Raw genomic sequence first — 62,897 nt, 5'->3', positions numbered from 1 at the left:
TAAGTGACTTAAACACCAGACATCTGGGAGTTGATTTTTTTGCTTGGAGAGAAGTTGGATGACCACACTGAAGCCATGTTCCACCAAATATGATGTTGGAAATGCAACAAGGAGCTTCTTAACCACTGTCCATAGTGCAGGATAGCGATCAGAAATTTCTTTCTGTAACCAAAACTCCTGGTATGATTTCTTAAACTTTGGCTTCAGCTCAATGTCATTTTGCAGCTCTATGAGTTGTTCCTCCACTACCCAATCTTCCTCAGTATCTGAAAAGGGATTTATCACCCAATCTGGAATTTCCATCGAAAGAAGATTCTGATATTGCTCAGACATATCTTTATGCAGAATGTCCAAATGGCCACAAAAACCTTGAAAACCATCATCTTGTATCCCACCTTTCTCTTCTAGCTCAGACAAGCTCGGAAATTGGTATAGCTTGCAATGGCCTATATTGTGCTTGAATAGAGTTAACTTTGAAATAAACGTAGAGATGACAGATTTGGCCTTAATAAGATTGACCTCATTTCCTTGTAACTGCAAATTCACTTCATTGAACTTTGCAAATAGTTCTGATAAATAAACAATGTCATGCCTGATCTCTTTGAGTTCACCACTGAACAAAGCATTCTTGTCTTCAAAAAACTCCACAAGTGTCAAAAGGATTGTAAAAGCGTCTCACACAGTTGCCTTTTGATAGCCAACAAACTCGGATTTATTTTTCTTAATTATGAAGTATACTTCAAGGAAAAGCCACGGTTCATCCCTCATTAAATACAATTAGCCCAGGAGGGGAACGGGGCAGCAAAGGATCAAAATCTTCATCATACTCAACACAGAGCTCTCTGAATAGTCTATCATTGAGAGCATGTACTTTAATTTTGTTACCTGCATTAATGACAGTGTGTAATGACTTGTGCAAGCGATCACTGAGTTTTTTTGCAACCAGATGTTGGCGATGAATGACACAGTGAATGATAAAGACATTTGGCACTGCTTTTTTCAAGTAAGCAACACACCCACAGTAGCTACCAGTCATTGATGGTGCTCCATCAGTTGCACAAGCTAGTATGTTGGTAAGTGGAATTTCCTTGTCTGTGAAAAACTGCTCAACAACATGAAATATTGACTCCCCTCTCCTCTCTTCCTCTTCCTCCCTCCTTCCCCCTTTCTCTCACTATCTCCTTCCCACTCTCCTTTCTTGCTCTCTTTACTCTCCATCTTTTTCCCTCACTTTCTTTCTCCCTCCTCCCCACTCTCACTTCTTTCCTCTTTCCCTCTCACTTCCTTCCTCCTTTTCTTTCTCTCTCTCTCTGACTTCCTCTCTCCTTCTCTTTCTCTTCCTTTCTCTCTGCCTCTCTCCCTCTCTCCTCCTCTCTTTGTGAAAAAAGAAATAGCTTGGCAAAAAAGAAAAACTTTTTTTCCCTCCTCCTGGCTGCTCTGTTGCCCCCCTCCCCCGCCCTGGATTTTAAACTGAATGCTAGGCTCAGCTCTATATATATGGCTCTGTGTGTGCGTGTGTGCATAACTCTGGAATGCCTCAAGAAATTTCAACCAAACTTGGTACACAGATGACTTACTCTCTGGAAACAAATACCATGGGGGTAAGACACCCCTAACACCCATTGGTGTGTGTGTTTTGTTAATATACAGCCTGTTGTGCCTTAAAATGGCTTCTATTGTACTACTGTAAAATGGCTTCTACTGCACAGCGCAGTAGAGGTGCCATGGTAAAAGCTTCACAGTACTCCACAAAGGGGATCCCTTTGGTAAGGGGGAAAAAATCCACCATTAGAAATTACGCTTGATCCATACAATTTACGCCTATAAATAAATACCCAAGCAATGCTGGATTGTCGGCTAGGTAAAATAAATCAGGATTTTTTAAAAAGCCCATATAGTTTAATATGTAACAGTCATAGGTATCTTATAGATTTCTGGTTTATTTCACTTTTTACAACTGGCAGAATGTGTAGGGTATATGAATGCATACATGGCAGTACTGACAAGCCTCGCATATTTGCATCCACACTATTTTAATTCAGTAACTATATAAGAGAACCTCTAGACTTTCAAACATATCCTTTCTTCCTTGATCTTGTTTTCATGAAAGAGTAATTTATTTTATTTGCAATGTAAATATTTGTATTTAACCAATCAATGTGATATGTTTTCACTCCAAGTCTGAGTAAAGTAAGAACACTGTAATTTGAATAGGACTACCAAATTCATTATTTGAGCTACCTAGTCACCAGCTTTAAAAAAACACACACACACACTTCTGAAATACACACAACGTCCACTTGCGGACATGCCTGTTATTGCAGCTGTTAAAATAGAAAATCTCACGTATTTACAGTGGGGAGTTGGAAAACTCAGTATAATGTTCTGTCAATTAGAATCTCAAATGATTCTGATCCCAAACATTTTATTTCAATCTTATGCAGTGGGGCGGCTACTGGCTAGGAGTTCTCGGAATTGAAGTCTTCACATCTGGAGAAGACTGCTTGAAGTTGAAATGTTCAACACATAACCACAACGCTTGCAAATGAGGTCTGGAGAGATAAGAATGAATGAGATGAAAGGGATGTTTTACCCTTTATCCACTATTCAGATTTGGCAGACACATGTAAGACAGATAATTCTGCCTTTGCAGAGTTGCAGACCGTCTGGAAATAGAGCATGGGGAGAGAGGGAGATTTATGTAGCAAAGTTAGGCAGTTTTACTGCTTAATGGGGAAATGGGAGAGAGGGAGTTTTGTGAAATATAATTCGCCAATTTTTTGTTTCTGTTTTTCTTTCTATGCTAGTTGCTTCCTAGTTGCTAGTTGATAATACTCGTAGTTCATCGGATATAGACAAAGTGTCACCATAGTTTGCCCTTCAAGAAATGGCTCATACAACACAACAGAGTTGTGTAGCTTCCATCCTAGCACTACTCAAACGAACCTTTAATACTTGGTCCTTGACCTTAAACCTTTTTGACCTTGAGTAATGTTTTAGGTTTTTGTGAATGGCATTGTTTTTCCCGACTTTCATGTTTTGGATGATATAATTCTTTCTTTTTACTGCTATTTTGTAAGCTACCCAGAAGCATAACAGATTGGGGCAACATATAAATCCAATTAAAAAAATAAGTGAACACTTGTACAAGTTTACTCAGAAGCAAAACAAGTCAATGGAACTAATTTCTAGTGCGAAGAAGTACAGATGTTTAAGCGCAGTCTAATAGTTACCATTCTGTCAGAGGGAAGTGCATTGAAGTTGAATAAAATGGTATTCAACAATTTTGAAAATGCTACTGGTGCTACATTACTAGCTTGTTATATTTTGCAACACCTTTACCTAACCATAATACTAAAAAAAAGTTAACTCCAAGAGTGGTTTCACTTGAATATTTATTATTTGGAATGCTGAGTGATCTTTGATAGTTCAGGGTGATTACAAGCCTGCAGATTTTATAGCCCCTATAAAGTACTGTACACAATTTTTGTTCAATTTTATGCTGTTAAACTGAACATTTGGTATCATATGGCACTTTGAGTGCTTTGATTTATGTGAAGACAGAAATTGCTCCAGTAATAAACATTCTAAAGTCTGGCCCAAACTCTAGCCTACTGTATTTATTTGTGTTATAAACACTTACTGGTAAAGCATTTGAGAATCATCTTAGATTTAACTCATATAGTACATTAAAGGCATTAGCTTCAGACACAAGGTCATCTCCAAGGTAAGGCAGCTGTGATGGAAACTAAGGCAAAGGCATAGTCATAACTATGTTGAATTCAATTGACAACAGCAAAATTATTTTAGTTTTTCTGGAAGTTTTCTTAAATTACTATAGCATTGAATTAAAAGTGATACTAAGCTTTCAATATAAAGAGAATGTGTGTTTGCACTTATATCAACCAAGAATGCATACTTTTAAATTGGTCATAATGGCAACAATGTATTTTATTTCAATATTCTGCAACATTTCAGTTTTAAAAGTGCATCTATACCAGTGGTGGACTTGGCAGGGGAAGGATATTCCCATTCCCATCCCTCTCTGGGGCTAACCAGAGGCTGTATTTGCCGATTCTCCAAAGTACTCAAAATTTCCGCTACAGGTTCTCCAGAACCTGTCAGAACCTGCTGAATTTCACCCCTGTGTTAGGTACTGGTGCGATTAAGCACTAGCAATGAACCCCAGGTCGAGGTTATAACAGAGCAACCCTGTAAAGTATACGCAGCGTGCGATAGATAAAGCAACCACACTGAATAATGGATAGTAAAGTAACAAAATAAACTTTACTTTTTGAAGAATATAGCAAAATCCATAAACACAGCCAAAAAGTCATACACAGAAAAAACAGTCCAATACTACCAAGATAACTTGGATACAAGTAGCAAATAACTTACACACAGTAAGTAGTAGCAACAGTAGTAACAGTTAGACAGCAGTTATCATACATCAATCAAGAGAGAGAGAGAGAGAGCAACAACATCAGCTGCAATTTAAATGCTGTAATCTACTAATTAGCAGAGCTCCTCTTTTAAAGATACATAACGTGCCTTGTGCAATATATTGTCTACCCAACTTGTTGGTTACACCCTAACACCCTGGCTATAGAGATATTTGGAAAAACAATATTTATTAATTGGTTTAAGTAATAAAAGATTTATTAACTATTTTGCTATTAATGTAATATAGATAAGAGGCTAACAATTTGTAAACAGATTTAATGTTTAGTAGTTTAAAACTATTTTGGCCTGTTTTGCAAGAGGTGGGAAGCTAACATTGTCCTATTAATCAGCACTCAGGTAGAGAGGATACTATGTGTATATGTGCTAATCTTTTATGGATTAGTCTTTTTCTGGATTAGCCATTTTCCCTAAGGCGTGTTTCCTTTTTAATATCTTGTTTGTTGTTTCTTCTTCTTCTTTTAAAAAACATTTTGGTGTTTTGTAATTTAACCTTCTTTGAATAAAATAAATATTATAAAGAAAAAACAAAATGGTCATATGTATGCAACTTCACAAACCATTGTGTAAACTAGAGGAAAAAAATCTTTATGTTTGAAATTGATGTGATATACTTTTTTCATTCTTTCCAACTCAATGGAATGGGTGGGTGGGTGGGTGGGTGGAATTCTGTGAAAGGCATCACAGAATCTATCAGCTCTAGAGATGGAACAGAAAGGGACCAAATCTGGTGTGGGAGAGAAATCAGCAAAACAAAGATTTAGTTTGAACGTGGATCAGATCAGGCCAAGGAGCTGCAAAGAAAATATTTAAGAATAAAAATTCCCAGTGCATCTGTCAGGATTCCAAATAATACCGCCAACCAAAGAAGACTCCGAGGCTAGAAGTTCCTCAAAGTTCCATTTTATTAGAGATGTCATATTGGCACATCTGGGAAAACCCGAATCTGAAAGCTTCTGGGTTTTCCCCACCCAAGAGAAAGTCAAAGCCATGTTCATCACATGGTCCAAGCACTCCACCATCCCAACTGGAGATTCCTTCTAGTCACGCCACTCTAGGTGTAGGCTGAATCGTCCTTAACTACCAGAGAAAAGAATGTTGTTATGGCTATATATGTCTACCAGTCCATAAAAACTCCCCTCCTGGTTTCCCACAGCATTAAGTGTGGCATTCCTGAAGATCCAAAGAAAAAGATGGCCTCCAGGACTGAGCGCATCCTTATAAGAAAAGAAGTAGGACAGGGGCTCAGATGATTACCAACTCCTTCATTCTTAATCAGGGGTTTCAAACTGGTGGCCCATGGGTGGGATGTGTCATGTGCAGGCCACACCCACCCCAGCTCTGCAAAGGGGAAAATGTTGTGAAACGTCATTTGATGGCAATGTGACGCCACAAGTTTGACACCTGTGTTGTAAACCCTCTCTCAGTTACATTGGCTAAAATGATGGGGGGGGGGAAATCCAGAAACCATTATCTGCGTTTTCTCTGCTGTATCATAAAAATAACTCCTTGTATAATACATTCTTGATAAAGGATGACGGTATGAGCACACTCTAAACCCTTGAGGATATAGTATCAGTACTTAAAAGAAATGGGGGCCACTGTCAGTTACAAAGGCTATTTGGTGAAGTTATTGGCCAATGTTAAGCTTCCTTGAAATTGATCTACTGCTCTGTCTTGTTTTTTTGGGCATGTGGGCAAATAAGGTGACCTCATTTAGCCACAAGGATGAAATGGATGATGATGTTGCATTGTCAGGACACAAAGTCTGCCCTTTCATACTTGCAAGGGACCAAGTGCATTGCAGCAATGTTGTGATGCACACACCCTCTCTCTTGCTTCCCTTTCTAAAATCCATGTGTTTGGATGCAGCTGCCCACATTTACAGTAGATAAGAATGGCTTTATAATTTTTATGGGGTCCTGAAGCTTTCTCATTTAAAAAAATGTATGTTTGATGCTGTTACTTTACAGCATTTTTCTCCCCCTCCTAATTTTTGTTTAGTTAAAGATTTCTAAAAATCAGTTTGAGTAGGGATCCTGGCAAGCACCAAAGTAGAATTTAATAGGTATACTGGCACCCATAGATACAATACCAGTTGCACCAAGCCATCCATGGAATATAATATAATATACAAATCAATTAACAACTCCAAGGTTGCATTAACTATAGCTATAATTCCCAAACTAATAGACAGGAAAGACTATTTATCCAGCAAGAGGTTGCTAGTTGAGTATTCTAAATTCAAGTGACTAGATTGGATTATTCAGAAGAGATTTAATACTTTTAATATTGTAATATTTCATTTACGTATAAACATGGAAGAGATCCTCTAGCTTTCCTCTAAGCAGTTCACCAGGGGATAGCTCAAGAGTGCCACCATGTGCTAAAATCCTTTAACCAAACGAGCTGTAGCTAATAAAACTGTCTTACATCTTGGAAAAAAATGTGGTAATTGGAAAAAATGCTACCAGTTTTCCTGGTTTTTTTTTTAACCTCCATCTATTAAAATGTTTGTTATTGTTTCTCACAAATACATGATACATAGCATAATCTACTAACACAAAGTCTGAAAATTCCCCTGACCAAAAAAAAAAAGGCAAAAACAAAAACCATTCTTTCCATCCAAATGGCAGATTATATATTGTCTCTCGTGCCTATATAAAGATCACACTGAAATTGTTGTTAGCCAATCTGTTGTTTCTCTAACCTTTTCTAATATGCATGTTGAACAAAGCAATTTTAATTAATGTTATTGTCTGATTCCTAGATAGCAATAGCACTTAGACTTATATACTGCTTCACAGTGCTTTACAGCCGTCTCTGAGTGGTTTACAGAGTCAGTATATTGTCCCCAATAATCTGGGTCCTCATTTTACCAATCGTGAAAGAGTGAAAGGCTGAGTCAACTTTGAGCAGTCAGAATTGAACTCCTGGCAGCAAGCTGAATTAGCCTGCAATTCTGCATTCTAACCACTTCACCACAAGGGCTCTATATGGCTTATATTATAATAAGGCAATAGCACAAAGAAAGGAAACATGTACATTTGGGCCAGGGGTCGGTTCCTGCCAGTTCTAACCTCTTCTATAGAAGAGGTTCCACAAATCTACCATGCTGTTTAGATTCGGTTCCAGCTTACTCCCCCCGCCCGTCCGCACCATGCTTGCCCCGCCCGCCGCTCATTGATTGGCTGGCTCACCAATCACCCCGCCTGCCTCTAAGAGTCCTATCTAAACCTTAAAGCTGTCAAGTTTGAACATCCCTGGGATTTTTTTTCTAAAGGGTTATGGGTGCAAGGGTCTTGTAACTTGACAGCTTTAAGACTTGCGTGCTTCAAATGCCAGAGTTTCTGAGCCAACATTTTGGTTGCTAAGCAAGAGTATTAAGTGAGTTTCACCACATTTTACAAGTTGGCCATGCCCACCCAGTCACATGACTGCCAAGCCACTCCCACCTGGTCACATGGTTGGCAAGCCACTCCCACAAAGCAGGCCACATCTGCAGAAGAGGTTCTAAATTTTTTTGAAACCCACCACTGATTTGGGCAAAATAAACCCAACGCACCAGAAAAACAGCAACCACAGAGCCTTGACACCCACCCTAATCCAAATAAGAATCAGTTTGGTCTAGTACAAGGATCTCCAAACTTGGCAAGTTTAAAACTTGTGCCTGAAGTCCACAAGTCTTAAAGTTGCCAAGTTTGGAGCTCCCTGGTCTAGTAGTTAAGGCACCAGGCAAGAAACTAGAAGACTGCCTTAGCCATGAAAGCCACCTGGGCTCCTTACTCTCTCAGTCCACATCAGGCTCAAGCAACTCTCCCAGGGGTGTCCAAACTTGGTTGTCCAAAGCTGTCTGGGGAATTCTGAGAGTTGAAGTCCACAAGTCTTAAAGTTCCCAAGTTTGGACACCCCTGAACTATCCAATTGGTCAATTTCTGCAACCAATTGATCACCTTTTGGTTGATCCAGAAAAAAAGCAACCCTGCACTTTCAGGAAAAGTGTTACGAAAATATGTATGTATGTATGTATGTATGTATGTATGTATGTATGTATGTATGTATGCATGCATGCATGTTTGTATGAAATAAAATAAATAAATAAGTCTAACTTTATAGTAGGTTTATAGAATGCCCTTGACTTAGAAAAGACATTAAGATAAGGGTCAGATAGGAACCTTATTTCCACCAATAAGAGTAAATCCCATAAATATTTGCAAAGACAGCATTCCCCCCCCCCCCCTTTCTGCAAATATTTTAATTTTGGTCTTGCATTTTAAATAAGCAACGTATCACAAGTCGAGGGAGCCCAATGTTGACCGCCAAAAGAGGAATTCTGGCAGTTGAAGTCCACAAGTCTTAAAGTGGCCAAGGTTTGGGACTTCGATTCCCAGAATCCATGCTGGCTGAGGAATTCTGGGAATTGAAGTCCGCAAAGTCTTACAGGCGCCAAGTTCGGAGGTCCCTCATCGACAAGAAATGCCCCCACCCCCTTGGCGATCATAGGCTCGGGCCACAACGCTTGAAATTTTAAGCCACCCCCACCGCCGGGCCTTGCCTTTCTGCGTACCGTGCTGAGACGCACGTGACTAGCCCGGCGTGGCCACGTCATGCGACGGGGGCTCACGTGATCCCCCTTGTTTTGCTGGCGGCGGCTGGCGAGCCGGGAGGTAGCCGAAGATGGCGTTGATGGAGGAAGAGGAGCAGGCGTTGCTGGATGAGGATTCGCTGCCCAAGGACCATGGCGATCCTGCGCGCAAACCCTTGCCGGCGTTGTGCGACCCGCAGCGGCTGGCCCACAGGCTGCTGGTGCTGGCGCTGATGTGCTTCCTAGGCTTCGGTCGGTGGTCCCTGTCTTCCTGGTTGAATAGGGGCTGTGCCCGGGGAGCGGAATAAAGTTTCGCCTTAAGAATAGTCCTTGTGTGGGGGTGTAAAGAGAGTGTGTCACGGATGCACACTTAGACGGTATCGATTCTGCGGCTCCCCTTTCCTTCTAAATTCTTGCAAGGCAGCGCTAGACATGGGGCGACTCGAACGAGTTTGAGCTGTGCTTTGCTTTGCTTTGCTTTTCCTTCCTTCTGAAGTGGATCAATGAAAACAGAAAACGAAAGGAGAATCATGGGAGAAAGCAAACTTTAGTCATAGATCGCAATCCCTTCAATGAGTTTTGGCTAGGAAGAGGGCATTCATGGTTATTTTTTTCTATCAATTGGCATGATTGGAAAGTTGCTATTTGCTGCTCATCTTGGGATAACCTATCACCCATCTCCTTCCACTTATGACTGCATGACTGTAACTTGTTGCTTGTATCCTTATGATTTTCTCATTGCTTATTTGTATGACTATCATTAAGTGTTGTACCTTATGATTCTTAACAGATGTATCTTATCTTTTTATATACACTGAGAGCATATGCACCAAAGACAAATTTCCTCTGTGTCCAATCACACTTGGCCAATAAAGAATTCTAATTCTAATTGGAGGTATTGGTATCACTTGGAAATTAACCAGGTCTCCTTTAGCTTTGATTCCCTTTTTCCACCCTGGACAGGCGAAGAGGGGGGAGGGATAAACATTTAATAAATAAATAATTTTTCTCCTCTTTTCATAGTGAATTTTTTAGTGAATTCCAAATAATCCGCATAGGTTATTGACGCAAGCAGCATTTTCAGAATGGTTTTTAAAAAAAATAAGTTGTTTGCTCTGTTTTTTCCCTAGGCAGCTATTTTTGCTATGACACACCAGCAGCTCTGCAGACTCAAGTTCAGAGGGTGAGTGAAGAACAAAATATGCTGAATTTCACTACTTTTTCTCCTTAAATCTTTGATGTGTTGTTTTTTTCCATTACAGCAAGGACTTTTCATTAAATGTTCTAACAACCAGTAATTATTCCAAATGAGTTTCAGATAATGAAAACTTAGCTAAAATATAATGAAATATAATTGTTTTTCTGAAGAATCAGGATATTGATTGTGCTAAATGACAGATAGTTTGGAGGTTGTCTCTTAAAGCAGTTGAGTATCAATTATCAATAATCAGAATGGTTTAAGAATACCTATTTTTCCTCCAGGAGGACACCCCTCCCCCCAATTCAGGCATTTTAATTTTGTTTTATCTTAAAGTATGAGAGAAAGAATACCCTCTCTGTTATATAACCACTAGCTTTTCTAACGTGAAGAAAAGAAATGGGAAAATTAGAACTCAGCTGCAAGGTTGTTTATTGTAATTGTTTTGATGATAAATGCATCATCCTCTGAAGCAAAATGGGAGATAAATACAAAATCCAAAGTATGCAAGGTTGTCAAAAAATATGGATTGTTTTGTACAAGAACATTGAGTAGAATCATTTCTATCAGATCCTGAAAGATCCATAGGTATAACATCTTAGTTTCTATCTGATTACTAGTTCTTTAAAGCTTTAGATTTTTATTTATGCAAACAATATTTGCATGTTTTATTTCTGATGCCAGTGTTAATCTTTCTTTGTAGCAAGGCAGCACTTTTTAGACAAATGACTTGATATTGCAATGCCATATTGCGTTGGATGGATTATTCTGTAAGAAAGTTTTAAAATTAAAGCAGTGCTTAAAGATTGTGTTCTCTTCCATTTAGAATATGAAAGTTAACACAGCTGACTTCATGGCGTTGTATGCTTGGTATTCCTGGCCTAATGTGTTTCTATGTTTTTTTGGAGGCTTTTTGATAGACAGAGTATTTGGAATAAGGTAATTATGACCATTTTTTCTTGAAGATATCCCTTTTATTTATTTTTTTCAAATGGCTGTATGAATATGAGCTGTACTTCATGTTTCTTTTCAATATGCTCAGTAGACAAATGTTAGCATTAATGTGGTATCCACTCATTAAAATTAATATGACACTTTTGGGGCATATTTTTTTCTGTCTGAAGCCTGAAAAACAGATGAGAGTCCTTTAATTAATAGAGAGTAAATGCAAAACTCATGGTTTTAGAAAGGAAACAGTTGAGAAATGTTGGATCTTTCTTTTTTCCCTTAGCTCATGCCAAATCTTTTCAGGGTCCGGGTGATCTGTTCTGGAACACATAATCCAACCTGTAAATGGATTGAGTTATGTTAGGAAACGTCTGAAAGAGGCTTGCCTTCTTGAAAACACCATAACCAGAAGCTCTTAACCCATTTCTGGTTTGGTGGTTACTTCCAGAGACTTGGAAATTGTGCTCAGAACTGGTTGCTCCAAAGGGGAATTTGAATCTTCCAGGCATTTCTGAAACATTCTGTTCTTGAATTTATGCATTTTGTACATTTTGAATTCTGCGATTGCGTGGAAGTCCAAGCTCTTTTTCGTAATAATTTTGCAAGAACTTACAACTAAATGTTTACTGTTTGACAGTCGATGTTTACTATTATCGTTCTATCATTCTATTTTATTTCTTTCCCCCAAATTAGTTGGCTGGCCATGCAGTCTCAGAATTGTAACTTGATGATATACAAATACATTCATAGGATCCTATCATTATAATAGGATCTTGGTTTTCTCGTTTGAATATTTTGGATTATGAATTCACTTTTTTTCTTTGAGGATATCTAGAAATAGTTTACCTTGTTGCTTATTACAGTTAGATCCTACAATTGTGCTCAATTTGAACCAAGAGAGGGAACATCCAAGCAATTAAATAATACCCTAAAATCCTCCCAGAAAAAAAAAATTCTTTTTTTTCCTCCCCAAAAGTCAACCCTATTGGATTTTCATATGGCTCTCCTTTCTGGGAGGATTATTTCCCCCCTGAAATCAATGTGACATAGTGACTGAATGGTAGACAAGTGGAATCTATATTTGATCTACTTTTTTGATTATTGATGGTACTCTTTTGGGTAAATTAAGGATAGTTTTCAGATAATTACATCCAGAAGATAGAAAAGATTCTTCAATCTAGTTCATTTGTGGTAAATAGTATCATTTTGTACGGTGGCAGTTCCCAATTACAATGCTGACTTTAAATTATTCAAACTCCTTTACAGGTGGGGTACGATCATATTCAGCTGTTTCGTCTGTGTGGGACAAGTAAGTGAAACAGATGGCAGTTTTATGCAGAAAAATAAATTCATAATTTCTCCAGAGCTGTGAAATCTTATTAACCTGGTTGATTGAAATACAGAGTTGAAATACATGCCTGTGATATAATTTCTGTAATTAACTGAAAAGAGATGCATCTTCCTCTTACAGGTAATTTTTGCTGTGGGAGCAATATGTAATGCATTTTGGCTGATGGAATTTGGCAGATTTGTATTTGGGTAAGTTTGGATGTTGTGTCTAAATATTTGCCGTATTTGATTTTTAAAATAGAGACTCCAGTGAAGGCTCATGTATTTAAAATCAGACACGGTTTGCAGAAAGCGTTACATTATTTCAGTTTTATTTTAATTTTTTTTGGAAATCAACATGAATTGTAAATGGTATAGTATAGTGTGGGTTTTTTCATGTCTTTGGCTTCAAATATGCATATTCATGAATGTCTTTCATTTAGGATTGGTGGTGAGTCCTTAGCAGTGGCACAGAATACCTATGCTGTGAGTTGGTTTAAAGGAAAAGAATTAAATCTCGTTTTTGGTCTGCAACTCAGCATGGCTAGAATTGTAAGTCTAAGCACCCAGGTTTTTAAAAATATAATATATTTAATATAGTAATTGCAACACATGTATTGGCTATTCTATGTTCCCTTGTCTGTGCATGAGGTGAAGCTGTCAAGTAATGATTCAGGCATTTTTAAAAAGGCAATTGATTAGTTAAGAATATTGTTTCATTAAGACTTCTAAAAAGTTAAACCTGATAAATCAGTTAAGCTGAGGAACAGCAGTAAAATATGTCTTTGTATGGTCACCTTTTCCACTTTCCCCTTACTTGGAGAGAAAGTTTGTGGACGTTTGGAGAAATCAAATGGTAACTGAAAAGTTAGCCTGATTTTTGCAAGGATTTTGTTATAATAAAAAAGGTACATGTACACAATCATTGTGTGCAGTTAAAGTAATTCCAAATCGTATGAAGAACATAAACAGTGGTGAATTTAAATGGATCCCAGTTGCTAGCGGATTATCTTAGATAACTGATTGTTGACTAGGGTTTATGGATGACATAATCCAAATTATTTGGGAAGGGGGAGCAGGTTGCCTGTTAATGGCCTACAGCAAGAGTGTCAAACTTGTGGCCTGCGGACCGGATGCGTCACGTGCTGACCACGCCCAATCTTGCTTTAGTGAAGGGGGAAAAAGTTGCGATACGTCATGTGATGACGCCTGGCCTAGTGGAATATATATTATTGCTGAGCATCTGATCTCTAAATGGGTGCAATTTTAGCTGTTCCAGTTGAGGGCTGTCAGTTCTAAGAAGTGTTTTTTTCAAAGGTTCCCTAAAAATGTATACAGTGCATACTGTACTAAGTTACATTTGGAATTTAGATAAGAAAAGAATGAATAAAGATAGGAACCACTGAAGAATGATATTAAAATATTGGACTAATAATCGAATGCCAGGTTCAAGTCTATTCACAGCTTTGATAATCTTGAGCCAGCCATACTTTCTCAGTACTTTCTCAAATTATTCCACATCTTATTGTAAGAAAAAAAAATATGTATGCAGCCTTAAGTTCCTGGAACAAGTGTAGGACACTAATTAGATATGTGCTTTGTAGAGCTTGAAGTGAAATATGTAGAATATAGAACATTTCCTGTTGATCGGAAGAAAAAAAAGGATACTCTTTTCTGAGATCTATATAGAAGATTCAAATTAAATGCTATTAACGAAGATTCTTGTGGGCCTGCTGCCTTTTGACACAAATGAATAAATTAATATGGCTTAATTAGTTATGATTATCTCTTCATAGGGGAGCACTGTGAATATGAATATTATGGGATGGGTGTACTGGAAAGTTCAAGATCTGTTTGGTTCTACAGGCCACACAACTCTGGGCATAGCACTCTTGATAGGTTAGTAAATATTTTTACTGTTTACAAAAATAATGCATTTTTTATTTCATGAATTGAAAATGTGTTGTTAAACTATCAATTTTCAGTTTTATCAAGTTTGTCTTTTATGCAGATTGCAATGTTTCTTAACCTTGGCTGTTTTAAAGATATATAGACTTCAACTCCCAGAATTCCCCAAGCAGCATTCATTTCAGGAATTGCCACTTTCATCACTTAAGGATTTCTATTTTGAAGCCTTAGCAGTTGCATGAAGGCTTCATAAGCCTTTACTCTAGCTGTGACATCCCCTCCGGATACTGCCCCACTATATTGTAATGCTTCATGTGATAAAACCAGAACATTATTTTAAAAACGGAGATTAAATGCTTTGCACATTTAATTTAAATGGAATCACATTCTGATTTGATACTGACTCTACCCAATTCCTTTGCCCCATTGTTCTTTGTACTGTTGCTCCCAATAAGCCATTTAAGACTTAGTGGGATTTCTGGCGTGAAAAATTATCTGCCATGCAATTTATACCTGGCTTTTTATTTTCGGTGGCTCATTTGAAATATCGTTACCAATTGCTAAAAACATTAGCGTTGTATCTTTGCTATATAATGCTAATGTTTTTAGCAATTGGTTGGATAAAGCCATTTGCAAATATTTTCCCACATTCCTTTATACTGTGTATATGCTTTGTACATTTTATATTATAATGTGTAGAATTGTAAAGCAATTTTATGATCAGTGATGGCATAAATCTTAATTTGATTTCTGTTCTTGCAGGTGGTATCACATGTATCTTTTCCTTAGTTTGTGCTCTTATTCTTGCTTACCTGGACAAAAGAGCAGAGAAAATTCTTTGCAAAGAACAAGGGAAAACTGGTATGTTAGTCTCCATCATGGCCCTCCCTCCTCTAAGTATGTGTAAACTGAGAATAGGAGTCAAGTTTATGAATGAATGATTGACTTTGCTCATTTTGGCCATAAAGTGTTTGAGTAACAGACTTTTCTCTGGTTGGGAAATTGCCCTATTTTTGGAGTATAAGATGCATCTTTTTCCCTCAAAAAAAGAGGGTGAAAATCTGGGTGCGTCTTATACACTGAATACAGCATTTTTGGCTTCCCAAAACCCCACCCCCTTTGCAAAAATGGCTGTGCATAGCCTTTAGGAGGTTTCTAGAGTGCACCTGGGGGCTGGGGAGGGCAAAAATGAGCAAAACTGTTTTTGCTCATTTTTGCCCCCAGCCCCCAGGAGCGCACTATAAGCCTCCTAAAGGCTATGCATGCCCGTTTTTTTGACAAAAAATGGGCTCATTTTCATGAAAAATGGGCCTGTTTTTGCTCATTCTTTGATCCCCAGCAGCCCCCCAACCCCCAGGAGCACTCTACAAGCCTCCTAACAAACTATGCATGCCCTTTCTTTGACAAAAAATGAGCATGTTTTCTTGAAAAACAGGCTGTTTTGGGCAGGTCTGCAGAGTACAAAAACTTTTTTTTTTAAATTTGCCTCTTCAAAATCTTGGTGTCTCTTATACTCCGGTGCGTTTTATAATCTGAAAAATACGGTAAGCAATTTTTCTTCCCTGCTGTGGAGCTTTTTTCTGATAGCATGAAGAATCTGTGACCTATTTTCTCCAATGAAATATATGTACATGAATCTTTCTTATTCTGCAACTGTCATAATTACCTAGTGTGCTCATAATTCTTTGAATTTTGACTTTTTACATACATGTCAAGGATGTATCATATTCTTAATGGTGCAGACTAGCTCAGTTCTGTTAGTTGAAACAAATGGAGAGTTAAAACATTTATTTGGAGTCATCTCTTATTAGACAGTTTTGCACAGCTAACACTGGCATTTCTTTTTTCCCCTCAAGGCGAAGTGATAAAAATAACTGATGTGAAAGACTTCTCATTATCGTTATGGCTCATATTTTTAATCTGTGTTTGTTATTACGTGGCTGTCTTCCCTTTCATTGGACTTGGAAAGTAAGTGCACAATTATCAAGAAATCAGATTTATTTGGCTTATACTTTGTTATATTTCTGTCGGACTTTTAAATGTGTGTGTGTGTATTTCAATGCAGGTTTTGCTTTTTAAAATATGTTTGCATTTTATTAAACGACAGAAAAATAAAAATAAAAACAATGTAAGAGACAAACATGGAAATGCTTTTGACTTTGAACCTAAATCATGGCTTTGCTTGTGCTTGTAGAGGATTATGGGAATTGAAGTCAAACACCTGGAGATTATGATCCCATATAGATATGCCTGCTTTTTATCCTTTTTACATTGAATGTAACAAATGGGCCTCATGATAGTAGAGAGGTAGGAAGATGATTCCTTTAGCTATGTGGATAGCAGTTCAAGTAGTCCTTTATTTATGACTGGTTGAAGTTATGATCTTCCAGAGAAAGGGTACTTATCACTAGATCTGAAATTCCAGCACCTTTTTAAGATCAAAAGCACAGTTGCGGTTTCACCTAGCAACTGCTTCACTTAATGACTGAGTTTCCAGGCACAATTGTGCTCACTAGACAAGGACTATCGGTAATGTGACTGCTTTTCCAACAGTGTTGCTTAGTTATTTTTATACATTCTATCTAGACTAGAGTGACTACGATTCCCTGATTTCTCACTCAGTACTCAACAGTCATACATGCTACACATATTGCTCCCTTCTACAAGACATCAGTTGGTGTTTATATACAATGCAGAATAATTTATTAAAGTCAAGAACGTTTTTATGATTTGTTCACTAGTCCACGGTAATGTTAATCTGTTGCTATATAATGCAGTTTACTAAGGTGATACAGAAACTACAGAAGTATCATTGATTGTTGTTTTGCAGAGTTTTCTTCATTGAAAAATTCAAATTTTCTTCTCAAGCAGCAAGTGCGATTAACAGGTCAGTGTTATTAATTTTAAGTTGTTTTGTTGTTGCATTAACCACTACTTCCCTGAGAGCAGTCTACTTCAAGCTTGTGCTTCCAAAAAATCTTTAACGTCTTCCTTGAAATAAGATCATGACAGGTAGGCTCTAAGTTAGTTTTAGCCATAAAAAAAATCTTCAGGGTTTTGTGAATTTATTGATTGTATATCTCAATATATCAAGTCATGAATAGTCCAAACGCTTCTTGGGAATGGCGGCAGGGGGAGGGAGGGCGGGAAAGATGGTGAAGGAAGGAAGAATTATTGTGTGATGGGAAAATTGATCTCATTGCATTGACATGACTTTTCTGTTTTCCATTTCAGCATTGTGTATGTTATATCAGCCCCAATGTCCCCTATCTTCGGAATTCTAGTAGATAAAGTTGGAAGGAACATCACATGGGTTATATGTGCAGTGGTGGGAACTTTAACCTCTCACATCATGTTGGCCTTTACTTTCTGGAATCCCTGGATAGCAATGGTAGGTATTTCATTCGACTTTATTTTTCTGAAATAAAGCCCAAATATGTAAAGTACTTTGTCCTTAAATGGATCCCTATGCATTTGGACTCCCATAATCTCCGAACAGAAGAACCGTGGTGGTGCAGTGGTTAGAATGCCGGATTGCAGGACCCCTGCCAGGAGTCCAATTCTGACCTGCTCAAGGTTGACTCAGCCTTCCATCCTTCCAAGGTTGATAAAATGAGGAGCCAGATTATTGGGGGACCATATGCTGACTCTGTAAACTGCTTAGGGAGGGCTGTAAAGCACTATAAAGCGGTATGTAAGTCTAAGTGCTAAAAGGCTAAGGAATCTGGATGAGTTGGCTTCCAGCAAACTTGTGGGAGCACAGTTTAATAAAACTGTTCAAATCCAGATGCCAAGCTTTCTATAGCATTGGCAAAACGTGGTCTTCCAAATATTGCTGAACTGTCCGTCAAACCTAGGCAACACAGCCAGGGTGTGATAATGAGAGTTCCTGTCCATAAGATCTGGAGGGTTTCAATTCCCCTATACAGGTGATACTGCCAATCTAGATAACTCTTCTTAGTGATAATGGTGTATCTAATGATTTTGGATACTTTTGGCTGTTGCATTATTTAGCTCCCCAGCGGCACATTGTTTCTATTTAACTGCAGAATAAAAGTGAAACTCGAAGCATTAGAATATTGTGCAAAAGTTCATTTATTTCAGTAATGCAACTTAAAAGGTGAAACTAATATATGAGATAAGACTCATTACATGCAAAGCAAGATAGTTCAAGCCGTGATTTGTCATAATTGTGGTGATTATGGCTTACAGCTCATGAAAACCCCAAATCCACCATCTCAGAAAATTAGAATATTGTGAAAAGGTGCAATATTCTAGGCTCAAAGTGTCCCACTCTAGCTAATTAAGCCATAACACCTGCAAAGGGTTCCTGTGCCTTTAAATGGTCTCTCAGTCTGGTTCAGTAGGAATCACAATCATGGAAAAAACTGCTGACCTGACAGTTGTGCAGAAAACCATCATTGACACCCTCCATAAGGAGGGAAAGCCTCAAAAGGTAATTGCAAAAGAAGCTGGATGTTCCCAAAGTGCTGTATCAAAGCACATTAATAGAAAGTTATGTGGAAGGGGAAAGCGTGGAAGAAAAAGGTGCACAAGCAGCAGGGATAACCACAGCCTGGAGAGGATTGTCAGGAAAAGGCATTCAAAAGTGTTGGGGACTTTCACAAGGAGTGGACTGAGGCTGGAGTCAGTGCATCAAGAGCCACCACACACAGACGGATCCTGGACATGGGCTTCAAATGTCGTATTCCTCTTGTCAAGCCGCTCCTGAACAACAAACAACATCAGAAGTGTCTTACCTGGGCTAAAGAAAAACAGACCTGGTCTATTGCTCAGTGATCCGAAGTCCTCTTTTTTGATGAGAGCAACTTTTGTATCTCATTTGGAAACCAAGGACCCAAAGTATGGAGGAAGAATGGAGAGGCACACAAGATGCTTGAAGTCCAGTGTGAAGTTTCCACAGTCTGTGTTGATTTGGGGAGCCATGTCACCTGCTGGTGTTGGTCCACTGTGCTTCATTAAGTCCAGGGTCAACACAGCCATCTACCAGGAGATTTTGGAACACTTCATGCTTCCTTCTGCAGACGAGCTTTATGGGGATGCTGACTTCATTTTCCAGCAGGATTTCTCACCTGCCCACACTGCCAAAAGCACCAAAACTTGGTTCAATGACCGTGGGATTACTGTGCTTGATTGGCCAGCAAACTCGCTTGACCTGAACCCCATAGAGAATCTATGGGGCATTGCCAAGAGAAAGATGAGAGACATGAGACCGAACAATGCAGAAGAGCTGAAGGCTGCTATTGAAGCATCCTGGTCTTCCATAATACCTCGACAGTGACACAGGCTGATAGCTTCCATGCCACACCGCATTGAGGCAGTAATTGCTGCAAAAGTAATTGCCCAAACCAAGTACTGAGTACATATGCATGCTTATACTTTTCAGAGGTCCGATATTATTCTATGTACAATCCTTGTTTTATTGATTGCATTCTAATTTTTTGAGATTGTGGATTTGGGGTTTTCATGAGCTGTAAACCATAATCATCACAATTATGATAAATCACGGCTTGAACTATCTTGCTTTGCATGTAATGAGTCTTATCTCATATTAAGTTCCATTACTGAAATAAATGAACTTTTGCATGATATTCTAATTTTTCAAGTTTCACCTGTAAACTCAGGAACTTTGGCTAGCTCACTCTTAATGTCTGGTATAAATGCTTTATTTTTCCTTACAGTGTTTGCTTGGAGTTGCTTATTCTTTGCTTGCCTGTGCCTTATGGCCTATGGTTGCTTTTGTTGTACCAGAACACCAGCTGGGAACTGCTTATGGATTGTAAGTAACAGATCTTGGGACCTTTTTGCACGTCATCTTTAAACTTCTGATCATAACTGTTACAATCCCCTGCCATTTTATTTGTAACTCAGTATTTGACTATTCTACATGTTTAGCAGATTACCGTTTGGTTAACCTATGGGTTTTTTTAAAATAATGCAAGTTTTCCAAAGTAAGGTTGCTTCTGTACATGGATACAGCTCTGAGTACTGGAAATTCTCTTTGATTAAGATATTTTAGGTCTGATTTAGGGATTCAGTGGCTAAGACGCTGAGCTTGTCAATCAGAAAGGTTGGCAGTTTGGCGGTTTGAATCCCTAGTGCCACGTAATGGAATGAGCTCTCATATTTTGTCCCAGTTTCTGCCAACCTAGTAGTTCAAAAGATGTAAAAAAAAATGCAAGTAGTAAAATAGAAACCACCTTTGGTGGGAAGGTAACAGCATTCCATGCGCCTTCGGCATTTAGTCATGCTGGCCACATGATCATGAAGACGTTTTCAGACAGCGCTGGCTCTTCAGCTTTGAAATGGAGATGAGCACCGCCCCCTAGAGTCAGGAACGACTAACACATATGCGCGAGGTGAACATTTACCTTTAGGTCTGATTTAAAATCTGTGTTTAGGCTTTTTTTGCTGACTTCCATAATGGATTGAAAGTGTGTTGCTCCAACATGACCAGTGTCACTGCATTTATTTGGTTTGCCAGTTGTACCTGCATTCTGAGTTATACGGTAGAATGAACTGTTTCTTATCAGCAGTGATTTACTGCGCATGTCATTACACCATAGTACAGTGATGGCAAACCTATGGCACACGTGCCACAGGTGGCACGCGGAGCCGTTTGTCAGAGCACGCAAGGCACTGCCCTGTCAGCTGGCCAGCGCACATGTGAAGGGCATCCGGGGGGGCGTGGGAGGCTGTTTTCGCCCTCCCCAGGCTCCTATAAAGCCTCTGGAGCCTGGAGAGGGCGAAAAAAGCATGTAAAAATGGGGGGTTGCGCCTGTAGTGTGCGCATGCGCACTTGGGGGGTCACGCATTGCATTATGGGTGCGGCACACCAGCACACGACCCCCCCTGCGCTCCCCCCCCTTATGGCACACGAGCCAAAAAAGGTTTGCCATCGCTGCCATAGTACTTCTTCCTTCCTTTGTCTGTATGCAGGCAGACAAAGGAGCTCTGCCAAGATGTGATTAATTTAGTTAGTAAGTTTGCATTTTTACTTTATTTACATTAAAGATTTTTTAAATTAGATTATGCCTTGGGTTTATTTTTCGCTTACTTCAAAGGTATGCTTTCAAGGAATGCCAAGATTCACACCTCGTTAATTCAGGACGGAATTCACATCCTGACAACCAAATTGAAGTATAACAAGCTAAAAAATAAATGGATTGAATGCAGGCACATCTGACCAATGTGTGCACATGTCAGATATTACTCCAAATCCACTCTTTCTCTCCAGGTGTCTTCTCAGAATTGTGCTCATTTCTCCAACATTAAATGTCTGACAGACACATGAGTGTTGACTGCCATGGGCAGATGTCTGAATCTTTTATGTACTATAAATCCCCAATTGTGGTTCTCATTGACCTTGCACAGCTATCAATACATTGTTGCCTGGGATTGCAAAAGTTTTGTTCATGCAAGTTGCAAAAATGCATCAGAAGAAGATCTCATAAGAGATCTAGGTCTCATAGGAACACAGCATTTCTCTTTCTTTGATTAAACAGACTATTTTTGTTGACATTCTTGTGAATCTGAAAAATGGGCCTGCTGTATTAGGAAATTGACTAATGTGTGAGTTTGAAGCCTTTCCTCCAGGATCTGGAAGAAAACTGAAAAAAGGTGTGTCAGACAGGACCCTCCCTAGTTTTCATGAAGATAAGGGGAGGGAAGAGGTAGCACAGGCAGATTTGTTACTATAACCTTATAGCAAAAATAGAATTCATAATTTTGGTTCACCATTTTGGCCTCTCCATTTTCAAATACATATTTTAAAGAAAAAGCGTCTTATACATGAAAAAATACGGTAGTTCTTGCGGGATGTTAGGCAATGAACTTTGCTTGTTTGGGGCCACTGTTTTTCAAATACATTTGATTTGTAATCCCAGTCTGTGTCAGCCATCATTGAAATTTTGAGTACATCTTCAGGGTATTACATTGCTCTCAGTCTCATAGAAGGGCCTTTATAGAAGGGCCAACATCAATCTTGCAAGTTTCTGTACCCCCCCCCTTTTATCTTTGTGAGAACTAGGGAGGGTCCTCCTTAATATATTTTCTACCTCAAGCTTAGATTTCTTTTATCTGACAATTATCTTGGTTGCAGTCTTCTCTCTGTTCTATAAGGTTATTCTTCTTCTCATAACAGCAGGTGAGGCTGTCTTTTCCGTAAAGATGTGGTTTCTTTCTACTTCAGTCTTCCTTTAAGTGGTAATTGTGTATATTTTGGATTTTAATACACAAGTACAATTTTTGTTGGCCAGTAAGATGTTTATATTTTACAGAACAAAAACAGACAGCTTTCTAAATTTGCTTCTTTGTGCTGGTTGGAAACTAAGTGGGGATTATGGAATGTCCTTTCTGTTTTCCAGCATGCAGTCAATCCAGAATTTGGGTCTTGCGATCATTGCCATTGCTGCTGGGATGATACTGGATTCCCGAGGATATTTCTTCCTAGAAATTTTCTTCAGTTCTTGTTTGTGTTGTAAGTATAAAACCCTATGAAAGGATGTTGTATATAAAGGAATTATACAACATCAGTAGTTTGTGAAATAGTTTTAGAAATTGCTTGCAAGACAAATTCTGATTTAATGCATGTTTTTCTTATCCTTCTCATTTCTAAAAATAAAAAGGAAGTTCCTTCCCTCTTTTCTTTAAAATAGCTTTATTGCATTTTATAAATTGGAATAAAATATTCTGAGAAAACTCTGTTGTTACAAAACTCTGTCCTTGTTTGTTTGTTTTGACAAAAATGTAGTTTTCATGTGATTTACCATAATTTCCCATCTATGAGACACGCCCATGTTTCATGTAGAGTAAGTAAGCTCACTGCAAGCCATCACTGTACAGAAGCCATCTTATTAGAGAGTAATATAAGAATAGGAAATGCATCACAGGAACAATAAAGATGAAACGTAGAGTGATAATGTGATTCAAGAAACAAATACAATAGAGAGGAATGATAGACCTGTATATAAGGTAGAGGTTCTTCTGGCAGAACTGGAGGACAGGGATGGGCCACATCTTCTTTCGGCCTCTTGTGTATAAGACGCCTCTCCATTTTCAAATACATATTTTGAAGAAAAAGCGTCTTATACACGAAAAAATACGGTAGTTCTTGTGGGATATTAGGCAATGAACTTTGCTTGTTTGGGGCCACTGTTTTTCTTTTTCAAATACATTTGATTTGTACTCCCAGTCTGTATCAGTCATCATTGAAATTTTGAGTACAGCTTCAGGGTATTACATTGCTCTCAGTCTCACATCTGGGGGAAAAAACCCCTTCCCTTGTAGGAGCCAGCTGTGGCATCAAATATTTACACTTTGGTACTCTTTATGTGAAAATTATGCACATGCTATTTTTGTTCTGCATATTAAGGCTAATTTTCATGATATATTATTTTCTTTTATGTAACTTCTTATTTTTGCCTTGCAGTGGCTCTTATTGCTGTAGTAGCATTGTACTTTGTGAATTTGTTCAGAGGTAAGCATTTTGTTATCTTGTCTTGACACTTGTATGTTTGAATCAGCAATGTGCAAAAATGGTAACTCTACCTTGAAATAATAACACATTATTTTAGAAAGCTATTCTTTGCTGATGGTTTAAATGTAAAATGTAACGATTCTGAGTATTGATTGTTCTGTATTTTCTTTTAAATTCTACATAATGCACAGAGGTTTTTATTTAATATATTAAAATTGTAGTTCTTTTAATTTTACTAAAAGTATAAATTTCACTTCAAAGGTTGTTTATACAACTTTTCTTGAAAGAAAGACTACAGTTGAGCCCAATTAATAAACTTCAAAGTAGAACTATCTTAGGTTGCAGTGGAAATAGACAAATATATTTCTGTTTGATCATCTTTTGATAGAGTGAAGGAAATACAATTTTTATGAGTGTTAACCTCTTTTGGTAAATATAATATATTCATAGGGGAGGTGTTGACTGTAGCAGAGAATGCAATCCTGCATGGGGGCCAAGCCATAAGGGCCTTGATATGTTAAAACCAGCACTTTGAATTGCATCCCAAAATTTATTTGCAGCAATGGCCGGTATGCAATAAAACAAACAATGCATATGTTCATTATAGCAAGGAAGCCATAATATTTTGAACCAGTTACAGTTTCTGGTGGTTTTGAAAGGTAGTCCTTTGTGGAATGCACTGTAATGTCATAAATTTGGTGGTGTCTTCTTTTGGAGTCCAAACATAATTTCTCAAATTCTGCACATTTAACCAACTTTTATTCTATGAGCTTCACCGTCCTTAGGTTGGAGTTGTTTGTTTTGTAAAAAACGTTTACTACATTTTTATGCCGCTAAAGCTGGCCAACACAAACTTGTATTATAGTACCTGTTTCTTGAGAATTAAAGATGGTTAAGATTTGTAAAAACAATGCCTTATTAAATTATATGTAAACCTTTTCTCTCATAGGAGGAGACCTTAACTGGTCTGCAAAGAAGAGAGAAAAAGTGCAGAAGCTAGCCATGGCTGAGTAAGTATGTAGTAGTGGTCCTACAATACAGGTGATCTTAGAAAAATGCTTGGATTGCAAATTGGTATGCAAAAGATCTGAAGGTTGATATATATATACTATTTTGCTTTAATAGGATCAAAGTATTCATTTTATTGTGAGATGAATTTGTACGCCCGAGAAAAGGTATTTTAGCTGTTGATTGCAAATGTTGGAGCTTGGCAATTTGGTTGCAAATGTTTCGTCACCATTCCAGGAGATATTGTCAGTGCATTTTGAGTTGTGCTCCTCTGTCAGAACACAGAGCTTTAAATACCTTTTTATGAGATGCAAATTAGTCTGAATGTTGTTTGTTCCCATATTTCTGAGTCATGGTCTGCTATCGGACTGTTTGATTGGCTGGCTCTTGTTGCTGGGCTATATAGTTAAGTATCGTCCGTGTGATGCAGATTAGGATTAGAATTGTTTATCTGGGTGCTTGAATCATGGTCTGGTTTTGGCTTGTTTGATAGTTTGAGTGGCTGCCTTTTGTTACCGAGAAGCGATCTGATGGGTTATAATTTTGTTGCTGCGGAGAGGGGTGCCTGTTTATTCATTTTGAACGCTACCTTTGGGATTAGGGTTGATAGAGTTCCTTCATAGAACAAAACAAAATGATATAACAAAATTGTAATCCATCGTTTGCAACAAAATTGCCAAGCTCAGAGTTCAAACCAACAGCCTAACTACCAACTCGAGCTGCTAGTATTCAAACACATTTTAAAATGTATTTATTTGCAGTTTTTACAAGGTTAAAAAAAGCTTATCCCTAGCTATACGAGTATGTGGAAGTTAGAAGACTCTTGACTTTGGAATCGCACTAAATTATCTCAACAAAGGTTCCTGGTAGTCTTACTATATCCATAAAAATATAATTTAAAAACTTGATGATCCTCTCTGCAACCTTGTAGATTGAATAGTCTTTGGAACAGCTTGAACTATTTTCGAGAAGGTGATTAAGGAGGACACCATCTCAGGAGGAGGCACTGTTTCACAGGGGTGGAACTTACACAAAAAAAATACTAATTTCGATCTTTCTCTCCCTGATTGTTACATACAAATAAGTTGTATAACTGTCTCAAAGCTGATTTTTCAAGAGGCTACTGGACTTTCTTTCTTTTTTCCTTGAAGATGTTTTGCTTCTCATCTAAGAAACTTCTTTAGGACTTCACAGAAGGAAGTTCTTCAAGGGAAAACAAAATTCCTGTTGCCCCTTGAAAAAGCACCTTTGGGATAACCATGACCTTTGACTGAGAATCTCCATAGACATTAAGCTGTATAGTTATTTGTATTTATAGCAGGTGGTCCTGAGGGCATTTCAGTGATTCTAGGAAGGGCTTTATAAGGACAGCACTTTGAATTGTGCTTGGAAGTCTATTGGCAATCCATACAGGTAGCTCTTGCTTCCCAGGAGGAAAGCAGCTATGTTTTGTACGAATTGCAACTTTCATTTAATACTTGAGGGAAGCAACCTTGTGTAAAATACATTGCACTGGTCTGTTGTTATCTTTTTAGAGGAAATTGTGGATCTTTCCTTCTTTAAATATTCTTTAAATGGTCTTTAAATCTTCCTTAATTAGTTAAACATTGGGCTTTTTTTCAGAGCAGTATGAAAGATCAAGTGCCTTAACCACTATAAAAAGTTCATTCCAAATGTGCCTTCTTCTAAAGTCAAAACACTTTCCTAGATTTTGCAGATGTAACCTGAGGTTCATTGGACATACCTTGAGAAGAAAATGGTGGATAATATAAGCTGCATCATAATCAATGAAAATACGTTCAAATAGGATTAAAACTATTCTCTACAATTGTAGAGAATCGTTTTATAGAATAAATCTATAAAGAGATTTCATATATTATCTGATATGGTTTAATCATAGTCCTGGTTCTATGTACCATGTAACCATGCAGTAGCCATATAGTAGCCATATAGTTGAAATGTATTTCAACATGAAACAGCTTTTTAAAAAATAAATAGTAGGAGCGTTGTTCTGGTGTATTTAATATATATAATAGACATGGTTGTCCTTTGTTGCTGGAGTCAGATCTGAAAAAGAGAAAAACGGATTATAAATATAATCTAGCTCAAATGCTGGAATTCAGACCATTTTTTATATGTTAAACTTTGGAAACAGCAAAAATTCAGAGTTACAATGAAATTTAGTCTTGTTCCAAGTCATTTCTTCAGTGGTTAACTAAAGTACTGGCCTGGTACATATACGTATAGAACTGCAGTTTTGTATCCTTGCATTTTAATCTTTCATCTGAATGCATGAGAATTTGTGCTGAATTGAGAGCATTGGATCTGCTTGCTTTGCTGCCCAAAATTTATTTATTTTTTGTTTGCTTATGCCACCTGACTCCTGATTACAATACACAGCTAGAAGTTTTTTTAAAAAATTTATGCACAGTTTTATAACTGGTTCCCTAACTTGATGTTCTCCAGATGTTTCAAATTAAAACTCCCTATCTTATTCTTCCAGTGCAGCTGATCATCAAAGAAGGTGGGAATTTGAAAACCTCTAGAAGCACTTCATGTCAGATCAAGCCAAGACATATTTCCCATTTTCTTTTTAGCAACTTAAAAATTGGGTTCTTCAGTTGTGAAGATTTGCCCATTTACTAAAAGGTATAGTGGTATGAGTAGTCAGATGGAATATGAAACTTAAAGAGCATCCATTGGACAACTCTTCAGTCACCAATGGCAACCTCAGTCTTAAAAATAATGATAGTAAAATTCAAATAAGTCTAGTGTATGTGATGTAGACAACAGAAGGCACTGTGCTGTTCTGGAAGTTTTAAGTAAAACTCACCCATCACCCAAAAGACATTGATACTAGGATTTATATCAGAAGTGTCCTCTTTGCTTTAATTAAAGCAAGGGTGAGAAATGTTTAACATCTTTTTCTTTCTTTTTTGGAAAGGGGAAGGATAAGAGCTATAATGAGTAACTGACGGAAAATGGGCAAAACTGTATCACATACATGACTTGGGAAGTTGTTTTTATTTTGTTATTAAGTTGTTAGGCTTATTTTGGAGATGTGTACAATAATTTTGGGTGGTTCCATTTTAATGTAGCAGGCAAATGTTACCGATTTCCAGCAATTGTGACTGGAGAAAATTGAGAACTGAACCTTCACTTCAGAGCAACCCTTTTTAAAATACATTCCGTGTTTTTTGGAGTATAAGACGCACCTCCTCCCCCAAAAGAGGGTGAAAATCTGGGTGCCTCTTATACACTGAATAGAGCATTTTTGCCCTACTGAAACCCCATCTCCTTTGCAAAAAGGGACATATAGAGGCTTTGGGAAGCTTGCAAAGTGCTCCTGGGGACTGGGGAGGGCTGTTTTTGCCCTCCCAGCCCCCCAAAGCATTCTACAAGCCTCCCAAAGCCTCTGTATGCCCCCTTCCCCCCAAATGGCCTGGTTTTTGCTTGTTTTTTGTTCCCCCCAGCCCCCAGTAGCACACTACAAGCCTCCCAAAGCTCTGCATGCCCCAGCTTTTTTGCAAAATTTTGCCAGTGTTTGCAAAAAATGGCTGTTTTCTGCTCGTTTTTTGCTCCCCCAAGCCCCAGGAGAACTCTACAAGCCTCCCAAAGCTCTGCATGCTCCCCCCTTTTTTTGTGTGTGCAAAAAAACGAGGCGTGCAGAGGGTTTGGGAGGCATGCAGAGCGCAAAAACTTTTTTAAAAAAATTACCTCTTCAAAATCATGGTGCATCTTATACTCTGGTGCATCTTATAGTCCGAAAATGTACGGTAAATATTCAGTCCTGCACCATGGCATTTTTGAGGGACTTACAAGCACATAGTTACAATAACATGTTTGCTACAATATGTTTTGCAGAAAAGAAATCTGAATAGGAAATTCCTTCCAGAACGGGGCAGCACTTGATCAACAACAATCCCGTTGAAGAGTATTCTAGTACATGTTACTTGTTCAGGTGATAGACGTCAAGTTACACTCCAAAGTAGTTCACTCAGGAAAACACGGTTACATATGCTGAACATACAGCGTGTCAAACATCTCTCTTTATCAAGGCACCCGGACTGCAAACAGAGCAAAATTTTTGTATATATGTATACTCCACCTCGTTGAAGAGACTTACCCCCATTTGAAGTGAAGTCGGCTCCTTCAGCTCACGGAATCTAGTTGGCATGTGAACAGTGATATCTGCCCTTCTGTTTTGTGTAAGGGTGGTTTTGTCTGCGAGCTAATAATGTCTTGGTACAGCAGCTTGTTTTCTGAAGGGATTATTTGTTACAAAATGTGATGATTCTCCTTGCAAATCATGACTTTGTAATATTGTGTGTCTTACAGAATCAAAAGAATGTAAATAAAATCCTAGTGTTATGATTTTTAAAAAAAAAAATATCATTGAACATCCTACTGATCAAAAGCCGTGTTTGTTTTAAAAAAAGGGCAGCTACTATTTCTCTAAAAGTTGCTGTTTTTATTTTTTATTTTGTATTACAATTGTTTCCTGGTAATTTTTTTTTTTTGGTTACAGGCAGAGATTAAATGTTGGTTGAATGTTGAAACTTGCACTTTGCACTTACATTTTGACCTTTAATAATAAATATTGGACGAGAGAATATTTGACTTTACTGTCTGTTAATATGTTTGACTTGCTCTCCCCTTCCTTTAGCTAACAGTACATCCATGCATTGATGAAAGAATAACGTTCACTGAAGATCTAACACATTCATCTTTCTATGTGTCTATTAATAACGTTCCCTTTGTTTTTGCAGAGCAAAAAGACGGGAAAAAATCAGACGTCAGAATGAAGATGATTTAGCCAAATTACAACCAAAGAGTGACTTTAGTTTGAGGAATAGGTATCTCTGCAGATTAGGTGCTCAGGTACTGATAACCAAATTTTTTATTTTAAAAATGTTGCAATAAATGCTGCACCAGAAAGGACTTTTCTTGTCAAATTAGCACTAGACTTAATAATACCAAGCTCATCTGAAGACTGGTTTTTATTGTTTATAACTTGCATGCAAACTAGTCAATATGTCACCCCATCATAAAGAACTTCCAACTTCCATGAAGTTTCTCGGGGAAAATAATCCAGTTGGCCAAAACGGTAGAGCTGTTCTGACCTAGGCTTCGCAAGAGCATGAAGCAGACTCCTCGTCCCGATAAAACCTCTTTTATTTAGGTTAAAGGGGATTCCTCTCCAGAAAAGTTCCTGCAAATAGTCTTTCAATTACAGACCTTTATCAGGCTTGGAGAGTTGCCAGGCTGATATCTTTCAAACATCAAGTTGTAGCAGCAATTACTTGGCAAGAAGTCAGGAACAGATCTTCACTCTAATGAATTGAACTAATTGTTTCTTGCAAACTCTCCTCCCCTTTCACTCCTTTTTATTCTCTCTGGGAGAGGCCATTCACTGTTCACCTGTGCCTTTACGGCCCTTGTTCCTTAACTGATCCCTTCTCCTGGCATCTCTGCACATGCGCACATCAGGAACAGGCTCCAGCTGTTCTGCCCCACTGATATCCGACTCCGAAGGCAGCTGATAACTGTTGGACGGCCCTAGCCCCATCTCTGCCTCCAACGCAGACCACTCGTCAGAGCCTTCCCCAGACTCCAGGACTGGCCCATGTGCCTCCTCAACCTCCTCACTTTCTGAGTCTGCTACCAGCTCTGCCGGCCGATGGTGGTCCACAACAAGAGCTTCTTCAACTGTATTTTGAAAATCAGGATTGAGTAGAGAGAGAGATTCTTATCTGTCTGTCTCTCCATTTTACCTATCTTGGCTAATCTATTTGTTTTACCTAATCTATCTGCCTGTCTACCTACCTATAAGTTTTGTTAAGGACACCCAACTCCATGAAGACTCTCGATGGCCAAACATGAGAAAAATCATAATTAAGAACCAGATGACTGACTGAACTAAAACATTCCCCAATATGAAAGACTAGACGGGGGCTCCATATAGATACCCTGCTCTCACACCTGGAATTAACTTTATCCTAGTGACTAACTTTGGCCCATCTAGGTGGTTTTCTTGGCAACATATACTGTATATACAATATACTGTAATATTTTGTCACTATTTTATTCAAATATATTTTTGGAACTTGGTCTGCGCTCGTAATCATAGTGAAAATTTGACCATCCGCCCAAAAATAGGCATGCAAAATTGTATTTTTAAATTTAAATAGTAGTCTATTATATTGGTAATATAACATCTGTTATACTACCAATATAATAGATGGATATGCTACTTTTGTCTTCTACGAAATATAAGAATAATGTGAAGACAAAACCAAACAGAAAAAAAGGCATTTTATTATTTATGTATACTGTAGAATACTGCAGTAGGCAAGCAGTGCCTTCAGATATGTGCCCAGGAGCCTTTTCAGAAATATCTGATATATAAGCAGATAATTAGAACATCAAATTTCAGGGAAAATGATGCTAAGTACTTATGGGCCTGTTTGCACATGCAAAGTCAGCTTCTTGCTGAAATTATGCGTGTCTTAACCTGACCACTCCTGCTTAATTTGAAAACAATTGCTGATGAGATATCTTGCTCTTTCTTACTTTTTTCAGCTGCCAGCCAACTGTGTTTGCCACTTATCTGCACTGGCACACAGAAGTGTGTTGAAATAGCAGAATTGTGTCATGACACGGACAAACAAAATAAGAAATTGTATCAACACAAGACCTCACTCTTCTGTATCAGAGATCAACATAGAGAGTAACCACAGAACACTATTTAGTAGTTTTCTGCAAACATTAATAATAGCTGATTGTCTTGGAAGACTTTAAAGAGCCTACATTGAACTCTGCTATAGTGGATGAGTAGGGATTTTTTAAAATGGTGTTCGTGGATTTTCATCTGATTGTTGCTTGGTTTAGAACCCACATCTGTTTGTAACATTAAGCTTAAAGGACAGTTTCCATTTGGTGTACAATTATGCAATATAACTGCATATCAGATGTACACTGCTTGTCTGTCTATGTCTCAGAATAACTACACTTTATTTGTGTTCTACATTTCTTTCACTCTAAGAAAGAGAAATCATAGATATTAATGAAATAGACTATTTCTATGAAATGCATAGCTTTTTAGTAAACTTACCACAGCTTCTTTTAGGTTTAGGTTTATTAGGTTTCACTACAATCAGCATGTTTGAACATAAACATCAAGCTGGTACTGCATAAACATTTCAGGTGATGGACTACCTTTAAAAGCTCTTATAAAAATACAAATTAACTAAAAGAGCATTAAGGTTAGGTATTTTTGTGTTTGTTAGTTTTTTGCACGTAGATGCATTACAGAAAATTTCCTGTGGAAATAGCTAATTATTTGGCAGTATATTTTCTTAGCAAATTGTGGAAAATATGTAGAAGAGAGCTGCATAATTAAAATTAACAGTTCACTGCAATAATAAAATCGATACATTTTTGTAGCTGTAAGGGTTACCAATCAGCAAATTCTCAGAGAAATAAAAGTAAAAGATGATAGTCAAAGACTGAAGCCGTCACCTTGTTGGATGTTGCATACACAGTGGGATTGGGCTGTTCCACTGTCAGACTGGCTTTTTAATTTTTTTTACCCCTTTCCATGGCAGATATCACTGGTTATAGTTCACTTGGAGACCAATTTTGGAGTTCTAGTTTTAGACTGCTACAATAGCAGCTCCTTTAGTATGAAATTTGTCTTGGTTAGGTAGGACTAGAACTGGAATATCATTTTTCTGAATCTTCTCATACGCCCTCATTGTGGTTGCCCTTGATTTTAAGATAATATGTTGTGTTTGGCACAAAAAAAGAATTTTGTAATCCAGTTGGATAACACATCAAGTGTTTCCATATGCATATTATGACAAATGTCCAGTTAATTTATTTTGGCCGTATCAAATACCTGTGCTACGTTTGGTAGATAGGGAAAAATGCCAATAATAGTTGCAACTATTATTCACGTCTTGCCCTAAATACATTTCCTTTATCTTAAAGCCTTCTGCGGTGCAAATAATTGCTTGCATTGCTGATAATTAAGCTTGAATTTAGGAAACTGCATTTGAATTGATACTTTATTTGGCCAAGAGTGATTATACACTCAAGGAATTTGTCTCCACTGAATTTAAAACTTCTTCAAATGGCTCAAATGCAGCTTTTATTATTACAGAAACTTTTTACTCTTCTGTATGTATTACGCTCTCTGTAAAAGACTGGCTGCAGGTTTGGCTCTATTTTGTTTTTATAAAATTGTTTGTTTGTTCTAAAACATGGGCATTTGCTGGGGAAGTCAGTAAAGTAGTCATGACTGAATGTAACCTTGCTGGCCCTTTAAAAAAATAATGTAATTTTTCCCATTGTGGTGAGACATGAAATGAACACAACCACCAAGATAAAATTTCACTTACTCCCTATTCAGATTCTGCCCATCAAACAAAAGTTTCACAAAAGAACTTACCGTATCCCTTTCTTGGGTGCATTGCAGTATAAAAGAAGCAAGAGCATGAAAATGTCATCCACCATCTTGACTTTTTTGACTCCCTTGGTATCCCTGTTCTAAAAGACATAATCTCCACTAATCACGGACAGTAACCTATTGTTATAGATATTAGAACATTGCCTCTATTTTTTGTATGAAGATGATTACTTCGACACTAAAAATATTTTTTTCCTGGTAAATATAATCTTGCATGCATTCAAGGACCAGATTTTCCCCTGGCGTGCACAGCCTTATCTTGAATTTCAAAAAAACTTTAGTTAATCCTTTGTGAGGGCTGAATAATTTTCATTAAGCTAGATATATTACAGTAACAAAAGTGATGTTTGCATACTTCAGCTTAATGGGCTGTTTGACTTGCAACAACTGTGACCCCTGCTCATTTCTAATACCTATAGCTCATCCTGTTTAGGAACTGCATTAATTAAGAGCTAATTACTAAGTCTGGGCTATTGTGCACTGCCAGAAGCAAATTGGAAAACGTTCTTCATGATACAAATCAAAAGATTCATTGTTCCATTATTGCTCAGTGAGCAAGTATCTTTGAACACTGACATGAATGGAAAAAAAAACAATATTCAAAGTGATAATCTTGGTTTCCTTATCAATTTTAATTTTCTACTGTCCTTGTTGAGGTCCAGAATGTCTTAGGCTAAACAATGTTTCCGATTATTATTAAGTTCATTATCCAATTGGTGTTACATCACCTTCTTTATTTCTGCCTGTCACCACATAGTTAGCTCATTTATTTTCCATACACAACGGATTTACTGTATTATGAAGCAGATTAGTATAAAATCCATTTTACGTTTTTTAGTTTGTAAAAATTATTCAGTAAACCTGATCATCCTAGGAGCACTTCACACACAACACAAAATGTTGTTATGGAAAAAAGATACAAAATTTTGCTTTTCATTCTCTTTTTGTGCGATCATTTATTATTATGTATTATTAAATTAATAATGTCATTATAAATTATGAATAAATTATGAATGGATACTAAATGAAGTCCAGTATCAAGCCAATATCCCCTATTTTATTGTTACAGACTAGCGGTAACTTTATTTCAATTTAGAAAATTACATAGATCATCAGAATAATGCTGCATAGAAAATTGATGTTTCCTTTTTTTTAATCCTTAGTATTATAACATGGATTTAATAATTAAAACACTATTGATGTTTCTTGTTCACAAGCTATCATTATGGTTTGAAGGAAGAAGGAGGTGCTGTTAGGTGTCTTAATAGTCTTTTGCTTTCAGTGAGCTCATGAATTAATGCTTATTATTTTTCTTTAACTTTCCGGCTGGAAAGAAAAATTCTCCTGTTTATAAGACGCATCTTTTCCCCTCAAAAAAGAGGGTGAAAATCTGGGTGTGTCTTATACACTGAATACAGCATTTATGGGCCCCCGAAACACCGCTCCCTTTGCAAAAAGGTCGTGCATAGCCTTTAGGAGGCTTCCAGAGTGCTCCTGGGGGCTGGGGAGGGCAAAAATGAGTGAGAAACTGGCTGTTTTTTGCTCATTTTTGCCCCCTCAGCCCCAGGAGCACTCTATAAGCCTCCTAAAGGCTATGCATGCCTTTTTTTGACAAAAAACAGGCTGTTTTGGGGGGGATCTGTAGAGTGCAAAAACTTTTTAAAAATTTGCCTCTTCAAAATATTGGTGCATCTTATATTCTGAAAAATACGGTACCTTTGTTATCAATAGTTTGTCAACTTCAATACTTTTGTTATATTTTGATCATTTCATTGGCTGGTGGTGCAGCCAGAGCCATGAAGTATATAGGTAAAATCAATGTCATAAGAATAGTTTTGATGGGAGCTTCTTCAAGATTGGGGCAGAATTGCTTAACATCTTGAGGTCTATATGAAGTGGAAGCACAACATTTCTGGAAGATACCCAATTTGGGAAAACTGAGGCTTGACTGATAATCCTAAGGGCTGTTTTAGTAGGGAAACACTAAAGTCAAATCTGTGGCATTTCTGAAACAAAGCAACTAGATGATTAAAATGTAATGCAATGTGGTCCTTAATGAACTGTGATTAAATATTACTATTTATGATGTAAATAAAAGCTAAAGTTGATTTTTGTCTCCTAAAACACGGTGTAATTCTGACTTTTGCTTACATAATCTCTCTCTCTTTTTTGTCCCTCTATGTCATTAAGAAATGTTCCAGGATCCATAAAATGCATTTCGGTCTTAAAATAACATTTCATCAATCTGAATCCTATTTTATTAAACTATATTAAATAGTATCTGTGTCACTTTTACTGACTCCTATCCTAAAAATAAGATGAATTGTTTTTAAGAAAAAGAGTTGAATAGAAACCAGAAATTGCTAATGCCATTCTTAGAGAGTTTTACAAAAGCAGTGGGTTCTTTCCAATTGATTTCACACTGCTGAGTAGCTAAATAAATTTTAAAAACCAGTAGCCCAGTATAATTGACCCTCCAAGGCAGAGAGCAGAGATTGTAGACTGCCTGCCAGAGTACACAATAGCCAATTGGACTGGAGGACATATACAATGGAATGAAGTGGTGTAATGCTACTTTTGATTCAGGGCAAAAAAGCTTAGCAGTGTTGTGGCCTGCCAGCAGAAGAGCAGGACAGTGAGAAGGTTGGGGAGGAACATGGGCCAGTCCTGGAGGCTGGGGAAGGGTCGGAAGAGGTCTCTGTGTCGTACCAAGGCCATCTGGCAGTTTTCAGCTGCCTTCAGAGCTAGACAGCAGTGAGACAGAGGAACAGCTGGAGCCTGTTCCCAATGTGCATTCTGGCAGAGCTGCCAGAAGAAAAGAACAGCTCAGAAATCAGGGTCGACTTGGGAGTAAAGCCGCAAGTGGACAATGAATGGCCCCTCCCATAGGAAATAAAAGAGGAGCAAAAGGGGAGTGGGCTTTTGCAGGAAACAATTTGTTCATTCATTTCAGGAGTGTGAAGATCTGTCTGAATCTCAGAGATTCTGTTCCAAGTCTTTCCTTGCACAGCACTGCATTTGGAAAACATTTACATGGCAGCTTTCCAAACTAGATAAGGTCTGTAGTTACAAATATTCCTTTGAAAGACTGTTTACCAGGCCTTTGCTAAATGTGAATGGGAGGAATTCACATTTGTTTAATAGAAGGTTTTGTCGGGACCAGGAATCTCATGCTTTTTGGAGAAGCCTAGGTTAGAACAGGAAGGAGGTTGTCCTCCCAGCAGCCTACATTCAGGCTGAAGATCCATCCAAAATGCTAAGTAGTTCACCTTCATGTTGGTGCAAATCAGAAGTGGCAACCATGGAACCTCTCTCTGAGAGGGAGGGAGTAGGGGAGGGATCTCGGAGACAGCTGTTTGCGCTAAGAGATAACATCAAGGATGAAAGTGGCAGCTCCACTACATTGCCAAAAGTATTCACTCACCCATCCAAATAATCAGAATCAGGTGTTCCAATCACTTCCATGGCCACAGGTGTATAAAATCAAGTGCCTAGGCATGCAGACTGTTTTTGCAAACATTTGTGAAAGAATGGGTCGCTCTCAGGAGCTCAGTGCACTCCAGCATGGAACTGTGATAGGATGCCACCTGTGCAACAAATCCAGTTGTGAAATTTCCTCACTCCTAAATATTCCACAGTCAACTGTCAGCTGTATTATAAGAATGTGGAAGTGTTTGGGAACGACAGCAACTCAGCCACGAAGTGGTAGGCCACGTAAACCCATCCAACAGTGTGTGACCTCACAAATGCGCTTCTGGAAGAATGGTCAAAAATTCCCATAAACCCACACTTGAACCTTGTGGACACCCTTCCCAGAAGAGTTGAAGCTTTTATAGCTGCAAAGGGTGGACCAACGTCATATTGAACCCTATGGATTAAGAATGGGATGTCACAGTAATTTCATATGTGAGTAAAGGCAGGTGAGCGAATTCTTTTGGCAATATAGTGTGTCTGCCTATTCATTTCAACTTGCCATTAGAGCAAGGTGTTGGGCGACATGTTGCTTTCAAATGGATTAAATGGGGAAACAAAACTTCCAAATGGGTTAGATGGAGAAACAAAACTACAATTCTGATGAAGGCCGTGGGAGCCTGGAATCTGTTCAAGGACATCACAACAAGTGTGAAGTTGAAGCAGATGGTTTCCATAACTATAAGAACTTGTTTACAAGTACTATGTGAGAGGGTAGGGGTTTGGCTTGGAAAACTATTATTTTGTTCTATGGACTGAGGTTTGAGAATCTCAGTTTTGCTTCGATATTACTATGCTGTGTATTCAATCAACAGCAAGGTTTCTGGAAACAGAATGATTATAGACTTTTAGTTGGATTCTTGATGTTGACAAAATATATTCTGTAGTTCTGCTCTACTACTTGTTTTCTACATTAATCTTTGAAAGTGTTGATATTTATTTAAACAGGGTTTTCGTGTTTAATATTATAATACTGCAAGGAATAATAATTCTGAGGATTCAGGAATCTGCATTCCACTTCAAAGTACTTTTTAATAAAAAGTTCAAAACACACAAAAGAGAACCATAAGGGAAATTGATAATTATAGCAATTAAATGTTTCATGCTCTGGGTATTTCACATTAGCTTAGACCTGCCCATTTGATATCACTGGCTGGACAGAGGAAGGGCAGTAACATATACCTGATGGGTTTTCATACCTCTGGAGAGAAATAAAGGCTAAAAGATGTCTTTGAATTCCTTGGAAATGCTGGAGATTTCTACTTTGCAGCGAGCCAGCTTCTTGTTCTTAAAATGGGCATATACATTTGTTTATTTTAATTTGGCTGGGTAAGGAAGTGCTGGAAACACTTATTGGGCTCTGGGTACATTAATGTCTCACTTGCATAAAAAGGTTTTATGTTTCTACTGTAATCTTCAATCAATCAGAATAGAGCTGGAAGGCATCTTGGAGGTCGTCTAGTTCAATACCTTACTCAAACAATAGAAAACTTTTTTTTGTAGTTAGTCAATGATAAAAGGATTTCTTTGCAAGGAACTTCGAAAATTCACACAGAAAATTCAAGGCGACTAACTTGCTAACTTGGGGAAAAAAACCTAGCATTCGTTAACTGCTCTGCATAGCATTAAACTCAATGCAAACTCAACCACAGTTTCATCTTGGAAGCAGCATCTTCGATCCAGACAATGAAAAACCTGCTAAGGAATTTCTGGAAGCTTGGCAATCAGACATAGCACAATAAAACACATTTGCATACCATTCAAAAGGAAACAATTAAAAAAATCTAGGAAGGAAAGAGAAAGAATAGAAAACATCTCCAGCAGCCAGCACTAGATAAGCAGGGATCAACACCAGACAAATATTCAAGAATAAAACAATAATCAAGAAACCACCAAGGAAGAAACCCGACACCCTTGCCAAAATGATATATAAACCAGGTAGCAAACCCCACACTCTCACTTGTACTAATGATATTACTTCACAGTGAAACAATTGCAAGCAAACAACCAATCTCGAGAGATCATCAAGACTTTCATAGTTCAACCCTTTATTCTTTTCTATGGCTATCAGAAGAAGCTTTCAAATCACTGGCATAACTCAGGGCAGAAAAAGAGTCGGTTTGCCAAAAGTCCACTGCTTTTTTATGAAGATGGAGATTTGACTGCTATTTTCAGCACGTTTATGATGAGAGAATATTATGAGTCAAGATCACGTGAAGTGTTAATACCACTTTATAATGCCTTGGTAAGGCCACACTTGGAATACTGCATTCAATTTTGGTCGCCACAATGTAGAAAAGATGTGGAGACTCTGGAAAGAGTGCAGAGAAGAACAACAAAGATGATTAGGAGACTAGAGACTAAAACATATGAAGAACGGTTGAAGGAACTGGGTATGTCTAGTTTAATGAAAAGAAGGACTAGGGGAGACATGATAGCAGTGTTCCAATATCTCAGGAGTTGTCACAAAGAAGAGGGAGTCAAACTATTCTCCAAGGTACCTGAGGGTAGAACAAGGAGCAATGGATGGAAACTAATCAAGGAGAAAAGCAACTTAGAACTGAGGAGAAATTTCCTGACAGTTAGAACAATTAATCAGTGGAACAGCTTGCCTCCAGAAGTTGTGAATGCCCCAACACTGGAAGTCTTTAAGAAGATGTTGGATAGCCATTTATCTGAAATGGTATAGGGTTTCCTGCCTAGGCAAGGGATTGGACTAGAAGACCTCCAAGGTCCCTTCCAACTCTGCTATTGTATTGTATTCTATTGTATAGTATAAGTATTATTTGTATTATAATCACCCAGGCAGAAAAAAAATTCTATATATTTTAGTAAGAGAAGACAATATGACAGTTAAGAGTAGTTGCTTTTTGTTCAATTATGTCCTGTACAATTAATGTTTTTGTGTCTTTGGGCAGCATTTTGGGGGGAAAGGATGCAATGTCCCAACCAGCTTTCCTCAACCTGCTGCCTTTAGATGTGTCAAGCAATAATTCCCCAAATCCCCAGCCAAGATAATAAATTATAGTGTTAACCCTACCTCTGATTGATAAGATTTAAATATATTACTAGGCAAAGGATAGGCAAATTTGGACATTTGAGATACTTCCGAATTACAATTCCTAGCAGGCTTTGCTAACTTGTCTGATAATGAAGAATGTTGGAAGCTCTTAACCTGTGGCATTCCAGAGGATGTTGAATTATTTTTATCCCTGGGATAAGCAGTGTTTTTTGCTTGGTTTTGTCTTATGACAACTAAATTAGGTTTATTTAATTATAGTATGAATCCAACTAAATTAGATTTATTCACTAAATCATAATTTTGTCTTAGAATTTTGTCTGGCCCATATTTGAGGATGGATTCTTTTGCTGCTGTTTGTCCACTGTAAGAAAAAAAAGTCTGTTTATCACACTATTGTGTCTCAAATGACTATATGCTGCGATTTTTTAAAATATTGCATTAGGTGTGTTACATGTTATGTTTATCTAATACTTTACATTTATATAGAAAAGGACTCTCAAAAACAGCACTTTGTTGGAAGATGCAAACATGAAGATGCTCGTTTAAAATACATATTTTCAAAATGTCCTACGTTTACTAACTTTGGGGGGAAGGTAGTGGATTACATAAGTATAATAGTACAAGGAAAGATAAAATTTTCAGAGGGAAATATCTCTAGAAAACATCTTAGGCGTCATGAATTTTCAGTTCATAAAGTCTACGCAATTCCATGTAGAAATTTCCCCGTTGGATTGTGTGAAATAGATTCTAATATTCCATTAGTAGATATGAGAGTGGGAAATTTGTAGCCATCCAGGTGTTGCTAAATTACAACTCCTAACATTCTTGTAATTTGTCCCAAAGGTGCTTTTTCAAGAGGCAACTGGATTTTCAGAGTTTTTTAAAAGACATTTTGCTTCTCATCCAAGAAGCTTCTTCAGCTCTGACTAGATGGTGGGGAATGGAAGGATTTATACTCCTTGCAGACAGTTGGTGATTTTCATTCTTTTAGTGAATTGTTAAGGCCACCTGGAGGTTTATCTGTCAACAGGATCATTTGAGTGGTGTAAATGGGTATGGATCCTTTTTGGAACTGTTGAAAGGACCGTGTTGTAAACGAGATAGATGATGTCATATCCCTCCCTCTCTGTTGAGAGAGGGCTGTTCAGTTTTGACATAGATGGAATTCCCCACCATCCAGTCAGAGCTGAAGAAGCTTCTTGGATGAGAAGTGAAACATCTTTAAAGAAAAACCAGAAAGTCCAGTTGCATCTTGAAAAAGCACCTTTGGGACAGCTAGGACCTGGGCAACTGAGAATCCCCATAGACGTTCCTTGTAATTGTTCAGGTGGACTAAGTCTTCTGGGAGTTCAGATATTGATTCAACACCAAGGGGATTGCAGCTACTTGGCAACCCTGTAGGTTGCTTTAACTGAAGCAGGATAGAAGCAGTAGCTGAAACAATTCCCATCATTGCTACTTTAAACTGGGGAAATCTTCATGCACTGCTTAGTGCACAGTTAAAAATACAATGACCCCTGCCCTGCAGAAGTGGAATAATTCCTGCAGAAGAAGAGATGGAATCTCTATTAATAGAATGAAGTTCTTGTATCCTAGATGTAAGGCAGTAGAGAATGCTATTGCACTTGCTTTCAAAGAACTGTATAGCCTACTGATTAATAACCTCATAGGTGGCTGCACAATAAAGGGTGTAATGGAAATCAATACCACATGCTCTACTTATGCACCCTCATGAGAGTTCTCTCAAACTTGTTTCAATAATCCTAGAGACTAGAAGCATATGCATTGTCTCATCTTTTATCTTCTGGATCAATGCTTTCCAGTGGTCACTTCTAAAAGCTTGATTTATCATGGTATACTTTTTCGATACTCACAGAATTCCCTTGTTGTAACCTCTCGCCAAAGTACCACTAATGACTTCTTAAAGGGCATATCAGAAGGAGAATATTAACTTTATCTATGCAGTGAACATTATATTTGAGAAGTTTCAGAGAGTGTCCAAGTTCTTTAATTGACTCTTACTTTATTTAACATTTTGCTAACAAGCCTTTTGGTCTAGCCTCACAGAAGGGTGTGAACTGTTGCTCCATGGTGATATAATATATGACTGTAGTCTTGCGAGTGCCACAAAATATTGGTGTACTTGACTGAACTGATCATTTAACATGCTTGTCTCCCTTCTGCACAATTAAAAAAAATCTGGATCTTACTAGTTGTGTAACTGCTTTGACACATTTACCCTTAATTTATCTCATACTGAATTGTTTTAATATAATTATATGATGTCATCCTTCAGTAGGGTTTTCTAGAGAAGCATCAATTCATTTAAAATGCAGAAGACAAATAACCATCATAAAACACCAGGGGTTCTGTCAGACAACTATATCTCTTGCTAAGTTGCAATATGTAGAAAATGTTTTGCTTGTATATGCTGTTCCCTTGAGTGAAGACATCAATAAAACAAATACTCCAACCAAAAATGTTAGTTCTTCAGAAGGTCACTGAGAAATGTATAAATGTGAAAAAGCAAAGTCAATGGGCAAGCTTGCAGGAGGTCACAAATGGGGACCACATGATTGTGGGATTCTGCAACCATACAGGATTCACCCATTGACAACAACCAAAGCTGCCAAAACTGTCATCATAAATTGGTGCAGTCACGTGATGTCATGTGTGGTAAACGTCTGTCTCAATTACATGCAACACATCAATGTTTTAAAATTCCTATGTGCCAGACATATCTTACTAGGCAGGTGTTATAGAATTGCAGCTACCATAGAAAAGGCCCGCAGTTAGATACTTGCTCATTTCAAAGCAAGACCTCTGAAAATGACGTTAAAGTATCAGAAAATGGCTTTAAAATATAATAGCCGTAGTAATAGCACTCAAACTTATATACTACTTCACAGTGATTTACAGTCTTTACAATCTCAACAATCTGACCTCGGAAGGATGGAAGGCTGAGTCAACATTGAGCTGGTCAGGATCAAAGGAATCTAACTTCAGGCAGTGTAAGCAGAGTTAGCCTGCAATGCTGCATTCTAACCAATGGTGGGTTTCTAATTTTTTCTAATTTTTTTTATTACCGTTTTTCTCGTGCACGCATGCAGAAGCATTTGGGCAGGTGGGCGGAGCCTCCCACTGCCACTACTACCAGTTCACCCGATCCGGGCCTAACCAGGATCAACCCACCTCTGATTCTAACCACTGTGCCACCATGGCTCTCAATAAGTGGGAAGAACTGTTCTTGCACATATTGTGGACTGATGTCCTGAGTGACCCTTGAATTGGGATTGGCTATAAACTCAAAGCCAGCGATAATAGTATAGAATTGGCAATATTTGTTCAAAATGCCCAGTTAATACTTAATTCTTTTAACGGAGTGTCTTGGATGATTTTCAAGGGCAATGCCATAGAGGACATTATGTAGTAATCACATTAGAAAGTAGTGAGATATGGAATATTGCAGCAAAGCTATTTGTAGCCAAATAGGGCCATAACTGATACCCCAATCCAGGGACGTGCGGTCAGGGGAGGCAGGGGAGGCAGAGCCTCACCTCTCATCATGAAATAATAATATATAAAATAATAATATCCACGAGGGAGTTTCGTATATATAAGACGAAGAGGAGGGAGGAGGAGGAGCGCGCACGGGGCGGTGCCAGCTGGGCAACTGCCGGAGGCAGGAGGGTTCTCAGAAGTGCCAATAACCTTCCTGCCTCCGCTGTACTTTGCGTGCTCCTCGCGACTGCAATTGACGTCCAGAAGTGGCAGGGGCTTGATGACGTCGCCGCAGCGGCCATGCGCGGACGGATGGAGGTAGCCAGCATGGCACCAAGGCAGTCGGGCGCTCGCTCGCTCTTTCGTCCGCCCGGACACCTCAGCGCCACTCTGGTTACCTCTGTCCGGCTGCACCCAGCAGCGACATCGGCGACGTCATCAAGACGAAGTGGCTTGGAGGCAAAGTGCTTTTCAGTGCTTTTCTGTGTGTCTGGCATTTAGGTAGATAACCGGATGTCCTAAACGCCAGACGCACAGAAAAGCACTGAAAAGCAGCTGCTGTTGGGGATCGCGGAGCGCGAGCCGACGGAGCGCGCTCAGGAAGGCGGGGAATGGGATCACGTGTGCTGGAGACTGAGGCAGCCTCAGCCTCCAGCACACGTGGTCCCATTCCCCGCCTTCCTGGTGACATCACCAGCCTCACCAGGCATAAACCTCACCGCACGTCACTGCCCCAATCTAAGTTCGAATTTAGATTCTGGGAGCTTTGTGGATGTCCATTGTGGATATATGAACTGTCTTGACAAAACTAGACCCAGACACCCTCTCTGCCCCAGCTATGAACTTGTTCTTTTATGTGGCTGCAAACTGTGGACTTTATTCACTTAGGCCAGGGGTGTCCAAACTTGGTAACTTTAAGACTTGTGGACTTCAACTCCCAGAATTCCCCAGCCAGCATGGCTGGCTGGGGAATTCTGGGAGTTGAAGTCCACAAGTCTTAAAGTTACCAAGTTTGGACACCCCTGACTTAGGCGCACATAACGGCATCTCCATCTTGTCTGGGTAGAACTTTAGTTCACTGGATCTCCTACCTACAGCCACTGGTTCAAGGTTTTATTGATCTACCTGTATTTGATAAAAAGAACCAAATGTAGGAAGTTAAAACCCACCCCTCTCCTAGAAAAATAAAATATCCTGGAAAATATTGAAAAAGGCAGAATATTATATTTCCCTGGATAGGAAATGGCGAAACATGTTTTTAGGTAGGAAACAGACTCACTCTTAATAGCCCCCACCTTTGTCAATGGGCCATTAAAATGCCAGAGCCAGTCTATTCCACATAACAAATATCCCCCCCTTCAGCTCCAGGGTGATGGGATTAAGGCATGGTAGTATTAGCCCTTTGCCCATCTCATCACAGGGCATCTAGAAAGAAGCAATGATCAACCAAACCTGGTCTCAAAACAGCCTAGAGAGTTGCCCCTGCATGGCCCTATGGGAATCTGACAACCAATCGGAATACAAGATCAAGATCAAAGGCCAGAGAGGGCATAAAACCAGGAACTTTCAGCATCTCACTCTCTTTTCTTCTTCACCCAACATCTGGAAGCACGTGATCACCTTTTTCCCCAGGACCCAAACCACGAGGTCCTGTCCACCATTAAAACCATCTTTCCAAGCAGCCTCCATGTTTCCAGGGTCTTTTTCCCCACTTGGAACGGAACCCAAAAGGACATTTCTTCCAATACAAGAAAGCTATGTGTGATAGACATATTGATGGTACTTTACTTTAGATCTCTGAAAAACCTCAGAGCTCATTCAACTCACCATTTGCATCTGTCTTCCTCTGCAAACCCAAAAAGCAATGTGTGCCAAGGACCAAATGTGCTGTCCATTGGTCTGGGCCCCTGAATTTCATTGTAGAGAAATATTTCAGTCCAGTTGGTTATTGTTGGTCAGTGTTCACTACCCTCCATAGTGATTTTTGTTTTAGAAGTACAGGAATAGAACAGTGGAAACTTTAACTGTTTTAAACTTTAACTTAAAAAAAAAACAGGTTCAGTAAGAAAATACTGAGAAAAGTTTCCTTTTTTTATTCCAAGTATCTGGAAAAAAAACCTGGGGTTTCTTTTCCTTTTTTTAACCAATTGTGAGAGAATGTCAGGAGAATAAGAAAGAAACTGGAGGAATAATAGATGCAACTACTTGACTGAAGTAAAGTTTATAAACAAGTTTATCTTATAGCTCAGTCTAGTCTCTTTGAACATTTTGATTCTCTTCTCTTGTAGAAAAAAAAAAAACCTAGATCCCCAGTTGTCTTGCAGCATGTACTGAACTACTAAACAAGCTGAGGCTTTGCCATTGAGGTCATGAAATCCTGAAATGATCCAACCATGACTGTGCCAGTGTGATACTGAAATCCCAATCTCCTTAAAGGTAGATAGAAGATCTGCATAGCAGAGCTGTAAAATTGCCCAGCAGAAACATGTAAACCTGATAATAAGCAATAATTTACCATTTCTGTTTTGCCTTAATGTTGAAAGATGCACAATTAAGGCAGTTAGAAGAGAAACACTTCCTCATAATTTTGTGAATCTAAAAAAAATATATCAATAAACAATTAAATCCATCTCCTCCTACAGTTTTTATAGCTTCAGAGTCAAAACACCAGCAGTTCTGGTATGCTATTAATCAGCCACTAGATGCCACCAGTGCCTTATTTAGTTATCTCTATATAAATACACTATTTTGGATTTCAAAAAGGGCCCAAGTGCATAAAGGCATCTGAAAATATAATAATCATATGAGGGATCCTTGTGTAAATGTGTTTCAAAGTCGTGTTGACCTGATCTTCTTCTTCTCCACTTCTAGTTATAAAAAAAAAATTGAAATAGTCTGTTTGAGTAACAGAAACAGAAACAGCTTGGCAGAGTCCGCTTTACTCTTTAAAAAGCAGGGATCCATATTTGTCTAGTAAAGTACCACTTAAGTCAGTGTTGGCAAACCTTTTCAGCACCATGTGCTGAAATGGGAGCGTGCGCATGTGTGCATGCCGGAAACAAGAAGAGCAGCTGCCCAGTGCGCAGACCACACCTTGAAGATGATTTTCTGGTTTCCAGCACATGCATGTGCGCAGCTACCTGGTCTTCTAGTTTCTGGCACACATGCACGTGCAAAGGCCAGCTGGCTGGTGCACATACGCGTGCTGGAAACCAGAAGAGCAGCCGCCCGGTGTGCATGTGAATGTGGGGAAGATGATGTTCTGATTTCTGATGCTCCCTCGTGCGTGAAGACCAGCTGGCTGGCATGCCAGAACCAGGAAAAGCAACGGGTGACAGCTTGTGTTCCCGGAGAGACAGTTGTGTGTGCAACCTCTGGCACATGTGCCATAGGTTGGCCATCACAGACCTAAGGCAAAAGTCTATCCAAAGTCTCATACAACTGGACAAATGAAGATTGCTGGTGGTAGGTCTGCAAACACTTGGGGACAAAACAGCATTTTGTGGCATTGCAGTTGTGAGTCTGACCGCCCCGAGTCCCTTTTTGGGAGAGGGGGCGGTTTAGAAATCCAAATAAATAAATAAATAAATAAATTAGGCCACGCCAATGCCAATTAGCTGCCACCCGTTTCACCAAGATATTTTGAAGGGTGCCTTGCAGAGTCAAATTGCTTCCATTTGACTGAAGGTGCAGTGAAAAACAGCTTCTTATCAAGGGCTTAGCAGCTCCAGCCATGTTTTCAGTTGCAAGTTGAATAAATATTTCGGAAATGATGCTACCAAATAATAAAAAGGGCAAAACAATAGAAGCTTGCCTTAGTACCTCCATTTCAGTCCTGTCCCCCACTTGTAGCATGATATTGTCACTGGCACTGGAAATTTCAGTTTTACCCCTGACTGTGTGATGTCCTCCTGTCATTCTTGGAACATGAATTAAACAGTCTTAGAAATAAGAAATAGAAATAACACTTAGACTTACTGTACTTACCACTTCACAGTGCTTTACAGCCCTCTCTAAGCAGTTTACAGAGTCTACATATCGCCCCCAACAATCTGGGTCCTCCTTTTAGCCACCTCAGAAGGATGGAAGGCTGAGTCAACCTTGAGTCAGTCAAGATCAGACTACTGGCAGTTGGCAGAGTTAGCATGCTCTAACTGCGCTCTTACCACTGCACCACCACTGTTCCTAAATTAAAATAAAACCTGTCATTTGTGTAAAATCTGTAATGTTTTGCTGTTGTTTAAGGAAACAGGAGGTGACATGGTATGGATGTGGCCAGAGTTATATTCTGGCAGTGTTTAGAAATGCAAGTAGTCCCCTCTCCTCACTTTCTGTCTGGTCCCTATTCAGCTCCAGTGTTTGGCCCTTCCTTTGCTGGTTTGTTTTTTGAGCTCCTTTCAAACACATCAGCTCCCTATTTTTGAAATCAATTTCAGATTTCCAACTAGATAGAATGCAGAAAGGTTTCTACTATTTTATTTGCAGAAAGGGAGGCAACGAAACTGAACAATTCCACACAGCATACTCAAAAGATCATGGCATCCAGCCCTCTCAATTCCTGGGCATATAGATGGGGAAGAAATGGAGGTAGTGAGTCTATTTTCCTGGATCACTGCAGCCAAGAAATTAAAAGATGCTTGCTCCTGGGGAGGAAAGCTATGGCAAATTTAGACAGCATACTAAAAAGCAGAGACATCACCCTGCCAACAAAAGCATGTATAGTCAAGGCTATGGTTTTCCCAGTTGCAATGTATGACTGTGAAGGTTGGACCATAAGAAAGGCTGAGTGCCAAAGAATTGAGGCTTTTGAACTATGGTGCTGGAGAAGACTCCTGCGAGTCCCTTGGACTGCAAGGCGATCAAACTGGTCAGTCCTAGAGGAGATCAACCCTGACTGCTCGTTAGAAGGCCAGATCCTGAAGATAAGACTCAAATGCTTTGGCCACCAAATGAGAAGGAAAGACTCCCTGGAGAAGAGCCTAATGCTGGGAAAGATTGAGGGCAAAAGAAGAATGGGATGACAGAGAATGACGTGGCTGGATGGAGTCACGGAATCATTAGGCATGAGCTTAAATGGACTCCAGAGAGTGGCAGAGGACAGGAAGCCTGGAGGAACATTGTCCATGGGGTCATGATGGGTCGGACACAACTTCGCAACTAACAACAATACTCAGATATAGCATTAAGGGGGATTTCTTTTTTAGAGGAACTACTGCAATTGAAATGTTCTTTACAGAAATATGTTGAAACTAGTGACAGATGTCAATTTCAATCACTCCTCTCACACCCAGAACAAAGAGATGTGGTTGCTCAATGGCTAATCCATTTTAATTAGTCCATTCTATAGGATTTATCTAGTTGCACAGTCATAGCAGAATCTTTCCATATATTTCTTAATTTCACATTATTTTAATCTAGAATTGGGGCAGACAGACCATCCTGGAGTAGCCTACACAGGTAAAGGGCCTGATTGAAGGATATTTTTCCTGCTGGCTGATGTGACATATAGTACTGAAAGGGACAGCAGTAAAGTCAAAGGAAATTAATCATCTTGCTTATGAATTCTGACTGTCCCATCACAAATCAGGACATCACAATTCAATACCAACACAATAGAGGCAGCATAGAGACTGGCAACAATGACAGTGAATTTTACAGCAGCATTGTCTTCTGCTAACTCAAAGAAAGGGAAATAGTAAGGGGAAAGTCTGCATTTTCTGACACAAGCCTTTCTACATTTCCAACTTTCTTTCCAAGTAAAGGTATCTAAACAGGACAGAGCTGGTGATTTGCAAAATCTTAATAATTATCTATCTACAAATTTTGTTTAACCCATAACTGATAATATAAGATCTCTCTGTATTGCTCCTTCCAGCAAATGCTGTCATTTTTTTCATAAATAGTCTTAAAAAGAAGCTTGATCCATTCTTCCCCAATAGGTTATCTTTAAAACAGTCTGGTTGTTAGGAGATTAGCTGAGAGAATACGGTAGCAGAAGCCGATGAAGGAATTTTTTTTTTAAAAAGAATTTTATTGGTTTTTGAACATTTATAGGGAAAGGTAAAAAGGGTACAAAGAAAATTTTGGCAGCTCCCGTGCCAGTGGTAGAAATCCCCCCAAATCTCACAGTTTTTACAATGTTAAAAATAACGTATAAAAGATGAGCATAAACAGAATCTTGTTTTACATTATATCATCCATATGTTCAATCATCTCTTTGTCACTTTCTAGTATATCAACAATTATCATAGTATTTCAAATACATTTATTTTTGTGACCTGAGCCTTTTCAATATTGCTCCCTCCTCCCTGTCCCCAGGTGGAGCCACAGCCCCCCCTCCTTCATATCTTGCACATTACTACCTTTTTCACCACCTCCCCTATTTTTGTCCTCTAGGAGGGAACTATGTTTTTTAATGAAGGCTTCAGCCTCCTTCACTGTATTAATTCTGATTCTGTTTCCCTCCCAAAAAAATCAACATTCCCTCTGGCAATAATCATCTAAACCAAACTCCTTTATTGTATAATTTATTTTCCCTTATTTTTTTCAGAATATGCTTTAGAATGGTGATTTCTTTATCTTTATATTTTAATGGTCCCTCCCTTTGGGCCCCTAGCACCTCATCCCTCGTGGTTCTCCTAATAAACTTAACATGTACCTCCCTTGGAACATTATATGTTCTAGCATATGCTGAATTAATCCTGTAAACCAATACAATACAATACAATACAATACAATACAATACAATAGTAGAGTTGGAAGGGACCTTGGAGGTCTTCTAGTCCAACCCCCTGCCTAGGCAGGAAACCCTATACCGTTTCAGACAAATAGCTATCCAACATCTTCTTAAAGACTTCCAGTGTTGGGGCATTCACAACTTCTGGAGGCAAGCTGTTCCACTGATTAATTGTTCTCACTGTCAGGAAATTTCTCCTCAGTTCTAAGTTGCTTCTCTCCTTGATTAGTTTCCACCCATTGCTTCTTGTTCTACCCTCAGGTGCTTTGGAGAATAGTTTGACTCCCTCTTCTTTGTGGCAACCTCTGAGATATTGGAATAATGCTATCATGTCTCCCCTAGTCCTTCTTTCTCTTAAGCTAAACATACCCAGTTCCTGCAACCGTTCTTCATATGTTTTAGTCTCCAGTCCCCTAATCATCTTTGTTGCTCTTCTCTGCACTCTTTCTAGAGTCTCCACATCTTTTTTACATCGTGGCGACCAGAACTGAATGCAGTATTCCAAGTGTGGTCTTACCAAGGCATTATAAAGTGGTATTAACACTTCACGTGATCTTGATTCTATCCCTCTGTTGATGCAGCCTAGAACTGTGTTGGCTTTTTTGGCAGCTGCTGCACACTGCTGGCTCATATTTAAATGGTTGTCCACTAGGACTCCAAGATCCCTTTCACAGTTACTACTACTGAGTAAGGTATCACCTATACTGTACCAGATCCATATCCCACCAAAACTGTTCTTTATTTCTCTTAATATATTCTGCTAAAATTTTACTCATAATATCCTTAAGATCTTCATTTTCTGTCTCTGGTAGGTTCTGGAATCTGAGACATTCTTTCAAGTTCTATTTTTGTCATAAAATTTTCCAATTCTAAATTTCCCTTCCGGACTGCCTTAACCTCCTCCCCCAATCCAGCTCCGCCCTCCTCCAAAACCCCAATTCTTTGTTTATTTTCTGTTAAATGTTGTTGTACAGCTCTGAGTTCATCTTTAAGATCTGCCACCTCTTTTTTCAGCTCATTTTGACCCCTCATAATTTCCTGAAACATTTGGTTAACAGATAGTTCTTTTGAGCTCTCTCCAGTCCCTTCTTGTTGTAACAATGAAGTAATCTTCGTCTGCTGTATGCTTGGACTGGAGGTGGTAGAGAGAGGAGCCGAGAATGACTTGCCCATGGAGGTTTTTTGGGCCCCATTTATCTGCATTCAGAGATGATAAGTCTTTTACAAAGAGAATGGCATCAGTGGAGCACGCAGCTGTGTCGGTCCCACGAGGCAGGCAAATCCAAAAGTAAAAAGTTAGTTCTCCTTCACAGTTCCAAGGCATGGGGGTACACAAGAAAAAGGAAAAGTCAAATAGTCAGAATTAATCAGGAAGACCACGTAACGGGTGAGGTCCAGAGCGCCTTCAGAGGGGGGATTAAGACAATTACCAGAGATGTTTTTTTCCAAAGGTAGTTTCAAAAGGCAGGCTTCATTTGTAGATATAAAAACAAAGACGGAGGGGCGCCATCTTGGCTCCTCCTTTCGCAGGGAGAAGAACAAGGAGTTCCATAAAGTTTTTTCCTTTTAAGAAAACAGCTCAGCGATCACCTCTTGCAGCTGTGATATCAATCATTCTCAGATAGTACAAGTGGCAAGTCAGCCTTTATTCTCTCTCCTTTCCAATATAGAGAGAGATAGTTCAAATGCCACTTTGTCCAAGTGGGGGGGGGTAAAGAGAAAGAAACACTCCCCTCTAATCCTCCAGTTTCAAATAGATTGAACAAAAACTTACAATAGTCTGCTGCTTATTTGTTAACGATGATTAAGGAGATTAGGGTGGTTCTCTCCCCACTGGCATATCAGCCGCTCTTCTTTCGCTTAGCTCTTTCCTCCTGGAGCCCATTCGGTGAAAGGGCAGACAGCCCGCAGCTGTCTCATGCCACCCCTCCGCTCCCCAGCACCTGGGGCGAGGCTGGAAATACCCCCGCCGGCTGCCGCTGAGTCTGGGGGATTTCAGCAAGCCGCCCTGCGGCAGAGGACCCCTCCAGGGCCCCCTGTGCTCCTGAATGGAGTCCACCAGGGAGACGAGCAGCGGACAACACGTCCATCACCTACAGGAACCGGAAGTGATCTCCATGAAGGAATTTTTAAGATGCAATCAGTTAGATTTATTTTTTTCCTTTCAACAAATGTAGTGTATTTTGGATGAGACCCTCGTACAGAAACTGGCATGGAACTGGGCAACATTCAGCAAACCACCAACCACAGTTCTAAATGTCCCCTTTCTGAAAAGGCAGTAACTATTCCTAGAAATCAGAAAATATCAGAAAAGGAACCATTTTGTTTTTTTTCTTGGATACTTCTTTTCCAAGAGCTTAAAAGTAAAGGTTCCCCTCTCACATATGTCCTAGTTGTTCCTGACAAGCTGAAGAGCCAGCACTGTCCAAAGATGACTCCGTGGTCATGTGGCCGCATGCCTACATGCTGACAGCGCATGGAATGCTGTTATCTTCCCACCAAAGGTGGTCCTTATTTTTCTACTTGCATTTTTACATGCTTTTGAACTGCTAGGTTGGCAGAATCTGGGACAAGTAACGGGAGCTCACTCCATTACGTGGCGCTAGGGATTCGAACCGCTGAACTGCCGACCTTTCTGATTGACAAGCTCAGTGTCTTAGCCACTGAGCCACCTTGGAGTCATTGATATATGGATCACCCTTCATCTTATACTCACAATAATTATTGTGTTGGGCCCAAAATTATGCAACTTCCATGTTTGATAGTGAACTTAAACCGGGCTCTTTTAAGTTCTGCTTCAACATCTTCACCATTACACCAAAGTTGCAAATCTCCAGAGAACAAATCTAGGCTGAAAAAGTGATTAGCATAATATACTGTAGTTAACAGATGGATGCTATCACTTGAGTAATGAGAGGTTTTGGGTGAGTTACTTCAGTTTACTTCGCAGGGTTATTATGATGGGTGTAAAATTAAGACCACTCTTGCCAATGTCATGAATTGCCAGAGAAAATTTGGCATATACCGTATTTTTCAGAGTATAAGACGCACCTTTTTCCTCAAAAAAGAGGCTGAAAATCTGGTTGCGTCTTATACATTGAATACATCATTTTTTTGCCTCCCGAAGCCCTGCCCCTTCACAAAAATGGCCATGCATATCCTTATGGAGGCTTTCAAAGAGCTCTTGGGGGCTGGGGAGGGCAGAAATGAGCAAAAATTGGGCTGTTTTTTGCCCCCTCAACCCTCAGCAGCAATCTATAAACCTCCATAAGGCTATGCATGCAATTTTCTTGATAAAAAACGGGCCCATTTTCACAGAGAGTGTGCCATTTTTTGCTCATGTTTGCCCCCCCCATCCCAAGGAGCATTCTGTAAGCTCCCCCAAGGCTATTCAATAGCCATTCATGCCTTTTATTTGAAAAAAAAACCGGGGCCATTTTCATGAAAAATGGGCTGGTTTTGGGAGGTTTGCAAAAACTTTTTTTTCCCCTTTCGGAAAGCTCTTTAGTTAGAGTAATTGATGAGAATTACATTGATCAAGCACTGTGCCAGGAGAAACAAGTCTTAGGTGTTGCAGGTTGTCAGCGATTTCCTTCTTCAGCACATGGATAAATACACCTGGAAAAATCTCCCTACCTCCCTATCTACTCTCTCTCCCTCCCTCCCTACTGTATCTCTCTCCCTCTCCCCCCTCTCTCCCCCTCCATTTATTTACCTACCTACTCTCTCTCTCCCTCCCTCCCTCCCTACTGTATTTCTCTCTGTCTCCCTCTCTATCCCTCTATCTACCTACCTACTTTTTTAAAAAAATTGCCTCTTCAAAACCTTGGTGCATCTTATACTCCAGTGCGTCTTATACTCCGAAAATACGGTAAATGAATGTGAAATCAACCATCTAACCATCTTTTTTTTAATGATTGAAACCAAATGTTTTCTCAGAAATTAATCCTGACTTTAATACTGACATAATTCATGTCTGAAAGGCTAAAAAGTTAATACTATACTGTTTGTGAATTCCCAGGATGTGATGAAAATGGGAAAACATTTCACTAATATATAAAACTAGCTGGCTACCCATGCATCGCAATGAAACTATGTGATCAGGCTATGCAGGAGAAATTTGGTTCACAATTGGCTCAGTGATGATCAGTGATTGAAAGACATAAGGGAATATCACTCTCGCCTCCTTGAGTCCGGAAGCAGTTCCATAGGTGGAAGACATAGACATTTTGGTGAGGTACCAACATTTAGTACTGTAAGGCGCCCCAGACCGCTCCTGAGTGAAGGAGTGGAACGTCTGTCAGTTTGAATTGAGGTAACGGAATGTGAGGCAACTGGCAGTTGGAACAGAGTTATTTTCTGATGGGGAGTAGTAGTAGAACTCCTTAGCATCAGAGCGTGTTAATACTGTATAAGGTATACCAATGATCTGATGGTCATTTTGAAAAATCCTTTCTTAGGAAGCACCTAGAAGCCAAGAAGAACATATGTGCCAAATTTCAAGTTTGTAGACTTTACGGTTCTGGAGATTTTGTGATGATTCATGAGTGGTATTTCGCTTTTATATATAGAGAATGTAAATGATGTCTACATTTGTATCAAATGATTTTTGGTATAGGTATCAAATACCTACCTTATTTGTCGGAGTACAAGACACACCAGAATATAAGACGCACCAAGGTTTTGAAGAGGCAAATTTAAAAAAAAGGTTTTTGCACTCTGCAGACCTCCCAAAAACGGCCCGTTTTTCATGAAAACAGCCCTTTTTCTTTAAAAAAATGCATGAATAGCCTTTAGGAGGCTCGTAGAGTGCTCCTGGGGAGTGCCCTCCCCAAATGAGCAAAAAACCAGCCATTTTCTTTGTGAAAACCGGCCAGTTTTTTGTCAAGATAATTGCATGCATAGCCTTTAGGAGGCTTATAGGGTGCTCCTGGGGCTGGGGCTGGGGACAAAATTGAGCAAAAACAGCCCATTTTTCACTCATTTCTCCCCTCCTCAGCCCCCAGGAACACTCTGAAAGCCTCCTACAGGCTCTGCATGGCCATTTTGGTTAAGGGGTTTGTAATAATACAAAATGTTGTATTCAGTGTGTGATGGACCCAGATTTTCAGCCTCTTTTTTGAGGGAAAAAGGTGAGTCTTATACTCTGAAAAATATGGCATTCTGGTATTCTCAGATTATTTTTAAGAGTTTCATAAGGAAGAAGACCATATATACTTGGTTTTAATGCAAAGATTTTAATGGGTACAATCCAGTCTGGAGAATTATTCCTGGTTGAAATGTTAATCATCATCCTTATATCGCTTATGACTTCATTTTAAGCAGTTTTATCCTTAATTTTTATTATTATTTTTCTTTCTATTTACAATGCTTTAAAACAGCAGCAGCTATTGGGGAAATCCTTTAAGAAGAAAATTGGGTGCACTTGCTGGGCAAAATGCAGCCGGAGTTATGTTGCACCTCCCTCTAAAACTTCATTTGACCTTTCCTGACAGCTTGATCCAGAAGCACAGCATGTATTTTTGGCCAGCACTGGCAATAGTAAGTGTGGCAATGCAGCAAATAGTGGAATAAACAGATTTAAGTTTGTGCAGGATGTGGTTGTATCAAGTTTTATCAGAGAAGACGACTGACGCCTAGATTACATTTATTTAATTTTCAGATATGCCTGGAGTTCTGTAAACACGAAGCTGCAATGTGTTCTAAATTACTGAAACACTCTTTTTTTCCCCAAGACCATAATCATTGCAATTAATTGTGCTATTTACATGTTCACAAAGCTTGCTCATAGAGCTACTACACAGCAGTTAATATCAGCAGTGAGAAGCTACTTAGTTAAACTTTTGTTTGGGCCCAGTTTGGACTCTCTGATTTGGCTCTTTCCACCAGAATAATCATGGAGCCAAGCAGAAAAAATAACAGAACAATAAGAAGGGACCTTGGAGGTCTTCTAGACCAACCCCCTGTTCAAGCAGCAGACCCTATACCAGTGGTTCTCAACCTTCTCATTGCTGCGATCCTTTAATACAGTTTCTCATGTTGTGGTGACCCCCAACCATAAAATTGGTGTCTCGGTTCCTAAAACTATCGAAAATATGTGTTTCCGGATGGTCTTAGGTGACCCCTGTGAAAGGGTCGTTCGACCCCCAAAGGGTCCCGACCCACAGGTTGAGAACCACTGCCCTATACCATTTCATACAAATGGCAGTCCAATCTCTTCTTAAAAACTTTCAGTGAGGGAGCACCCAAAATTTCTGGAGGCAAGCCATTCCACTAATTAATTGTTCCAAATGTCAGGAAATTTATCCTTAGTTCCAGGTTGCTTCTCTCCTTGATTAGTTTCCATCCATTGCTTCTTGTCTTGCTTTGTTGTCCTTTAAGCATTTAAAAGTCTTCTCTTTTGTGGACTTGTTTTTGGAAGAAGGTAACTAGTAACTTTTCATGTAGAATTGTTATTGTCCTTCTGATATAGTTTTTTTTATTGAAAAAGTTTTATACAAACAAATTTTCCCCCTTTTTACCCCCCCACCATATAATGTAAATCACCTACAAATACTATACCCCCTCCCCTCCCCCATCTTAAAAAATTTCTCATTCAAATATTGTACCAAATACTGTACCCCCTCCCCTCCCCCCATCTTAAAATAGATTTCTCATTCAAATATTGTACCCCCTCACCTCCCAACAATCATAATATAAGTTTCTCTTAAAGTAACAATAGCCCATTAACCCCATCTTCTAAGTTAATTAAACATATATAAATCATAATATAAGTTTCTCTTAAAATAACAATATTTCATTAATCCCATCTTCTAGATTAATTATGCATATATATTACCCCACCCTCCACCCTAACCCTCCCCCACCTCCCAATCAAACCCACCCCCCTGACTTCCGCTATACACCACTCTAACAATTCCAAGCATCCCATGTATTATTTACTCTGATCATCTATCAGTCTAAACATTCTTACCTAAAGGCTACATAGTACTTCCTAATCTGATATTTATTTTGTATGTAATCAATCCATTTTACCCATTCCTGTGTATAATTCTCCTGCTTCTGACCTTTTAAGAAAGCTGAAATTTTTGCCATTTCGGCGAACCCCGCCACTTTCTGAATCCATTGATCAATTGTCGGTAAAAAATATTTTTTCCAATGTTGCACAATCAACAACCTAGCTGCTGTAACCATATACAAAACCAGTTTTGTTTCCCCTTTAGTAAAGTCCTTAGTCCTTAAAGTCCTTTCTGATATAGTTGATGATGATGATATAGATATTATCCACGTTCTATATTTCAAAGTTGTGATCTTAAATGAGAAAGTTATATGTTACCATAACACAAATGGCTGATGTTGCATTCTCTTTATTATAAGCACTTTAAAAGTAAAACAGTGATTGCTACCTACTAAAACTACACAACGGTGTTATATTACCAACAAACGAAGGATCTTTATTATATTGACCAAGCTCTGCAAAGATACCCTGAACGCGTAACCTTGCCAGCATAAGTAATGCCAGGGAAATCAATAAGGCTACTCATTGACTCATTATTGTCAGATTGTCCCAGAGCTGCAGTCAATTAGACTAAGATTTAATTGTCTCAGGTACTGGCATGGTTTGGATAAGCTCGGGCCTATTTTCCAGTAGCTCACCAACATAACTAAAAATGTATCAGATTATTACATCAGGGAAAGAGATCAATTGGATTTAACATATTATATTTGTTCCCCAGGAGACACTTTAAAGGACTTGAAACTTGGAATGTGTGCTATATTGTCTCATGTAAGCACACTCAGCAAGACTTTGGAGATTAACCAACAGATTTGGAAATGCTGAAAGCAAGCATAAATAATGAACTACAATCATTACCTTACTCCAAGCTGATGCAGTTCTAGGGAAAAAAATCCACTTCTCTCCATTCCACACAAAAGGTAAACGTGATAAACTGCTTCCACCCTATCCATCTCCTGTCCGCCCACTTACTTCATGTTGTGGGCCTGATCTGGTCATATGTAAATCAACCAATAATCAATGAGAGTGTTTTCTGTGAGGAAACCAAGGTGAAACTCAGGCATGAGTAAGAAAGAAAACTGGCAAGTGGAGAAATGGAATATTATCGTTGGTCACACAGTCAGCCAGATGTTTAGCTTTGATTTGGCTTTTTGTTCACCTATAGCACTATCAATAGCATTTAGATGTATATACCACTTCACAGTGCTTTACAGCCCTCTCTAAGTGGCTTACAGAGTCAGCCTATTGCCCCCAACATTTTGGGTCCTCATTTTATCGACCTCAAAAGGATGAAAGCCTGAGTCAACCTTGATCCAGTCAGAATCGAACTGCTGGCAGTCAGCAGAGTTATTCTGCAAGTTGCAATACTCCATTCTAACCACTGCGCCACCAAGAACGTGGGACAGGCAGATGTTGTTTAATAATATTACAATTTTCGCTGCAGAATGCAAACTGCCCCAAGTAAAGCTGCCTTTTTCAATTAACTGATGGTAATTTTGTCAACACCAAAGGTGTTCAAGTGGTACTCCAGATGTTTAGGGATTTCACCTAAGGTGCCTATTACTATTGATATTGTCTTCGCTTTCTTTTGCCATACTGTTATCATTCTCTTTGCAGATCTTGATATTTTGTGATTGTTTTAAAGTTTTTTATTGCTGTTTCCAGGTACTGCTATGTCCACCACCCAGACTTTTTTTGCCTTTCTTATTGACAATTGTTAGATTTGGGGGGGGGGGGGGTGCTATGTAGCAGATGCTTGTCTGTTTCAATGTTATTGTCCTTGGGCACTTTAGCTTCCTCATTTTCTATTACTTTATCCATTTTATGGCCCCACCAGTTCTTGTTTGTAGGCAAATGATATTTCCTGCAGCTTTTCCAATGCACCCTTGTTGCTACTTTTCATGCTGTTGCTTGTAGTCAATCTTATGCGATCTTCTTACAGAGACTAATTGGGTGGGGGTCTGCCATTTCTTCAGCTTTTTTTTGCAGAGGCAGCATTTACTGTCTGTTGCTGTCTTCTCAATTCTGGTTTGTACGCATGTGTTCTTTTTTCTCCTTATTATGGTTCATTGCACAGTCAGCCAGATGTTCAGACTGGATTTGGCATTTTGTCCATCTATCATTTTTCCTAAGGATCTGGGATAGTCAGATCTGGATGTTTGATGGTGTTACAGGTATCGTCACAGATTATAAGCTGTTCTGAATAAAGCTACTTTTTGCAACTGACCGATGATGAATGTGTTCAGGTATTTTGGGATTGCATCGAAGGCACCGACTGCTATTGGTACTATCTTTGCTTTCATTTGCCACAGTCCCTCTATTTCTATTTATGCATCTTTTTATTTTGTTATCTTCTCCAGTTTTTTCTCTTTTATTCTGCTGTCTCCAGGTACTGCCAGGTCCACTATCCAGACTATTTTTTTTGTCTTTCAGGTTGACAATTGTTAAGCCTGTTGTGTTATATGGCAGGTACTATTAATATTATTATATAGGTAATCTAAAATTAAATTCACGGTCAGAGATTGATGAAAACTTAATAATTAAGGGTAAATAAAGTCCTCAGAAACACTAAGGTAGCATTTGAGACAGTGGTGGGTTGCAGGCGGTATGCTCTAGTATTGGTGTACCGGATCCTGCCCGGAACACCGGATACCGTTCTGGTATGGTGCTCCAGAGGGCCCACCTGTCCACCCATGCTTCCTACTGGTGCTTTATGCTGTTGGCGCTTCCGCGCATGGCATGTATGGCGCCTGCATGATGCTCCACGGAGCAGCTGGAGCGTCACAGAGGCTTGCGGAAGCATCATTTGATGCTAGAATGCATGCGCCGCACACGTGCATGTGGGTAACTCCGGGGCCGTTCCAACCGTACCGGTTTGAATGGAATCCGGAACCCACCACTGATTTGAGGATATAGGCAGTTCCAAGCAGAGTATTTTTTGTTTTGTTTGTAAAATTGGGATATTTGGGCCTAAAATTTCCAAATATCAAGGGAGTCCTTTACATATTACTCCAAGAGCTTCAATCATGGTTGGTATAACAACATTTTCTTTTCCCATATGCATTTAATTTCAATGTGCAAGACTTAGTATTATGAGCCATGGTGGTGAGGTGGTTAGAATGCAGTACTGGAGGCTACTTCTGCAGTCTGCTGGCTGCCAGCAGTTCGGCAGTTCAAGTCTCACTGGCTCAAGGTTGACTCAGTCTTTCATACTTCTGAAGTGAGTAAAATAAGTTTGTTTGGGGCAATATGCTGGCTCTATAAACCACTTAGAGAGGGCTGTAAAACACGTATACAAGCAGTATATAAATTTAAGTGCTATTGTTATTTTGCCTTTGGGGCGGGGGGAATTGCTTTTCCACAATCCTAGCATTACATTCACACATATCAGTGAATTTTTTTAATGGCTGTTTTATCAGGCATGTTATGAACAAATTGCCTGTCTTTTAATAACCATTTGAAGTTATGATGGACTAAAAATATTTATGACTTTTCCTCAAAGTTACAAATGCTGCACCATCCCAATGTTCATATGGTTCCATTTGGGGCATTTAGCAGCTATATTGCATTTATCAGCAGTAGCAGCATTCTGTGGTCAAATGAACACATTTTGTGACAATTTTTACCTTTTTTGTCTCTCCCCCCCCCCCCCCCTAAAGTGGCTTTGGATAATCTGGATTTGAATTTATGATCACACGATTTGCTTAACAATAGCACTGACTTGCTTAATGACCATTGTAAAACATTTATAAAATCAAGACTGGTCACATGGTGACTCAATTACAACCTCAATGACTCACAACCAAAATTCTGGGATCAATTTTGGTTGCAAGCAAAAACTATTTACATTATCATTCGTTTTCTTGTTTTCTTCTCCAAGTTTGCAAATTCCACCTGGGTCTGGCGAACTATTCCTGCTGTACATTATAATAGGGGTGAGGTATTGATTGCTTTGCTTTGCTGATGTTTTCACCATTTAGCTTTGATTTAAAACAAATTGAACTTGTTTAACATATTTGGCAGAAGTACTTTCTTTGACTTGGTTCTATAATAACATACATGATCTTAACATACCTCTGTTGGTGTAACCTAAGATTGCATTTGATTTATTTTGTTTGCTGCTGAATCACATTGTTAGCGAATATTTAACTTGTGATTCATATATTCAGATCTTGTTTGCTTCCCTGTAGGGCCTCCTGCATTTTATGCTTATGTCTTTGATTTATCCTACTCAAAGGAAAGATCATTTCTCCCTCTTAAATGTAACTTTCTGATTATAACCTTTGTTCCAGTTTATCAAGTCCTTCCTGCTTCTTGTTATTGTCCTTCAAGGCATCTGCTATACCATTTCCATGTTTGTGACACCTGCAAATTCAATAATCATATTTCTAACTTCTCGTTCAGGTTATTTATAAATATGTTCATCAGCACAGAGCTTAGAATGAAACCCTGCTGTATGTCAATCAAGCCATTCAGTTTGACATGGAAGCATTACCATACACTCATTGGATAAGATTGTCCAACCAACTCTGCTATCTAATGATAGCACAGTTTGGTCACATTTAACCATCTTCTTTGCTAGGATTTCATGGGAGAGTTTGCCCAGGTATCCAATGCAATTTACATTTGTGTGATCAACTAAACTGGTGACTCTAAGATCAGGTTGGTTTGACATGAGTTGTCCTTAATAATCCCTACTTCTGCCTGTCAAGCAATACATTATTTTCTAAATTCTCACAAACTGTCACATAATCTGTTTCACAATTTTGCCCTGAAATCCATGTCAAGCTGACTGGTCTGTAGTATTTAGGTTATAGAAAAGAACTCTGAGATGACATTCACAAGCTTCTTCAACTTGTTGGCTCTTAATGATCTGGTTCTGAAGACTTAAATATTTTTATTGCTTTTAGCTTCGCTTCAAAGCCCAAAGTTCTTTTTCTGACTTTCTTTCTGCTCAGCTACAAAGACATATTTAAAAACAATAGTTGTAGTTGATGGTTACAACACGAACTGAAATTATCTGTGCAACCTGTCATTATGTCTGAGTCGTAGCGGAGCAAAATATGAACAAGGTATCTGATACTATTAAGTTGAATTGAAATAAAAGACTTGTTCTTAAATATTTTATTTTAGCGAGGCATCTCTGTGCCAATACATTCTGACATATTTATCACATTGCATAGGTTTTAACCACAATCTCGTCATTATTTTTAAATTGACTTCAGAAAAAAAAAATGCTACTGATGATAAACAAAAATGATATACTTTATGAAACAGAGTAGAAGGTTTTAAAGACACTGAATTTAATATTTCGTTTTTCACTGATTTTGAAGAGCTTGAAAAATAAGCACTGCGTAACTTTCACTATAACCTTTTCTTCAGTAGTATTTTTCTTGACTGCTTGCTTATTCACTAAAGACTCATTCAATGGTACTGGCAACCTATTTTTCTTGGAAAGGTGACGCTACATCTAAGACAGTGTTTCCCAACCTTGGCAACTTGAAGATGTCCGGACTTCAATTCCCAGAATCCCCCAGCCAGCATTCGCTGGCTGGGGAATTCTGGGAATTGAAGTCCGGACATCTTCAAGTTGCCAAGGTTGGGAAACACTGATCTAAGAACACATCAAAACTGTTTATATTGTATTCTTTCCTCCCCGACTTACGACCGGGGAATTCCCCCTGTTGTCAGCCAGCAACAGCCATGCTGCGCCTTAGCCAATCAGGCGCGGCATGGCTGAAGGCGG

The 62,897-nt window shown here is 38.9% G+C and overlaps 1 protein-coding gene across 2 annotated transcripts; it reads left to right on the top strand.

The window, feature by feature from the left end:
* The first annotated feature begins 9,049 nt into the window (after positions 1–9,049).
* On the top strand, positions 9,050–35,686 carry MFSD1 (major facilitator superfamily domain containing 1). 2 transcript variants are annotated; one of them, XM_081956157.1, is made up of 17 exons: positions 9,050–9,298; positions 10,177–10,229; positions 11,071–11,183; positions 12,459–12,501; positions 12,664–12,731; positions 12,965–13,073; positions 14,318–14,420; positions 15,192–15,290; positions 16,286–16,397; positions 17,260–17,316; positions 17,664–17,820; positions 20,132–20,229; positions 22,817–22,929; positions 23,881–23,928; positions 24,878–24,938; positions 29,706–29,817; positions 31,519–35,686. In XM_081956157.1, the coding sequence occupies exons 1-17, from the start codon at positions 9,139–9,141 to the stop codon at positions 31,576–31,578; spliced, it is 1,566 nt and encodes a 521-aa protein (XP_081812283.1). In that variant the 5' UTR covers positions 9,050–9,138; the 3' UTR covers positions 31,579–35,686. The 2 variants fall into 2 exon arrangements, with proteins under 2 accessions (XP_081812283.1, XP_081812284.1); XM_081956158.1 differs by lacking the exons at positions 29,706–29,817; positions 31,519–35,686 and adding an exon at positions 28,801–29,674 and having other exon boundaries at positions 9,054–9,298.
* The last annotated feature ends 27,211 nt before the right edge of the window (positions 35,687–62,897 follow it).

The sequence above is a fragment of the Natrix helvetica genome, assembly GCF_964273705.1.
Source record: "Natrix helvetica genome assembly, chromosome: 5".
NCBI classification, from domain to species: domain Eukaryota; kingdom Metazoa; phylum Chordata; class Lepidosauria; order Squamata; family Natricidae; genus Natrix; species Natrix helvetica.
This window is presented reverse-complemented; position numbering and strand designations above follow the sequence as displayed.

Bases quoted from the DNA above. Each gene is read 5' to 3' on its own strand.
- MFSD1 (XM_081956157.1), top strand. From the start codon at position 9,139: ATGGCGTTGATGGAGGAAGAGGAGCAGGCGTTGCTGGATGAGGATTCG. The intron at 17,317-17,663 runs GTCAGTGTTATT...TTTCCATTTCAG, and splicing joins GCAGCAAGTGCGATTAACAG to CATTGTGTATGTTATATCAG. The intron at 23,929-24,877 runs GTAAGCATTTTG...TTTCTCTCATAG, and splicing joins CTTTGTGAATTTGTTCAGAG to GAGGAGACCTTAACTGGTCT.